This window comes from Aphelocoma coerulescens, chromosome 1A, assembly GCF_041296385.1.
Source record: "Aphelocoma coerulescens isolate FSJ_1873_10779 chromosome 1A, UR_Acoe_1.0, whole genome shotgun sequence".
NCBI classification, from domain to species: Eukaryota; Metazoa; Chordata; class Aves; order Passeriformes; family Corvidae; genus Aphelocoma; species Aphelocoma coerulescens.
In genome coordinates this window covers 27,596,896-27,668,341 of record NC_091014.1, presented here as the reverse complement: position 1 = coordinate 27,668,341, position 71,446 = coordinate 27,596,896, and the positions used below count along the sequence as shown (strand labels likewise).

General features: G+C 39.9%; 2 protein-coding genes across 4 annotated transcripts; both read right to left on the bottom strand.

The window, feature by feature from the left end:
• Positions 1–15,562: 15,562 nt before the first annotated feature.
• On the bottom strand, positions 15,563–19,977 carry GPR85 (G protein-coupled receptor 85). Its single transcript, XM_069003879.1, has 2 exons — positions 19,860–19,977; positions 15,563–18,196 (listed from the first exon to the last, which is right to left on the bottom strand). Exon 2 carries the CDS (start codon positions 18,019–18,021, stop codon positions 16,909–16,911), a length of 1,113 nt encoding a protein of 370 aa, XP_068859980.1. The 5' UTR covers positions 18,022–18,196; positions 19,860–19,977; the 3' UTR covers positions 15,563–16,908.
• Positions 19,978–39,210: 19,233 nt separating this feature from the next.
• Positions 39,211–42,330, bottom strand: SMIM30 (small integral membrane protein 30). 3 transcript variants are annotated; one of them, XM_068997268.1, is made up of 2 exons: positions 42,208–42,330; positions 39,211–41,394 (listed from the first exon to the last, which is right to left on the bottom strand). In XM_068997268.1, exon 2 carries the CDS (start codon positions 41,321–41,323, stop codon positions 41,138–41,140), a length of 186 nt encoding a protein of 61 aa, XP_068853369.1. In that variant the 5' UTR covers positions 41,324–41,394; positions 42,208–42,330; the 3' UTR covers positions 39,211–41,137. The 3 variants fall into 3 exon arrangements, with proteins under 3 accessions (XP_068853369.1, XP_068853388.1, XP_068853379.1); XM_068997287.1 differs by lacking the exon at positions 42,208–42,330 and adding an exon at positions 41,765–42,191; XM_068997278.1 differs by lacking the exon at positions 42,208–42,330 and adding an exon at positions 41,696–41,781.
• Between the last annotated feature and the right edge of the window lie 29,116 nt (positions 42,331–71,446).

Genomic DNA, 71,446 nt, shown 5'->3' with positions numbered 1-71,446 from the left:
TACAATGCACATTGAACACGGGAAGTGATCTTCACCTTGCAAAGAAAAGAGCTCTCATCAAGAGTATTTAGATCAATTTTCAAGGAAAGATTAAAACAAGTAAACTTTGGAATGCTGTATAGAAAATTTAGATTACCTAACAAACACTGAAGTAAAATCAAGCAACTCAGGTCTCTCATCTATTTTTACTTTAGGACACAGTTGAAGGGTGAAATCTGCTTCATAAATTATCTTTCAAAAGCAGCCCTAATCCATGGTCCTTAATTCAGATCCTATTGCTTACCTAACCAGGACACGTGCTGGAAACATTGTATTCCAATTTCATTCCAGCTTGTATTCTGTGATGAAAAAGTATTTGAATTACAGCTTCTGTCTTACCCATTTTTCCAAATAAAGTATTGGGAAAATTCAGTTTGTCAAGAGGAAAGCAGCTTTTAAGAATGATCCTGGTACACATATACGCAGATCAGCCAAGCTGACCCATGCTATCCATTTGGATCTGAAGTGAAATTAAAACATGCCATTAAACTTGGACATCTGCACTAAGGATGCTAAGGAAACCTGCTAATTATCATTGGCTCTATTATATACTGCAGTATTGGCATCAGTATTTCATAACCAGCCTCACAGAGTAAAATGTATAATAATTTCTTTTTCCTCCTACTTGCATGGCAGTCAGCTGCCTAGGACATTTATAGGAATTTGAATCTTGTAGTGCCAAGCTAATTTTTTTCCCTGATCAATGGAGAGAGGACAGTAGATTTTCTGTGTTATTATTTACTTCGGATCTCCTTTCCCATATATGTATCAGTCCTGCAAACATTTATGCATGTATTTAATTTTTTTGCAGGTAAACAATTACCTCACTGATGCGAAGACTACTAATGTTCTTACTTAATATTTTTACATTTTCCATACTCTAAATTCAATGTATTAAATATTTTCAGAATTTCCCACTATTTCTAGAGGCTTGCTTTGCTGCTGCTTATTTTTAGCAAGATAGAAAAAAAATGTTATGCAAATATTCTTCCTTTCTTCATAGTATATTTTGGCTTCATTTAGTGCCCCCCAAACCATAGAGAAGCTCTCACAGGCTTAAATATACACTGGCTCAAGCCCTGAGGGAATCATTCAGGAGTTCTGTTTCTATGATCAGATACTCATTCACATGAGGATCACTGCTTCCCTTTTCCTACCCTTTTTGCTTGTTTCAATCCACTCCCCTTAGTCTGCTGGTATTCAAATAACCTTTCTTTCAACTACAGTAACACAAGTTATTTATTCCCAAGTCATCATTTCGGATCTTTTCAAAACTGGCAGCTACTATCCTGATAACACTGAGTTGCACTACGAATTCTTCTCAGGAGGAAGAGCCCCAGGCACCAGCACAGGCTGGGGGCTGATTGGCTGGAAAGCTGCTTTGCAGAAAAGGCCCTTGGGATCCTTGTGGACCCCAATCTGAACATGGGCCAGCAATAGCAACAGCAGCCAACAGCATGTGGAGCTGCTCTAGGAGAACCCTTGTCAGCAGGATGAAGGAAGTGATCCTTCCTGTCTATCCACCACGGGAAAGATACATCTGGCATGCTGGGTCCAGCACTGGACTCCTCATTACAAGAGACATGGACATACTGGAGACAGTTCAACAAAGAGCCGCAAAGACAGCTGAGGATTTGGATCACCTGACATATGGGGAGAGGCTGAGAGACCTGGAACTGCTTGAGGAGGGATCTCATCAGTGTATATAAATGCCTGACTGGGGGAGTAAAGAAGTCAGAGTCAGACTCTTCACTGTACCAGGATGAAGGTCAATGGGCACAAACTGAAAATCAGTAAGTACCACTTAAAAATAAGAAGAAACTTTCTTATTGTACGGGTTGTCAAACCAGAGAACAAGCTGCCCAAACAAATGGTGGATCCTCCATGCTTGGAAGCACTCAAAACCTGGCTGAATGTGGCCCTGAGCAAACTCCTACAGCTGACCCTTCTTGGAGCAGATGTTTGCACTAGATAATCTCCAGAGGTTCCTTCTAAACTCATATCTTCCATCATTTAATAGAAAAATACTGTGTGGAGAAGGTATTGGAATGGTTCTTAAATCCTTGAATCCAATTCTGTGCATGGATATTACTTAGAATAATATCTGCTATCAGAAATATCAGCAATGATGAGTTGTTGCTGGTTATGGGCTGTATTTGCAAGACTCAGCCCTTCATAAACTCAAGAAATTCACTTCTAATAAGTCCATGCTTTCAGTTAAGGGTTGTGGGTTGTTCTTTAACTGAGCTTAGTACAACACAACATTCTATATACACTTCACTGCTTAGACAGGTTTGATGGAAGGTGGGAATCAATAATTTAAGTTCTTTTAAAAATATGCAGAAGTACATCACAGAGAATATAAAAACTTCAGGGGAAAGGTGATATTATTATTTAATGCCTTGTTGATGAGGTTTATTTTGGTAAGCTTTTGACAGCACAGGGTAACATATCATCTTTGCGTTGACACAAACACTATCAAAATATGAAAGGATGCACAGTAGAAAAAGAACTGCATCTAAAATAGATTTTTGAGAGAGCAAATTATTTTTTTCCTTCCCAATAGTTAGATTTTTTTTTTGTTAGAGTGCTGCCAACACCTTTAAGCAAAATTAAGCAGAATTTTTGTTACTGTATGTCATTCTTTCCAGGTCTGTTTAAAATTCTCAATTTCTTTCCACCTTCCATTCAATGCTGGAAAATATTTCTTGGCACTTGAGATGGGGATGAATATCTTTATTTTTCCATTGTTTTTGCAGTATAGCTGCTTTCATTACTCACTGCATTGTGTACAGTGCTATGCATTTTTACATTGGAGACCAAGGCCTTTTCCTATTTTTCCCCTCTATTTTTCCTTTGTTTGGTTTGCAATGAGCATGATTCTGAGAGCTCCAGAGGGCAGTGTTGTGCTGAAAGCATCGGTTCTCTTGGCTCTGCCTGGATACTTTTTGGGAACCAGGAGGCTGAATGTTATTTACTGAATGTTATTTACAGACTTGCTTGAATGACTCAAGTCTTAATTCACAATTGCCTTGGATATACAGATTTATAGCCAGGGTCCTTGCAACAAACAAATTAGCTGAGTTTGTGCACATACTGTGATCTTCAAGGTTTTTCAAATGCTGTTAGAGGAAATAAATTTAAAAAATAGATGTAAAAGTATCAGTAATCTTAAATAATGCTACGCCAGATTCGCCAAGAAGGTCCAATGGGCTGGAATATTAATTTTACTCCTTGCTTCATACTGCAATGAAAGGAGGAAAGAAGTCATCCCCACAAGGGTACATGGCAATACTGTTCCCCTTCTCCCTCAGGAGTTCTGCAAAAGAGCAGTTTTCAGTTCCAGTTAAGGCCTCTCAGGAGCACACTGTGAGAAAGCCTGCAGGGAAAGCATCAAACCACACACCTCCAAGTATGGTCTCTTGCACCTTCCCTCCTACTTGTCCTGCCTCAATGACGCATAAACCAGAATTGCTATGGACCTGGAAAAACCAGGATCACCAGGTCAATTGCCACTGTCCTCCAGACTCCTTGAAAATCTTCAGACTGCATTTTTTCTCATTTTTCATGATTCACCCTAAACCATGGACACTTTGTCCATGTCTAAACAGACTAACTCATCAACCAGTTGCCTAAGGACATCCTATGCCACCAGAGCTCTCAAGTATAGAAGCACTTGCTTACCCCCTCAGACTGTAGAAATCACCTTGTGAGCTGTGTGTGCCTTACAGCCACAGCTTGAGCTGTTTGGATGCAAGCCTGCACTCAGGAGAACGTTTTCAAGCGCTAGCATGCCACCTTTTTTACCATGCCCTTCAAGCAGTAGCAACTGGACAGGCGTAACCCCCATGGCATGGCTTGAACCCACTGGACGGACGTGCTCCAGAACACCAGTCTGTTTGGATTCTTTGCAGATGACACATATAGGAAGGTACTATGGGATGGTCATTGGGAGCTGAGACGAGAACCTGTGACAAGGGGCATGGAACATTTTGCACTTTCGGTTGCACTTCAGCCTCCATACCACTGAATAATGAAGATAGACTAAAGATCAGGTGCTGCAAATCTTTATAGATTTAAGTGGTCCTGGCAGGGTAAATCTAAGTTTTCACCTGGGCATGAACTCTATCCTCCTACAGTGAGACACTTGGCAGCAAGCATGGGGGCATCATGAAGAGCAAGCTCAGGACATGAGTTAGTTTTTTGGTGAATTTCTGTTGAATAGGGACAAATATGATTGAGTTCTTCAGTTGTTGTCTTCCAAGAACACATTGTCTTAAGGCTGTAACAAACGGAAAAGGAAGAAGGAAAAAAATTACAAAGAGCAGGGCAGTACTTGGGCAGATCAAGTGCTGATAGGACAGTTGCCATAGAAATAGTTAAACCCTGTATCTCCAGTAGCAAAATGTTACAAGTCTGCTTTTATATTCTAGGTGTTGGATGCTGGCAGAAGTCTCTGCCCTATGATACTACTAAATTCTACGTGGATTTTAAGGATGTACTAGAAGGTGTCACTTGCACCCACACAGGTGACATGGGCACCCCATGGGTATCTACAATAGCCTCATCAACATGAACAGCTATTGACAGGGTGCTTGGAACTGCTCACAAGTGAAGTAGGTTTCCAACATCCTCATGAGACTGAGAAATATATCACTCTTTAAAACTGCTCATACAGCACAAGCAGGCTTTGCTATTAGCTCTGTCGATAAACACGTCTCGGGATTTGTGACTTGAAGACAGTGATGCTCCATGCCAAGAAAAGGGAGTGGAAAAGAAAATGTTGCCATCTGTTTGTGTAGAAGTTCAAATTCATGCATCAGATCTCCTGCACAGTGAAAGATGAGTCTCTCTTTTTCTTACAGTCAGTCTTGAGAGTGAGGCAGTGTTCATGGAGCGAGACCTGAAAATAGACTGAAAGGGTGTTCACCATCAAGCCTCAGCCTCTGATTCAGATGCTTGTATTGAAAGCCTCCAGAAATCAGAGAACCTCTCTCCAAAAATATCAATCAAACCATCATCCCATTTGCTGAAGCTGCACTGACACTCAAGGGAAGCTGAGTTGCTCATGCAAACCCCCAAGGGATTTCCACAGGGCTACTCTCCACAGGGTCATTACGGGTCACCCAGGTTTTGCAGGTTTGGGTTCTAACATTGTATTTGTATGATACAATTGCAAATATAAAGGTTTCAAAATGACATTGCTAAAATTCACCTGAATGATGACAACACTGCTGCCTGACAGAGGTAAATTTAAAAAAACCTCAGGTATCAATACTTGTTTTTATTTATAATAGTTTGTGGTAAGCCAGGTATAGAATTGCCCAGACAACTGTGACTTAATCATGTGTAACTGCCAGCTTGCATTTTTGTAGGCACATCTACCCTGACAAAGACTTTTAATATTTAAAATCATGCAGATTATCTATTCAGCCCTCAGAAAACTCATTGTGATTAATTCAGTACCTCAGTTTCAGGCACTTCAACTTCTGACACCTTTCTTCAGGCTACAGAGAGCTTTATTAATTGTACTAAAAATCCTGTGCAAATATTTTTAAAATATTATTTAGTACTCAGTAAAATTTTTTATATGAGTATGTTACCATCTATCAATGTTGTCAAGAGTCTCTAGATCTCAGAACAGTTTTTTTACTCTGCTTTTAAAACACAATTTTATTCTAAGAGCCTCTGTTTATGCACATTTATCAGTCATATCTACTCAGAAATGCTTATATCATATCTGAGTTCAGGAATTCAGCTGCATTTAAATTATAGATGGATGGGCAATGCATACATTTCAGTTCTTTGACAACTTAATGAACATATCTCTTGGCAAGATGAGGTGATCTGAACATCCCAAATCATCTGTCACATTTGTCTCCAAACGTTTGGGCTGTAGTCTACTGTTAGCAATTAAAGCTGGCCACCACACTTTCACCAACTTTTAACTGAAAAAACAATCATTTGCTTGCCTAGAGCAGCATCTTACCATGGCCTTGTCAAGTAAAAGGGGTAAGTCCTGATTTATAATGAGTTTCAGAAATTTAGAAACATTACATAACTAAACCTCTCATCCTTTAAGTTACTTTGTTCACCATTTTTAGCATAGATTTTCAAGCTGACCACTAATCTGGTTACTTCATTTTTGAAAAACTACCTACTGTTGGCCCTAATCTTAAACAGTGGTCAGGAAACAGAACTTTAAATAATATTTTCAGTTTCTCAGGAAGGAAAAGTTTGAGATGTGTAAGTTGAAATTTCCTGCAGAAGACCAAAACTTGGCAAAACAAGTCAAACAGAACATTTCGGATCAATTTTACCACCTATACACCAACAACATTAACAGAATCTATACTTAAGGTTGCTGCATTCCCTTGGGAATTGATTCACTAGTGTCTTAAACTGGAAGCCCAAAATGTCCTTGAGTTGCTTAAAATCAGTAGATAGCTGAAAACTTGGCTTATACGAATCACCCAAGGTCACCTATGCACTGATTTTAGTGGCAAAGCTTTGATGAGAACCTGGAAGTTACTGGCTTTCATCCTAATGGTCACTTCACCAAACCAAGATACCACCATTATGGGAGACAATGATAATAAAACACACCAGTGCTCTCAAATTGCACTAAAACTGCACTTTCACTGTTCTGAAAAGCTATCATTAAGTCTGAAAGTTATCAAAACTGCTGGGCCAACATGCTCTAAATATACAGTGTTACAAAGAATGTAGTTTTTCTTGGTAGAGTAATATTACAAAAAGAGCAAGAAAAGTAATATGGAAACAGTACAGAAAATCCCGTTAGAATGTTAAAAAGGAACGAATAGTAAATAATGGATACTATGCAGTCATTCTTCAAGCTCCTACTGAACTCAGATGTTATACTAGCTACAAGACTTTGAGAACACTGAGATGACGGTTCATAGAATCATAGAATAGTTGGGAGTTGGAAGGGATGCTTTAAAGATCATCTAGTCCAACCCTCCAGCCATGGGGGGGCAGTTGTCCAGACCTCACAAGTGTTGGAATCCCTTGGTATCCCTTCCCTTCCTTTTGCCATGGGTTAGCACAACATCACTGATAAGCAGAACCTCTAACAGACAACCTGTTCCTGTCTGGGCAACCCTCACTGCTGGCTCTTGTCATCCTCCTGCCAAGGCAGCTGCTCAGTGCTTCTTTGTGCCTCCCTGTCCCTGACTGATATAATTTCCATTTCTTGTTGTCATCCTCTCCATTCTTCCCAGAGTCTGCCACCTTCTGGAATATCAATCCACATCTTCCCACGTTACTCCAAGGACATTCATCCAAATTTGTTCTTTCTGCCAGCCTCCTGTCAGCTATTCTCACCTCCCATCACCCTTTCCAGTAACTAGTTCTGACTCTCAACATCTCCTTTGTGTTTATCACCTTCTTCTGTCCCCTCTCTGCTTATCTAACCATTCTGACATCATGTAGTCTCTTCCTTAATTTGCAAAGAAAAAGAAAGGCGGTGGCGGTCTGTATGCCCCTTGTTTTGGTAGCCATTCTGCCATTTTATTCTACCTTTCCCTTTTAAGCTCACAGACTCTAATCACTACCTGGAGTCAATCTTCTTGGCTTTCACCACCTGTTTTCATTGAACCTTACTTTCAACATGACCTCTAATTACCTCTTTCTAACTAATGCTGTGAATCAGTAGTCATTTTCAGTTCCTCCCTCAGCTTCAGTGTGACTTCATTCTGCTCTTCTTGGCCTATCATCTTTTTCCCTTTATCAAGAGATTCCAATCTGCTCATGTTGACAGACTACCACTGACAATTATCACTGACAATTACATTTTCAGGGAACAGCCTTTGTACTTTCTCCCAAGCTGCTCTTCTCTTCTGAGAATCCACCCCCTTGCTATTTTTCAATTCTTTTAAAACTTTACTTTTCAATCATTTCTCTTGCTCTCAAAAAAAAAAAAAAAAAAAAAAAGCTGGAATATGCTGGGATCGCCTTGCTCATCATATTTACCAGCACTGACTCAAAACAAACTTAAGAGCACTGTCTCATAATTTCTTCAAATCCCACTTGTCTGTATCCTTCTTGTGTTATCTTTTAATTATTTACTTTTAGACAGAGGCTTTTTCACAGAACCTAACATAAAGGGGTTATTTTCTATAAAGAGGCTATCAAGCACCATGGTGATACAAATACAAATTACAACAGGACTTCAGATTTCAGGGCTGTAAGAGCATAGTATGAAGACCTTGACATAAAGAAAACAGAACTAGAAGGCTTAAGAATGTGAACTGGGCCTTAAAAACTCATTTCTCAGACATGCTGGCCATACATGAGTGTAATGTATACATCAATTGTATGGCATACATCCACTGTCTTTAGAAATTAAGGTTTATATATAGAATCCTGTCTTCACTGTAAGCTATAGACATTTTATTACTAATCTCAGTACGGTCAAGGCTTTTCCATCTGAATCTTACCATACACATTTTTTCAATATTTGCAAAGAAGATGACAGGTAGAATATATGTAATGATAACATTTTGTAGTTATATTCAGTGACTAGAAATTATCTTGACAGCTTGGTTTCTAATTCAGTATTAGGTTTGAATGCTAAGTTCCACAATACCCAGGTTCCAAAGCCAGTATTTAAAGCATCACATATGTGACTTAAGAAAACATTGCTTGTTTCTTTCTTTGTGGCAGCTATTTTTACAAGGTCTCCTCTGAAATTTAAATGAATAAATTATTTAGCAGCCAGCACTTGTCCTTAGATGGCATAACTTAGATGTCAATACCACCCAAAACACTCACATTTGCCAAACCTGTCTTGCATGAAATGGAATGAGGATATTTACATAACAAAAATGCCGAAGCAGAAAATTAACCCGTTCAGGGCTTTCATATACTCACATATTGTAATAAGTATTATCATATCAAATATTTATTTAACTGATAAAAAAGGATCATAATATTCCCACTGAAAGTGTGTTTACCAGTTAGACCGGTGGTCTTCCTGGTTGGGAGGGAGCAATTGGCTTTTCTGTGATACTGCCTTTCAGTTAGTGTGCCAAGAAGAAAATTCAACACGAAATTTTAATACAAAATTTACAAAATTGATTTGCTTTCTGTGATACAAAAGGATACAGCAAATCTCAGTTTTTGTGACAATGTGTCTCTGAGAGGAAGGTCATCTCTATAGAAGTGCCTCCATAAACAATGGTGTCTGCCTTTCCGTGTGTGTACAGGGGAAAGGGGAGACTGAATGCTGACAGAAGGACACTGTGTGAGCCCCTTATGTGCACGTATGCTAACTGTGCCAAAGTACAGGAATGCCTGACAGATGTGGTAAAACTATGAGGGGCTTCCACACCTATCTGCACTCTTAGAAAAAGGCCTCACACCAAGACTGGGCTGAAAAGGATTTGCTCAACATACGCATTCTCTTTACACGCATTTCTTTCCACCTTTAAGAACAGAAACTATTCACAGAAAACACTGAAAGATAAGTTTCAGAAATTTGACTGTGACCAAATGATCCATCTGAAACAGATCCCTAGGCTGATGAGCTTAGTGAATGTTACTACCATGCCAGGTGGCTGGTGCAGGAACCCACTTATAATGTGTACTGCTTCCAGTCCACCCTTATCTAAAATAGGGGGACATAACCCTATCTAAAAGAGGGGGACATAAGGACTCAGCTGCAGCGTTACGCCCCACCCTACTGCAGATATCCTTAACAATACGTAGGAACTTGGAGGTTTACAAATTAGTCCAAATGCATTATTTACAACTATTAACATAAGAAGCTATTACTAAATATCCCTCACCTTCCTTGCATCTGATTTTATACTCACTTATCATACTTGAGTGTGATACCTCGTGCCCTTCCAGGGCTTGAGCTGTCCCTGCTTGATATCAACAACATTACATTAGTTTGGAGAGTTTGAGAAATGTATCTATGTGCATAGAGACTCCCTCTCGAAACTCACTGCAAGACTGCTTTTGCACATACACTATGACAGAGATGACATTTACAGTCCTGTTATGTCATGCTCTCACTGAGAACTAGTCAAGTAAAAAAAAATAAACATTGATAAAAATTACCAAGATCTTGTAGTCTTTATTGAGATGAGTTTCCACAAAAGAGATGGAAAATTTTCCTAGAGTAGGGATTGCAGGAATCAAGCCAAACTTACAAGGATTAGCTTTCAAATGGTAAGATACTTTCTCTTTTTGTTTTTTCGCTTTACGTCCATCTTCTAGAGCTATGACTGAATATGTTAATCAAAATCCTATAGAACTGTACTCATTTTTGTGTGTTTACTTTTCATTTACATAATTATCTTACAAAAGGAGCATTTCTCCTTTGTGTTAGATGCCTTATGATGTAATTTAAAGCCACAGTGACCAAAATATCCTATTCCAGCAGTCCCACCACTATCGATTCTATAGGCCAGTCATTACCATAAATTATTATACAGGAACTAGATACACATTTCCAGTCTCATGATGTCCAAACAGTCCTTCAGTCAAAGAAATCAAATGTTCCCTGTGGTGTGTCCTAAGAATCTGCATTTAGTGTTTTGGAACAAACAGGAGAAACATCCAAAGCTTAAAAGGCCTTCACAGAAAAATCAGGAAACACGTAATTGTAGAGTGCCTTAATTTCAAAAATAAGATTTGTATGTTTGAAACACAGGAAATGCTTATGGAAATGAGCAAGCACAAACAGTGATACATATCTGCATAATCAGTACAAAGCTACAAATACATCTTACTATTAGATATGTATTTTAAAGAATATACAGACTTGATTAAGGATGAAATCAAATGCTCAAGTGGCAATGGGTGGAATGGAATAGAGCAACTGAGATGGCATGCATTTTCAAAACAGCAACAACAACAACAACAAACAAAACAGAACAAACCCCCAAACAAAATCAAGAACGAAACAGGTCTTCTTACTCACTTCTGAGGGGGCCAAGAGGGCATGAAATCCCAAGCAGCTTACAATAAACATTTATCTCTTGGCCTCTGTTTATTCTGTAACTTCTGTTTTGAGGAGACAAGCACCTATCACTTGTCTGTAGCCTATGAATGTTGCATAGGAATTTCTGACTCTGCTAATGCTGGATTCCTCCCGTGAGTACTCAGAGTATGCGCAACCAAAGCCCCAGTGAAACTCAACATGGAGTGGGTTGCAGGCCTGTGGTGGGCCAGTTCTACAGAAGATGGTTTCACTGTGGGACAACAGCAGGATTTTAAATGGCTCTTAAACAGGGATGAATACTTTCTTGCATCCTTCCCCCTTCTGCCTAGAACAGTCATTGAGTATCTGTGCCACCCTTTTGTACTATCTCAAGAACCGGATCCACCAAGATTATTACGGTGCAAAACTTTCTATTTTTAGCAATTTCTTCAATTTGCATAAGAATGTCAGCATGCCTGAGCTTGATGGTTATAGAAGGAAAATAAATACACATCTTTAACCAAACTGCTCTTTAACAAAGGGGAAGTAGACTTGTGAAGTAGCACAGAATGATTTTGAATAATCTCTGGAGACAGTAATTTGCGAAATATTTGGAGAAGTTGTGTACCTAATGCTGAGTTTGAAGCTGATATCAAATAAATTCTGGTTCTATATCTCTCATGCTTATTACATACAAAGCATAGTACAAAACCTGTGATACAAAGAAGTCTCTCATTGGGCAGCATCAGCCAACTTTAAGTACATAAAATCAGTAAGTTCAGAAAATGTAAATAATTATTTTGTCATCTAAATTTTATGAAACATGTAGATGACTGTAATTACTTCATTTCAAATGTCTGAAGATAGTTGTTACTTATTTCCTTTTTAGACTACTAAAAAAATCTAACTTATTTGCTGTGACACTCCTTTGTTTATCATATAATTATATAACTACACAGTTCAGTTGAACAAAACACCATCAAAAACTGTTTACTACTTATAATGAGCAATTTCTAAAGTTCACCCTTCCTTTTCCACACTGGCTGGTTAAGGACTTTATCCATTTAAACAGACAGCTTCATCATACTTTTTTCTAAACGTAAAGTATGAACTATTTTCAGCCCACTCACACAAAGCCTCGGTGTATAATACCAAACTCCTTGATTTTTTGTATATGCATTGCAAAATGTCATCTTGTCCTGTTTTTAGTGCCCATGGCCAGAGTATACTTATGATCATTGCTGATTTAAATCACTGATTTCTTCACACTCAAAATCCCTTCAATATACAAAAGCAGAGAACTTCTACTGAATTTTAATTTTGAAGAACAGTATCTCAGACTGAGCCTTCTCTTTTCTCTGAAAAGTCAATCAGATTAGTAGTGTGCACTCACATAGAGCTCTCAATGAATATAAACTAGAAGGAAGTTGCCTGTGTGCTATGCAGAATTGTACAGGCAACTCTCAGTTGTATGTGGGTGTGTAACCCAGGTTGCAGATTAGCAGTGCTATGCTAAAACAAAGCAGAAAAAAAAAGGAAAAACACCCACCATTCTTCTTTGAATTTCTGATCTCACTTTTTGCTTGAGTTTAACTTCATTCCTTGATAAATGTAATACACATTGGAAGTTCTTATCTAATGTGGACATGCTTTGTATTACCTATGCGTTAGCTTTCTGTGGGTTAATCTACGCCATTGCTCGTTTCAATAATTAGGAACTGACTGTGTAACTGTGCAACTATGAAAGAGCCCAGCAGCCCTTAAGTTTATTCAGTGTTTACTAAAAACCAATTACTTGTTGAAATACCTCCCTAACTCACCCCAAAAATCATCAGAGTTCCCTTTAATATTGTTTTTTTAAACTCATGAGTGATAACAACCTGCTGCAATACTGGATTCCTATTAATAGAAATAAAATGTTGAGATGCTTGAAAGTCAAAGCAAAAGCAAAACAAGTGAACAAACACAATGCACTTAAAAGGAGACAGACAGAGTGGACTCCTCTGCCCCCAAGGCCTAGAGACTGAAAGAAGGCCATTTCATAATAAGATTTTGTAGCTGCACCAAAAATCTTGGCTTAATTGGCTAACTGTACGTTTTATTTATTTAGAGGGTCATTAACACTGAATATACTTTAAAAATACAATATGCTCTTGGGCAATGCAACAAAAACAGTGGTTTCCTTGTGAACAATTTGTGAGAGGGAAAGTTGTTTCCTGCTCTCCTCTCCCCAGTCTCATTTTTCTCTGCATAATATAAACAGCATCTACTTTATGAGCAAAGCCAAAAGACAGAGATAGCCAATGTGCTATCCAAGTGCCCTAAGATCCATGAACTACAAAGGCAGCTGGAAGGAACTGGCAGTCCCTCTCCATCCTGAGGAAGGGAACCCAGACACTGACAAACCCTGGGAAGCTGCTGCAGGAGCTTATCTGCTGGGGAGGATGAATGGCTGAGAAACTTCCCAAGGAGCAGAAGAAATACAATACTCAGTATATGAAACATTTACTCTTGTAGAAGGATTGATGAAGAGGCTGCCAAAGGGCTGGTGGGGTAACAGAGGCCAGGAAAGGAACAGGGGTAGACGGCCTTTTCGTCAGGGAATCTGTTCTTCTTTTTTCTCTCATCAGAAAATTAAAACTATTAACTTCACATTACCCATAAGCATGAAAGATCAATGCAGATATAAAATACTGTGATACTCTTTGCTATTCTGAAAAGAAAGGACTAACCTACCAGCCCTGTATTTATTCTAGCTTTGGCAACAGCTTAACTCCTGTACTAAAATGAAAGCAAAAGGCTTTTCATACTGTGACACAACAGTGTACTGAATTGGAATGAACCTTCTTGCTACTTTGAATTTATACCTTAATATATTAGTTTTGATATGCTGCCTAGGATCAAAATGACACTGATGACAAAAAGTGCAAGCACTGCTTTAATTCATGTATACATACAGTTCTTGCAGGAATCTCTCTAAACTACTTGACATCCTGTACCAGTGTGCTCCACTGAGTAATAACTTTGCATAAAATGTTACTTTATTTGTTGGCTTTTAATTTCACTGAACATCCCCTTTTCCTTTTAACGCTGGAGAAAAATAAAATTAAATACTTCTGTCACAAGAGTTCTTACTGGCACAATTCTAAAAATTCACTTAATAAAAAGTACCTGCCCTTTCTCAGGTAGCAATACAATATTGTAATATAGCAAAAGGAATTATATTCATATCAAAAGAAAAACATTTATCAAAATATTTGCTTTCAGACTTGTTTACTGTTTATTATTTTAATTTACATAGGTTGCTGCTTGCAAAACTTCCAGGGAAATAAGTTAAATTTTTTTTTCTTTTCCCACTGCATAGTAAATACAGCCTTCTTAGTATTTCAGAAGTATAGTACTATAGAAATGCTAGAGCCTGCTTCTGCTCCAAATGAAGTCAATGGGAAAACACCAACTGACTACTAAGAGTTAGGTCAGGCCCCAGATTTGCAGCTTTTGAAATTTCATAGTTGAAAATTTTCTGGCTAATCCTCAGAACTGACTACTTCTACAACTATAACACTATTTACAACTTTATTTATATGTATTTCTTTATTACAATATGTAATATCAATGTTCCTTGTAAAGGTTACTATTTTAAAGAAATTAGACTGAAGTTATTGCCAATCAACCTTTTAATAAACTTAAGTGGGATGACTTTCAGAATTTTTCTCAACATACGATTCAGTTTTTATTCACTCTTGCTATCTTTGACAATTGCTTAACTGCCTTAATTTCAGAGCCTTTTTCAGTGTAATAAAAATGTCCTTTTGGTAGAAGTTTGTTGGTCCCATTTCAAATTACGTTCAGAAACATTCCTATACTGACAAGGACTCATTATTTTAGCAATTTTTCTGTTTCAACACAGTATATAAAGCCATGCCTCTCAACCAATCAACCTCAGTATAAAAGTGTAAGTGAGATCAAACAGATTGCTCACCAAATCTTTGATCAAGTTGTCTGATCACATATAGACACAACTGTCGGAATTGTTGCATATGTTGTATAATGTTATCATACAAATTTAAGCATTTCCATTATTGACTGCTGCTCATGTATGTACACATTAACTTGCTGGTCATAAAACTACAACAAAGGATAAAATATACCAATACTGAATTAAGACCTCTGGTCTTGTCTCTCCCAAAATTAAAAGAATCTGTGTTCTTTATGACTGACCAACTCATGATTTTGTGCTTCAGATACAGATATTTCCCAAAATTAAACCGTGAAGTTAATGTCAAATACTGTGTTGTAACTTCAAATATAACTGACATATTAGAACAGATAGATGGGTAATTATGATAAACTACACAATAGTGCTACTGCAGATAATATCATTTATCAATCCTGTGGTCCCCATCATTCATGCATTTACAGTTTGGGAATACAGTGACTGCAAAGGATAATAATTCATAATGGCTACATTCTCAGTACTTCATGCTAGCTCACTAGACAAAATAAAAAAGGTTAATTGTATAACTGGAAAAATGTAAAATTTTATTCCAAGAAAATTAACAAGCTACACAGGTAAATTTTGGCAAATGCAACTTTATATTGAAATCCACACATCTGTATCTTAAAGAAGGAAAGACTCACAGACTCTAATGTATTTCTAAAATACTAAGAAATCATATTATATGCTTTCACAAGTTAAAACTTAAATAATTTAAAACAACCAATACACCAAAATGTGCAGAAAATATAAACAAGACTGTGCCTTCAGTAGAATAAATGCTTCACAAATTGTGCAAGATATCATACTAAGGCTGCGGTCTCCCCATGACAGCTGTCTTAAAATATAAACATACATCAACTGCCTGTGTTTCTCAGAACAAACCAGAAAGGGCGGCACACCTAGAAAAAAATCATATAATCCCAGTGATGTGCATATTGATTTTGGGAACCACTGGAGTAAAAAGGAAAAAAGAGGACTAAGTGATCTTTCATGCACTCCCAAATGACTGACCAGAGTTATTGATTCAATTTTCCTTGCTTATTTGCTTCAATGCTAAACAAAATGGAAGATACTAGATAACCCTTTAAGGCAACATGTGTTTATTCTGTATAATTATAACTGTTCAATTATGACTGGATATTATCATTAACGTTGCCTAACAGACTGATATCTAGCTTTTTAAAAAATATAAATAAGAGTATATTAAACTTTTTACCAAATCAGCAAAAAACACAGAATACAGTTAAATGTTAGTAATTTCACTGTTAAGGAAAATGGTAATTAGAAAGAGTAATATATTTGGAGAAAAAAAAATTAAAGTCAAAATCTGAACAAAAATACTGCTTTGGAATGCTCCCCAAAACTTACTCACAAGGCAAACAGATTTGTAAGTGTGATAATCCAATAATGCATGGCACATCTTTAATCAGTTACAGTACTTGAGTCCCCAGTTTTCAGTCTTTGCAAAATAATAATTGTATGAAATGTTTTAAAGGTCTTCAGATGTCTAAAATTAGTTTTATCAACACATTAACCTCATATCAACTTAATTTATTAAGATGTCCAATGCTAATCTTTTTGATGTTCTTATTTTATGTAGTGATATACACAGCATTTAGCACTGATACTTAGCACCTGCTACTTTCATAATCTAGATTTCAACCACATAAAGGAATTCAGGGCAGTAGTTCAGTCCTTTGTTCTTAATTACAAACCTTCAGCAGTGGTCAGCAGGAACATGTTTAGGTTTAAAACAGGATTAGAGGTGAGCTATTGCAAAGACTGCAGAATGTAGCCCAAATCCTTACAGCTGCTGACATCCCGTTCTTGATTTTCTCCTCAAGACATGGCTACAGGCCACAATTGCTTAGCAGAGAATGGTAGTGTTTCACAAGGCTAAAGATTTACAGATGCTCCCTCATATAACACAGTAAGGTTCCCTTGGTAACCTGGATTTTCTGCAGTAAAGAAGGGTTGTGCTGAAACAGCGCCTCAGCTCCCTGTTGGAGAAAATGCAGACAAAAGGATTGATTCCAGCTTGGGCAAAACTCATCCAGACAGCGGCCGTTAGAAATCCCCCAGGTACTACAGGCCCTCTTGCAAAAACTCTCCAGTAACAGGCTACCAAATAGGGACCCCACAAGGTCAGAAAGAGGAATGTCATGATGTAGAACATTCTGCTGATTCTCTTCTCCATTTTGAATTCATCTAAAACCAGTAGCCTCCTCCTGCCTGTGGTGTTCGCGTTTTGCCTGATTCCCAACAAGGTTGGAGGTGTGGGACCCCTTCCGAATCCAGCCAGCCAATTAGCAGCTGCTTGACCACTTGCTCCAGGACCATGAAAAGTCCAGTTCTGGCTCACTGCTGCAACAAACTGGACTGGCTTCATTTTCCTGCGATCGTGAACAAAAAATATCAGCTTGAGGTAGACAAGCTGTGTGGCTAGGAGGATAAGGGCAAGAAGAAGCATAAATCCCAAGGAATCATTAGCCCTGAAGGAACGATGCTGGAAAGTGCATTGGTCTTCCTCCCTAATGAATGAGTAGGTGCCCACATCTAAAACTGGGGGGAAAGCCATGGCTACAGAGAGAGTCCACACCATACAGATAACAGCCAAACAAGTCCAGAAGGTCAGTCTTTTCGTATAAAAACGGTGGTGGGCAATAGCTAAGTATCTTGTGACGCTTATGCAGAATAACATGAAAGCGGTGTGAAAGCAAGACAAAACCCCCAAAAAGGCAATCACTTTGCAAGTAAGAGTCCCATACGTCCAAGTAGAGCCATTTTTTACTGAGGTGAAAACAAATGGGAAACAAATTGCAGATCTGAGGATATCTGAGCAGCAAAGATCCAACAGGAAGTAGTAAGGAGCTCTATGCAAGGTCTTATCTTTGACTAGCAAAATGGAGATCAGAAGGTTACCCACCACACTGACTCCTATTATGAAACCCAGTGAAGTCAGTTTCAGAAAAGCTGTTAAAGGAGAGAGATTTTGTAAAATGTTGTCAGCTGCATGGCTGTAGTTCGCCATAGATGGATGGATGATATGTATATTGCCTCAGTCAAGTCTCATGATCTATATTTAAGAACAAGGAAAAAATAGATCCATACATCTTACTGAAAATGTAATCCACAAACAGAACTGATCTTGTGTCTAGTCATACAGTACATCCTCTTCTTTCTGATTTGTCATGCCATCAAAATATCTGAAAAAAAATCGAGCTATCAGTTCTTAAGTTAACACGAAATGATGTCAGAAAGTGCTAACAAAGATGTTAATTTATGGAGAACCAAATGAAGTTGTAAATTTGAGTACTATTGTTTGTTTTTAAAAAACATGAGGCTTTTTTTTTTTATACTTACTATTTAGTATGATTGACTATTGGCAGATTTAGCTTGCTAAAGTTTCAGGACTGACCAATGTCCCTTATATTTGGTAGCACATATAATTTCACAGTTAAAGCCTCAGAGATTTTATGAATCAAAAGATTCCCAGTTTGCAAGCCCAAGAGTTAATCACTGACATCTTTTTTAGAAACCCCCAAAGACTGCTGATATTTTGACATTACCTACATTTATTTTATGGCTACAGTATTTGTCAATATTCTAAGAAGCAACTGCTATGTTGATATGGATCACACCCAGAGAAACCCTGCAGAATTTATGTTTTTTAACCCAAGTCACCAAAGCACAATAATCACACAGTGTTAGTTTATGCATTTTGTAAGAGAAACAGTATTCATTCTCCCCCTCCCTTCCTGCTAGAAACCATAATTTTATCATTTAGGCTTTTAGATAAACAGGTATCTAGACAGTCGATAGCAGTATGCTTTAGGGTGTCGTCTCCCCGGCCTCCCCCCCCCCCCCCTTTCCCCGTGCTTTAATGCAAATCGTTAAAGCCTCGACATAATTCATAATAAGCAACGGTCAGTGTAAATACTGAGCAAAAATAGGCAACACAGCCAAGACATAATGCCCATCCTTCCGGGAGGGCTAGTTTTGGTTATGCTTAAATAAACATATAAATTGCTTTTTGGTTTGGGTTGTATTTTTTTTTTTTTTTTTTTAAGCTAATTAGGGCTCCGCGATGCCCATTAATCCTCCCAGTGAATCGTACCGGAACACATTTCATGCAATTAAAAAAAAAAAAAAAAAGAACTGTCTGTGGCTGCTTTTTTTTTGGTTTTGTTTTGTTTTGTTTTTCTTTTTTCTCCCTCCAGAGCCAGGGACAGGAGCCACAGCAGGCATGATCAGGCTCCTTCGTTATTCACACGAAGTGTTCCCTATACCACCTCGGGTGTACAAAGGATATTCCCACTGAATCCCAGCAAAATCCTTCCATTCTTACCGTCCACAAAAGAGCCTGATTGCTGCTGTGTAAACAGAAGCTGATCAGATCATGGCATCGTTTTAAAACCATGAAATCAGGCTCCCCCTCCCCCCTCCCGCCAGCCCCGCCGCTCCCCCTCCTCCGTGGAGCTGTCCCCGCGGCGGCCGGCCCTGCCTCCGCACACACAGCCCGCACGGTGCTCACGCACCGGCACTGCTGGCACACGCACACCGCCGCTGACACACGCACACACTCACTCACGGGCACAGCCGCTCCCCACGCCCGGCCATGCAGGGCTGGACTGCGCCGCGCTGCAAGGCAGCCCGGGTGCCGCTGCCTGGCATCAGCCGCATCTGCCGGAGCCGTGCGAGAGCCCCCCGCGGCGGGGAGCTGGGGAGAGCGGAAGAGGCATTGTCTGTGAGGGCTTCCATCACGCCACTTCTTTGGAAATCACCCCCTCACCCCGGAGCGGGAGAGCCCTCTCCGCACGCACCTGCAGCCGCGGCAGCCCTCGGCGCCCCTAGCCCCTCTCCTCCTACCTGTTGGTGCCGGAGATCCCCACATGCCAGAGCTGTTCCTTCCCGCCGACCGGGGGCTGCTTTACCCTGGCGGTCTTTTCTATTCTCCTCTAGCGTCATTCATTCTTCTTTCTCTCAATCCTTTTCCTTTTTCCTTTATTTTTTTTTTTTTTTAATTTCCTCTTTTTTTTTTTTTTTTTTTTTTTTTTTTTTTTGCCTCGGTACCTTGGCTGAGGATCCAGTCAGTGGCTCGGGCGGCGCATGCTCGCCGCGCCTCCCCCCTGCGCGCCGAGCCCCGTCCTCCCCTGTCGCAGCGCCACAATCTCTCCCAGTAACGCAGCGGCGGCGGCCGCCTCAATGAGGGCACGGCAGGCTCGGCGGCGGCAGCTGCTGCTGTCTCAGAGAGGGCACGGCAACCTCCGCGGCAGCAGCAGCGTCCTCAGTGGTGTGCAGGCAGCCCCGGCGGCAGCAGCCTCCTCAGTGAGGGGAAGGCAGCATCCTCAGTGACGGGAAGGCAGCCTCCTTGGCAGCACGTTCCCATCGCGATGCATAGCCGAGCTGGATTTATTGGCGAGCCTGGGCAAACCAGTGAGGAAAGGGAGGGGAAGGAATTAGGTCCTGCGCTCCTTGTTTATGCCTCTGGGCTCCCCCTCCCGCCCCATTCGCTTACAACGGGGGTCTGGAAGCGCCCGCCGCCCTGCGCGTCGCAGCCTGTCAGGAGAGGGACCGGGCGGTTTCTTCAGCTGCCGCTGCGTGATCCTCCCGCTCGTGGCTCATTTTCCTTCCTCCCGATTCCCACCCGGTGAATTCCTTCTTCCTGACCCCCGAGCCGGGGAGGGCTCCTTAACAAGTGCCGTTGCTCGCGGAGGGCGCATTCGCCGCGGGGCCGTGAGGACAGCGCACCTTTCCCCTTCGCAGCCCGTGGAGCGGCTTCCCGAAGCGCAGCCCGAAGCCGGCGCAGAACTGTCAGCGCGCTCGCTGCATGGCGGCGGGGATGAATCTCGTGTCAGCCTGTTCCGTCCGCGGCAGGGCCGGCGTTCCCCCTCGGCGCGCAGGGCGGCAGCGGCGGCCGCCGCGGAGGAGCGCCCGCCCGAGCCGGCGGCCGGCGGGGATCGATCCCGAGCCGTCCCGATGATGTCATGCGGGCCGGTGGGCCGGGGCGGCGGCGCCGGGAGGCGGCGGGCTGTAGCCTGGGCCGCCGCAGGGGCCTCCCGCCGGCCCCCGCACCCGCTGGCACTGACCCTCGCTGGTGCCACCGCGGCAAAACCAGGAGCAAGCGAGAAGGGTTGGGATAAAGCTTGATCCCTCCGCCCTCCCGCCTCTTCGGTTTGTATGGAAGTTTATCCGCGAGAAGTGGCAACATGAAAGCCATGCCCCAAGAGTAATTCGCTTTGGCTGCAAGGCAGCTGAGGAACAGCTTGTTTTGGGTCGAGAGATTTGGATCCTGAGGAACTTCTTCGCTGGGAGCTTCCATTCAAGCCAGAATAAATCCTTCTGGGGGACAGATTTATAGAGTTGATTCATAATGTGTGTCACATCTGTGAGACCGTTAGTAGACTATAGGCATTTTTTAAGGCTGTTGTCAAGTTGGGGTTCTTTTTTTTGACACTTACTAAAAGGCATTGGAATTAGTTGCCAAACCACAAGATTAGCTTCAGTAGCAGCCTGACCAAGCCTAGAGGTTTGCAGCCACTGGAAAATATAGTTATTTAAAACCAACATTGCACTATTTCAAGCACGTGACTTTTTTTCAGATAAAATTTATTCTTAGGCAGAAGACTGACAAAAAGCCCAGGTACCACACAATTTTTAATTTTTTTCTGCAGACATAATTATGAGGACATGTTGGTGCTCATCTTTGGTGGCAAGGGTTATAGCTTCACTTTTAAAAATTGGCATTTTGGGTGGTTGTTAAAGTTACTACTTCAAGTTGCACTTCTCATGTCACAATCCTCTAAGCTAAGCAGACCCCTCCAGGTATCTTTTCTTTGTTGTTAAATATATGTACCCACAGTGACATAAACTGCTGCAGTGGCTGCCCCCGTGGCAGGGGCGGCCTGTGGGCCAGGGGGCCCAGGGGTGGTGAGACAGACAGAATCAACCCCCTTGGGTAAGCCTTACGGCAGGGTGATCCAAAGCACCTCTCCCAAGGTGCTCTGTCACTTTTTGTTAATGTAACCCAGTTCTGTTACCCTGATTGGTTTGCTAACTCCCCACCCCCTGGACCCCTTATAAGTTCATGTCCTGGAATGTTTTCCCTTCCTCGCTTTCCCATTAGCTCTTGGTCCTCGGCTCCCCCCTCCATGTTTCCCCATTGGGTTGTGTACCCTGGCCCTGTCTATGCTCCTCTCCTTGGCTCTTTCTCCATTGGTGCCTGGCCCTCTCTCCGCCCCGTGTCACCCTCATACCGTGGGCCCTCCTGTGTTCTTGGCTCTTCACCTTTGGAGCCCTTCACGCGTTCAGCAGTTAACTCCCATGGAACTCTGTGTGAAGGACCCCTGCCGCCTCATTATTTGTGGTGACGCACTCAACAACTTCCCGGTGGCGTACGTGTGCGTGGCGTCTGTGGGCACAGCCCAGCGCTGTTGGGCGGAGGCAAAGTGCCAGCTGAAGCACCCTCATCTGGGACACTTTCCGTGAGAACGTAGCAGCTCTAGCCATGACGGGCCGGCAGTGTCAATAAACAATGACCTTTGGAGTCATTCTTAAAATGTGAAGGGCAAGGAAGTAGCTAAGTCAGCAAGAGCAGGCACTTTAATGGTCGGTCTAACATAGCAAAGAATTCTCCAAATGCCATGCATGGAAATGAAACATTTGCAATGCAACATTAGGAAGATTTATAATATGTGGAACTGAATTACTATAGTATGGTCCTGGTCAGGGCCTATTCTTACACTCTGGCACGTGTAAGAATGATGATTTTTTGTTAAGAATAAACAATGCAACACAATCGTAATTGTCATAAGATTCAGTGCAGTAGGTTTTAACTTTTTTCTGTCTGGGCTTTCTTTTGGAGATGGTACAAAATTATGTTGCTATACAAAATTTTAAAACATGCTTTCCTTTTAGACCTGTAACAGACTGCTTGGAAGTAATCTGTGAACTTCAGAATTCATTCCGCGTTCAACCACCAGTTCGGCCTAAATCCATTTGTCATCATAGGTGTAACCTGAGAAAAAGTGTTCTACTTTTGTTCAACAAAATGTAGACATCTAGACTGAAGTGCCACATAATAAAGTTAGTTTCCTATCATAAAAATCAATGAGAAACAGATGCATTAGGGAGCAGATTATCTCATTCTGACTCCCGACTCTAAAGTCCATCATACGGCTTGAACCCCATTCTGTTTGTTGTAAGGGTAGAGTCAGTCAAGAGAAACCTTTGTTACAAAATAAAGAGATTTCCGGTGGAGTGACATAATGCTGTGTTAAACTGTTGCACCGAGAGCAGGTCACATCCTCCATGGAGGGGAAAAAAATCAAAGCTTCATGGGGTTGGGAATCTGGAAGATGACGGCAGATGTCAGACAATGATGGCTCCAGGAAGCAAGAACCAGGAAATGAATGTGCAACTGGAAGGCAGGGAGAAGAGGTACTAAGGACAGGTGATGAGGTCTGTCATAAGACTTAAGGGCTAACTAGTTCTTCAAAACAGCTGGACTGGAGATATGAAAGGTTCAGAAAAAAAAGGTTCAGAAAAAAAAGGTTCATGTTGCAAAGTGAGTGGATTAGGGGTAGCCAAGAAGAATTTCTTGGGGTTTTGGCACAAGGAATGATCCTGAATCTTGAATACATTTCCCACCACACGATATAAAGGGGACAAGACTAAGGGCAACAAGAAGGAGGTTCCAAAACACAGAGGACCTGTGTCCCATACAGGCATGTCAGAAGAAAGAAGTGATTACTCTCAGGCAAATAAATATCTTTCACTGACTTTTTTTTCCCCCCTACTTATGTACTGCTGTGCCCCAAGAAGGAAGGGTAGAAGAAGAGAGCATAAGTGAAGTACAAGCACAAGCACAAGAGTGTTCATGTACCCCATTAGAGTTAGCAGCAGACTGATTAGAACTTCCACTAGAAAATGAGAGAGGCAAGACAACTTTGCTGATTTTCTGATTGAAATCAAAGATGAGAACCATCTCCAGGTTTGGACAACTCTGCTATAAAGTTCTTGAGAGTTGTGGTACAGAGCTCTTTCATTTTCTCCTGTTTGAGTTATTTAATTATCATGGCCAAGAAAATGAACCGTGAAATACTCAGCTTTGTTGGTGGTAAGGATTCGGTATTCCAAGTCTTTGGGTGTTTTTTCAATTTAGGTACTATGTAAGAATGACCGAGGAACACTGTTTAGTGAATTGGATCCACTAGGTCCATTCCCAGATCAAGATCATTGTTTTGGAGAACTCTGATATTCTCAGTCTTTGATATCATCTTCAGGTCTGGGCAGTTCACCCCCATGAGGTGATGCTTGGGTGCACATAGCCAAAGAGCCAGGAACTTGAGTGCAGAGGTGGGGTACAGTTGGATACTATTGCAGAAGAATTTGTTGATGTGTAAGCAGCATTTGGGGCACTTGCCATCTATTTCTTTTGAGGATATGTGCCCTGAAATCCTGTACCACAGTGAACCAGGTGAGGATGCTGGGTAAGTGATTCCCACTGTTTTGAACTTTTTCCTTAGAATGAGAGAGATTTTTGAGAAGTCTGACACTTAGAAATCTCACTAATGGAGTCTGAGGTAGAGATTGTATTAGAACACAGGCTAGTGATGACAGTTGAAAGGATGGGGTGAAATGTTGGCCTCCCTAAGGTCAGTAATATCTCTCAATAATTTCAGTGGAATGAGGATTTCAGCATGCGGCCAGAAGTCATGAATAGCTAAAATCTAAGGTACTCGTGTCCCTTTATTCTTGATCATTTCAGTAATTAATGTGTTTATTGACTGTCTTGGAATTTGTATATATGCAGTGTCAACCCACTCTGCATAATGTAAATTTAGGCACTGTAGGATTTTCCAATATTTCTACAAAACAGGAGCCATAATCTACAAGGTGTGCTCACCCCCCTGTGCAGAGGCCAGCACAAGATTTATGTATTGCTTGAGAAGCTCTGATAGATGCTATTAAAGTGCATCCTTTTCAAAGGACTCAAGGATTTTTTTCAAGGGAACTTTCTTGCCCGTGCAGTAGATTTGTGCAACTTTGGAGTAGTATTTAAGTAGGACTTACATAATACAGAGACCTGTGTAGGACCCCTGCACAATAGAGAATATCACCTGCAATATATTTGGTTCTTATCCTTAGTAAAGTGTTTTCAGAATAAAGACATTTGTTGGCAGTGTCTGGCTCCTGGGTTGGCTCTCAACACAGGCATAAATTTCACCCCAGCTGAAAATCTCTCTAGTGGTCTCTGCCTCAGTGATGCATGTTTTCACCTACAACAAAATTACATTCATGTGACTATAACAATTCTTATGGATTATAATTACATTTTTTAATGTTAACATTTAGCCAGATCCTCAGGTGTTTTATAAATATTTCTCAAAAAACATTTAATTCAGTATTTAAAGAAAATATTTCATAGTTGCCTTTGAAAATTAATTTTGGTTCTTAAAAGTAGATCTATGTTGCACTTTTGCACAGGAATAAGTGAAGGTTTAAATGCAAATGCACTTATCTGCCAAACATAAGAAAAAGTCTAAGTTCTGCAGTGGAAAACTGCTCTGCGTGACACTAATGGGAATGAGGCACCTATATGTTTCTGAAAATCCCTTTAGATACTTACCTGTATCCTTTGGCTTCTAAACATCTTTTACCAGTTTGTTAACTAGGACTACATTTGAAAGACTGGACACATCTTTTGCATCTAGGTTTTGTAGATAAACTGTTACATCAGCGTTGCAGTGGTAAGTTCAGTTATTGTACAATTTGGGTAGTGTGGACATGGAATTACTTGACTTCACTTGCATATCAGGTAGTTAAAAATGCAAATGAACTTAACCGTGGCCATGAGTAATTACCAATGTTCAATTGCGCTGCTAATTACTTGTGCCTGCAAAAAGATAAGCTACATTTTTAAATTGCTGGACTTCAGAAATGATGGTTTTACATATATGATTAGAGGGAAAAAGAGAAAAGAGAGTGTTAGTGAGTCAAAGAAAGGTTCATATGCTGTTTGTGCACCATATATATATTGTCCTGTGCTGAAGAATTACAAAAGTGCTTGTTTCCACACCAAGGATGAGTGATAACAAGTGACTTAAAAAGATAGAGCCAGTCACATCCACAGATCAATGATGGAAAAGGTACTTCATAGTATCTGAAAATGTAGTTTCAAGGGGATACATTTGTTGAGATCATGTTTTTGAATGGTTGAGAATACTTGAGAGTATTTCTCTAATACTTTCATCTTGGATCTCTCCATGCAAATATATAAATAATGTAATATTCAAAATGTAATTTTTATGCAATTTGTTTAATTCAAGTTTTGGGTTGTTTGGTTGGATTTTTTTTCATAGTGGAGGGTAGGCACTATCTTGTATGTCTATATAACAAGTCTTTTAATTGAATTATTCGGAACTTGCAGTTTTGTTAGTGGGAAGCATTGAAATTCTTATTCCATCAACGGCTTTTAGTTAGTATGGGCAGCACTGTAAAGATGCCTCAGTAACAGTGCCTACAGCAGGATCCTGAGCTGCTTCTCCTCAGGAAGACTGTTATTATCTGCACACCTAGAGAGGAGAAAGAACCTCTTTCCAGAACATCAAAAGAATGCGAACCGAGCTTAGTGAAGTTCCTGCTATATCCAGTCTCTCCACTCTTTTTCTCTGCCAGAAAACCTGTTGGTGTTTTGGTAATTTAACATGGGACAGGTGAGAGAATACTTTCTTCTTTCTCGATCACAAAAAATAGAATATCATTCCTTACAAATCTTTCAGATGGGATTTGTTGAAGCATATGCATAGACACAAGGAATAGTCTTACAGAAATAGTGATTCATTCATTTAATGTATTTTCATCTGCTGTTTAATTAATCCAATTGATTGTAGATCTTTTAGTATAAGCTACAATACAATATGTCTTTCAACCACTGTAAATACATTTCATTCACTATTTGTTTTTCTCTGCATGACATATGGTAAAGCAAATACATCACAGTGGTACAATTCAACAACCAAAATAGTTGAAAGGAGCTGAACACAGTTAGGAATTCATGACTAAATCACCATGATTTTTGCATGAGGCTTATCTAACAAATAATATGAAAACAATCTGGTGAGAAACAGGTAGAAAGTATTCCAGAATTTAGAAGTTGAATTGGGAGCACTGACCCAGGACCATGTTTTGGTTCCAATGCATGGCTAAGCAACCTTGGCCTCTTCGGTGACTGTTCTGCTATCTTACCTTATGATGCGGTATCAATGACTTTTGGGTAAAGGGGAGCACTCCCATACAAGAAGAGATTTCCTGTCAATGCAAGTCAGCACCTCAGGACCACTAACATGGAAAGCTCTGTTAATTTGCTGCAGTGGGGGAATCTGTTACAGTGATTTTAGGAGTACTGTCAGCCTTAGAAAGCTCATAGATTTTCTTTTTTTAAAGAAAGTGTTTGGTCTGTTGTTTGTGCACCTCACCCCTTCTCAGATATTATGTTTTATAGTCCTTTTGTCTATGCTATTTTAACACTTGATTTTTGGTAAAATGCTTTCCCTCAGCTATACAATACTCCTGGTTTACCTTGCTAAATGGAAATACAGGTCTTGAAATCAGCTAACCCTGCTGAAGCACAGAGCATCTCTGCAGTGTCATGGTCATTAACAGTGCCAATCACAGCATTCAGGAGCACATTTTTCCTATCACCATTACAGGCACCAGTGGAACACTGTGGAGCAGAATGAATGGGGTTAGTGACATTACAGAGCACAATGCTTGCCTTGAGAGACAAACCTGAAAATGCTTGAGAGACAGGGGAAAGATGACTTCTTCCAGCTGAGCTGTGTCCAATATTTTTATGCATCCAATATAAAGACAGACTTCTATGAGGTGCACATAACTTTACCTGTTATGTAAACCTAGTCTATCCCAAGCTCTTTCATAGTTTTCCAGCATGTATATGGATATGTGCAGAATATTCTTTGGCTGGGAGGGACTGCTGGGTTAGCAGGTATTTCTCCCATCTTTTTTAGTGCTGTTGGCTCACTAGAGATTATTAGGATGTAGTTGGGGCCTAATGAAAGGAGTGACTATGGTTCATTATTTTTCATATAATTCCTGTCATGAAGCTGTATAATGCCTAAGTGAATTTATGCATATTTCCTTCCCTTCCTTTTCTTTTAAACCTGAAGGCTGATTTTAGTGAAGTCTGATACATGAGCTGAGAGGTCTCAGAGGCAGGTGAGGTTCCTATAAATTTTGTGAATGTAGATGTTGGCTGCTTGTCCTAGAGTTTACCTTTTTCCCTTGGCTGGCCTCCAATCTCAGGCTGGCCACCACTCCCTAGGGACCCTGGTCTTTAACTGAGGCTTCAGCATACAGTGATTCATCTGCTGATCAAAACTGGTTGTGACCTGGAGTCTTAATCCCTTCCTTGTTCAAACTCCTTGTGACCAGGCTTGGCTACACTCAGCTGTGCAGCTGAACAGGACACTGGACATGTCCCCGTGGTTTCTGTGTCTGGGGCAGAATGGCAAGTAGCAAAGGCCATGCTGGTTTTGTGACAGGCTACACATCCTATTGACCAGTTCAGTACCAAACTGATCCACAGCCACCCTGCTGAGCTCTTCTTGCCTCTGCTGCAGTTACTGCACCATTTCTTCCTGTGCTCATGGAACTATTTGCATGACTATTATTAGTGCACAGGGATATATGTCAAATCAATCGTTTTTGTAGAGCTGAGATCTATAAATCCATTTTCTGCCATCTTTAAGGTTAGGTTAGAGGTGAACCATGGAATGGACAGTAAGTTGTAGGATTAGAGAGACTATTTGACGATAGAATTTTCTATTTCTAGCAATATACTGAGGGGGGATTTAAAAATTATAGGATAAAATAGGATAACTGTCACTGACATCTTTCAAAGCTGTCTTTTAGGCTGCGCTTAGGGACAAAAATTAACAGTGTCAATGTAAGAATTTTTTTTTTTTTGCTGATATGACCAATCTACACCTAGCCTTCCTACAAACCTATTGTCCAAATTTTATTTTAAGATAATACATATAGTGTATACATTATATATATGTATAGATATTATATATATGTATATGTATCTATATGTATCTATATGTATATATATGTGTATTAAATAGTAAAGTGGAATTTAAAAGTTGATTTAAAGCTCTGTAAAGAAAATATAAATTGTTTGAAAAGGTATACTGCTGAATGATAATTGCTTTGAATGCATAAGATTAAGACAATGGAGAGTCAAATCTGTAATGTCTGAGGTGGAGGGTGAACACTGGTTTTGCAAGCAGTTACCATGAATATATATTCTACTACCAAGCTTCAGGTCTTATGATCTAGAAAGTGAAAGTAGTTTTGGATATTCATGTTAGATCAGCTGTTAACTGTTCACTGCAAATAATTTGATACCTAGAAACTTATGTCATGGTCCCATTTTGTCAGTTTGTTGGATATTAAGCATGAAATAAGGAGAAAAAAAAATTATACTTGTGAGGATGCAGAGAACAGTCCCTCTCTCTCAATAAAGGTAGGTCATCTTGTTAAGAAACACAATAGTTTGAATTCTGCAGATACTATCAGGACAGCACTGTGAGGGCACAGTAGGAGGAACTGCATGAATGCAGCTCTGATGTAACTGTAAAACTAAATACTCATTTGCTACTACATTGCCTATATCATGGAGGTGGGAAAGAACGAATGTTTTATTTGAAATGTCACCTGCAAAACTAGTCAGGCCTAATAGTAGCAAATGGCAGTATCTTTTGCTAAATTGGACTAGTATTTGCATGTGATCAGGCAATGTTTGAGTGTGGTACTTAAGAAAAGAGTGAAATATTGAGCAGAATCAGGATGTTGCACTGTACTAGATAAGACAGTCTGCTGGCAGGAGAAACACGTGGGATCTGGTCCCAGGTACGTAGATTGTTTAGTGCTGGTTTTGCTTTGTTTTCTGATTGACTACATAATACATGGAGCTGAGACCAGGACCTAAATCTTGCCCTAAGAGGCAGGTATCCTAAGCAGCAAACATGGAAGTCAGTCTCTTTTGACCACATCCCACTCTCCTGTCTCATGGCTCTTGCATTTTTATAGCTGGAGAGTCCAGGATAAACAGGAGATCATGCTTTCCAGGACTGTACTGTCTAGTACTTCCGAGAATTTTTTTTGGAGGTGGGAAACTGGGCTTCAATTCCAGATTTTCTGTTTTGTGCAAAGTAAGTAAGTACTAGATGGAAAAAAGCTGGATATCCTGCAGCACTTGTGCATTCACTGGACTCAGCACTGCTGCTGATGTACCTTTCCTGAGCACACCACTCTGCTCAGACTCCTGTAGGGACATTGCTGGGAGCAAGACATTTCGGTTATGCTCTGTCTCCCATCTGGACCACTGGCATTCTGCACTGCGCACTCTTGGTCAGTTCTGTGTGTGAAAGAAAAGCTTGCAACCTTATGTCTAAAGTGCAAATGTCAGATGTCAATTGAAAAGCTAGCACTGATAAGTCTTTCTGTTGCTGCAGTGAGGGATTTCTGGGTCCTTTTTTGGAGGATTCTGCTCAAGTCATGTTTTAGATAATTAAACTACCTCTTAATCTCTTACAGTTCGTCACTGCATAATGTTATTGTCTCACTGTACTTATTTGTTATCTATTACTAAAACAAAATGTAGAAATAAGAGATCGAAATAATATTAATCTGTTTTTCCTAATCTGGGATACGTACATGGACAAAAGGGCGCTCTTTTAGTAAGTCAACACACCAGCTCCTCACAGTACAGTACCAGCAGTAACCAAGTAAAACATACCTGTTGTGTAATCCTGTGCTGCATTGTAAATTTGGTATTAATGTAATGCTTCAAAAGCTAACAGAACATTTAGTTGATATACTGCATCTCTCTATTATGTATAATATCTCTTCATAAATATGCATGCATAACAAAACTGTGGCAATTTGAAGAATTTATGTAAAACTCATGAATTCTCTTTGAAATTACAGGTCCTCAAGACGTATCTGTTTCAACCTGCGTGCTCCATATTGATGAAAAGAAAGAAGTTATTTCTTTTTTCCTAACCTTTGTAGTGCATTGAATTTTCAAAGGACACTGCCACAAGGCCAGCCATGGAACATAATGAAATGCTGGCAAGCTGAAATCAAATGGAAGACCTTCAGATATAAAGAGCTGGAAATTGCTCAGAATGATTTATTTTTCCAAGTGTGTTAGTTACCAAAACATGGATCACATCTTGGGAAAGCTTGGTGATAATGAAAGAGAAGTAAAAGTTAAAGGGAAGAGAAGTGGAAGTTAAAAAATGGGAGGTAACTTAATGGCCATTCTGGAGTAAGACAAGAAATCAGAAGAAAAAACTTGTTGCAGGAATGTAAGAAGTTATTTTCTGCTGTCACAGCCAGTCAGAGACAGTTGAAAACATAAAATTAATGGAATTAAAAGGCTAGATTCAAATTAATTTTTGACCAGTTTAGGCAAACCTAGTTAGACAATAAATGGAGCTGGGATAACCTTCAGTGGATACAGCGAGAAGTTGGAGAGAGCTAAAGTAAAGGCCTTAATTATGAAACTTTCAGACTTCTGGTATACTTGGCAGTCTTGAAATACAATTATGATCATACTTAAACCAAAACTACTTTAAGGTAGGTTTTCAACCCTTAAACTCTTTAACCTTTACTTAAAAATCTGTACATTGTGGGTATGGATGTTCAAATATGGCTCCTAGTGAACAGATACACTTTCAAAACAGAAACCAAAATGCTTCTTTTTAATGTAAAAAGCCGACATGTTAATTCATGCCTGGGGGCTTCTGAAATTGCAAAATACAAGATAAGTAAGAGGATGAATAACTGCTAGTACTGAGATTATCTTGAGACTTTAACATTGAACTTCCAAGTGCTAAAATGAATAAAGAGGTACAAGCCTAGCAGACTTTGACTCAGCATTATGGTTTAAGGCTTAGGTATGCTGTAATGTGAAAAAAAGTGCATTATATTGCACTTTTGAGAAAGGATTTCTTAAGCCTCTCTACCAGGGGATGGTGAAAGATTTGTTCTGGTCTATTCAGTGTGAGCATCCTAGAAGGAACTTCTGGAACCAGTGTAGTTTATGGATTTCTATTACTTTGGTGGTAAGTTTAAAGAAACATATATACTTATAAAACTCTTTACAAATGTCCCAGTTTCATAAAAGCTGCACCTTTCTCAGCTTTTGTAATAAGATCAGAAATAGTTACTGTAAGCAGGTGATGGGGATCAACTGTTTCAAAAATGAAAACCACGATTTTTCACTCATGAGTTTTATTTACGTAGAATTTATTTATCGTGAGACCAGGTTGCAGCTTTTGAAGCACAGGACAAAAGGAAAGTGGGGTTTCAACACCAGATAATGAAAGAACAAAACCCCGGTGCTGTAAGAGGACATAGAATTCTTACTGACCAAATTGCTTAGCTACTACTGCATGAAAGAGAGTATATTTAAGGTATGTCTGTCAGTGCCTCTGCACTGTTTCTATGACGTTTACTTCCAAAAGCCTGTATTTTACACTGAATTAGGCAACTTTCATTTTCCTGAGTTACAACAGTTGACATTAGGATATATTAAGGCAGCAGTCTGACAATTATTATGTACGGTCGATTTCAGATTATTTTGGTAGTGTACATAAAGTGATCACATGCTTTACATTCACTACTGGAAGGTCAGTATCCCTTTGGAAGTAGAAGGGATTTTAATTCTTATTTCCTATTAAATCTATGGGGAGTTAAGCAGAGAAAGCTCTGGCAAGACACATGAAATTTCAGATTTCTAGTCCTTTACCTTTCTATCTACAGGTATAATAATTTTCTTGCTGGCCCTTCTGAAACTGAGAGCATGTAATCCTTTTTACTGGGATTTCAGTGTTACTTCTGGACAGGAATAGAAAATTTACAAGTTCTTATTTAGTACATAGAACCTCATGTAGACTAGGTGAAAGGAGTTCCTGAGGAAAAGTTTGACACAGACACAAACAGATTTCTTTTATTACTGAAATAATAAGAACAACAATGCAGAAAGGTAAACAGATGTACATCAGTCATGTACAGCACACATACATTACAAAGGTGCAAAGAGGCACTTTGTATTAGTATGGTGTCCTTGGGAGGGGCTGACTTGTGGATTTTCCTTTGCCTTTGTTGGGGGGGGGGAACAGTGGAGTCTGAGTTGAATACACAAGTTCTGAAGTGTATTTCTGGAATAAGAGTGGGGAGAATAATTTTTTTCTAATATTTATTAAGATGTAGGTCAAATAATTTACTGGTAGCAGACTGAGAGAAAAAAAAAAGACCAAATCTATATTAAGAACCAATTTAGATTTTCACATAAATGGAAATCAAGAATAATTCTACTGCATTACACAGAAGTATAAGGGCTGGTGCAAGGTCAGAATGAAGCCTCTTGTGTTTTCTGTTCAAAATGAATTTAAATCAGGATGACTGCACCGATTTCAGCAACCTCAGGCTGTTTTTAAACCAGATGAAAATCTGGCATTCAGTTATCACAATAAATAATTCAGCTAATATTTTTCTAAGGACAGAGATGTGGATGGAGATTGTATAGCTGCAGTTCCCAAAGAGCACCATCTGGTGCAAGGTGCACTACTAGTCAAATGACAGGGAACCCTCCATCCTATCAACATATCTACTGCATCCAAACCCATATTTTGTATTTGACCTTGTCCTAAACTCCCACTGATACCAATGGGAACTCCATGTGCAACAAAGTCTTTTATTCTGGCTGTCAAATCTTAATATTTTCAAAAATGTTGACTTGGGCAGGAGTTGACATAATTCACATTTGGGGCTTCACACTGAAGCTACTACTTGAATTCGATTTGGAGTACAGTACTAGCCTCATAAACCCATCTCTAAAAATCCCACTCTGAAAAGAGGATTAGTGTACATGTGTTGCATTTGCTCCCTTTTTTCCATAACCTTTTAATGCCTCGGGGATTGAGTTTCACTAGACACAGTGGGAGAATCCTGGTACATCTGGTTTCCCTGTGGTCTTACATGATGGCTGAACAGCCTCACAGCTTTTGCAGTCAGGTTCCCTATGGGCTCACACTGTGATTAGATTTGTTCACCACAAATATATCCTTGTTCACAAGGAAGATACGAATGAATTGAGCTTCTGTTTATGCATCCCATTTACAACTAGGATTTCATAGAATCATACAGTAAATTAGGTTGGAAAGGATCTCTGGAGGTCACCTTGTACATTTCTTGGCTCAGACTCTTCCCAAAGATGATTTCTGTTTTCCCTTTTTTTTGGATGGACAATTTAGACTATCCTTTCATCTGACAGCATCCTCTGCTTTTCTACCTCTCCTAGATGTATTCACCACAGCCAACATGGATGCTGTATGTTAAGATTATATACAGGGCTTTTAAAAATTAAGTGTACCAACAATATTAAATTTTGAAATGTGAAATCTGGCATGGAAGGTTAAAGATGTATAAGCCACACAGCTATTCCTGAATGTTTAAACAAATAGCTCATCACCTATTTGGCTTTTTGCACAGTAGGAGATGAATCTATGGAGCGAGAGGGTAGCAGTGGCCTGGGCATGCATTTGGCACCCAGGGAGACCCAGCTGTCTGTCACTTCCTAGGCAGGATTTGAGGTTAGCCAGCATCCTGTGCATTGGGACAGCCTGCTGCCATAGCCCTGGCATGGGGGATGGTTGTGGCAAAGTTATATGGGATTCAGAAGGCAGTATGGTCACTCCTTTAGAAGAGCTTGATTTAAATTTAGGACAATAAATTTTTTTGAGCTGACTTCATTGAGATTTGCACTAGAGCCATAATTATTACTAAATAATACGGACTTGTTCTTGGAAAAGCACTTTTTGCCTATTTTTCATATATTTTTTTGTGACATACAAATACAATAGGATGAAAAACATGGCTGTATGACATTTACTGCTGAATAGTGTTTTCTTATTGGCTACTGCTCCATATATACAATCAGCATCCTTAATTTTATATGGTTTTTTATTTGTTACTTTTTATGAAAAAGGACTTTTTTTTTTAGGAGATATAGAGCACTTTATAGATTATATACTGTCTGCAAACATCAGATAGACTTTTGGAATTTGATCACAAATGACCTTTCTGAAATGATCAGATTTTAAAAAAGTTTAAATGCTCCTTGTTTTTCATGCAGATGCTGAAATAAATATGTGCTGCTGAAATAAATATGTGCTGTTGAAGAAAAATGAGTCAATATGGCTTCTGCTGATCTTCCAGGTCATTTGAATAGATAAAAAATAAAATTTCAAACTGCTACCATGGGACTTATGAACAATCATGTTAGGTTAAATACTGAGAAATAAGTGCAGGTATTGAGCATGTAATTTCCATAACCATATCAGTTCAGAAATAGGTTGGCAGAAAATGTCCTTGAAAAGTTCTAGAATTAAAGACATTCTCATTTCACAGGTAACTCATGAAATTGAAAGTGAACATATTTTTATAAAAGTGACAATTTTCTTCACTTTATTTCTTCCGAGATTAAAATTGGTCATGTTTTAGGATGGTTGCTTTTCTGTGAGAGGGTAGGGAATGACATGGAGTTATATTATTTATTATTAGCACTGTCACAGTGTGTGCAATCAGCTGCACAAACAGAAGAACACAAAAACAGAAGAAAAAGACAGACCCTTCTCTTCTAAGTTTTACAGAACTGTGTTGCTCCACAGTGTTTTAGCTCCATTCAGGAAAAGAAAGTAATTTTCATGCTTTTATACTTGCCAAGTGGAGAGTAGCAGTATGAAGATGTATGCAAAATTGTAGTGCCTTGAATGATTGGCAGCTGAGAAAGCTGCCAGTACTGTTGGTTCCAGCTGAAATTTCCAAGACAATGACTAGTGAGGAGGAACACGGCCAATACAGGAAGACTGAAGCAGAACACAAACTTTAACCCAACCCAGCAGCAACATCTAGTTTCCTACAACAGCGTGCTTGTGGACACAATTCTCTCTTCCCTGCCTCTAATGTTTGCAACTCCTAGGTTAGATGGAGGGCACTCTGCTTTCAGGCCTTCACTTATGCTGTGTAATGCACCTTCAGCAAATCTGTTGATGACCCCAAGCTGTGTCGTGCAGATGATCCACCAGAGGAAAGGGATGCCTTCCAGAGGGACCTTGACAGGCTCAAGTGGTGGTCCCATGTGAACCTCATCTCATGAAGTTCAACAAAGTGAAGTGCAAGGTCCTATACCTGTGTTGGGCAATCCCAGACACACCTACAGGCTTGGTGGAGAGGTGATTGAAAGCAGCCCTGCAGAGAAAGACTTGGGGGTAATGGTTGATGAAAAACTCAACATGAGCCAGGAGCGTGCACTTGCAGCCCAGCAAAACAACTGTGTCTCAGGCTGTATCAAAAGCAGTGTGGCCAGCAGGTTGGAGGAGGTGATTCTCCTGTTCTACTCTGCTCTGGTGAGACCCGACTTGGACTATGGGGTACAGTCCTACATAAAGTCCTACAGCTCCCATCAGAAGGGCATTGAACTCTTGGACCAGGGGAGGGCCACAAAGCTGATGACTGGAGCACGTCCCCTAAAAGGCTGAGAAAGTTGGGGCTGTTCAGCCTTGAGAAGAGAAGGTTGCATGAACACCTCATAGCATCCTTCCAAATCTCTGAGGGGGCCTACAGGGAAGCCACAGAGGGACTCTTCATCAGGAACTGCAGTGACAGGACAGTGAGAAATGGGTACAAATTAAAAGAGGGGAAATTTATTTTAAGGGAAATAACTGTGAGGATGGTGAGACACTGGAACAGGTTGCCCAGAGAGGGTCTGGATGCTCCAACCCTGGCCAGGTTGGATAAGGCCTTGAGGATCCTGGTTTGGTGGGAGGTGTCCCTGCCCATGGCAGGGAGGGTTGGCACTAGATGATCTTTAAGGGCCATTCCAACCCATTAACATGCTATGATTCTATGGGTCTCTTTGCTTAGCACACTAAAGGGACGTTTTATTTTTCCCATGAAAATCTCTGTTTTGATCTGATCAGATGAATTATCCAGAAACAAAAGTCTCTGCTGACTGTCTAGAATGCCTGTACCTTAATGTGACAGAGCTTCCCACGCATTTTCAAATTCCATTACAGAGAAACTGAGCTGAGACCAGTACAAGGTCTGGAAATGTTTTGAATGACTATATTATTTTATTGTTCTTTTAGTTCAAAGAAAGATGTACTTTTACGTTATTTACCATATTATACCTGGTGTGTAAATTCCAGGTTGCTTGCTGGAAAACTTGCTTTCCACATGTAATATTTTGTGTTACTGTGTATTCATGTGAACTGAAACTCTTCGTAATTTAAAAACTGGTTACATTATTTAAGAATTAAACACTTAGCAGTGTAGTCAATGTCTAATATATTAAAAACTTGTCACTTAAAAGTTCAAAAGATTGATTTAGGCAGGAATTAAGTACTTTGCATCCTGTGCATCAATAGTCACATCAGATCTTGCCCAATATGTTTTGCTGCATTTGGTTCTGAATTAGTAGTCTCACTTTTTTCTGAACAACACACACTTCCTGTTGACTTCAGATGGTTTACGATTTGTTCAAGAGTAAATTGGGAGGACAACCAGACCCAAGCTCTCTCCTTTCCACCACTCCTAACAATCTCACCATTACTCCAGTTTAGTTTCATCAGATGTAGAAATGAATGGAAAGGTTACTTCCATAGCATAATAATTAGGGCATTTAGCATGTTAACACACCTATTAAGGTTCATCCATTTAGCCGTGGTTATCTTGTTATAAACAGTGAACTACCCTTCTCACAAAGCTTATGTAAAGAGCATTATGCAAAGGGGAACCAGAGCTTCAGACTGTGTCTAACTATGTCTAGTCAGTACATGAGGGTCTGGGCTAGTCCAGGGACAGCTCCCATGGACCGGCATAGTGGCTGAGAACCACAAGCATAACAGAAAAATCATTGAGTGTCCTGGAGATAGCAGGTGCTTCCTGTGACACCTCTTAAGCCAGTGATTCTCCTTCGCCTTGCCCCAGGGACAGAATTGGGATGCAACCATTAATACCCATAAACATATAAAGGTCCTCAAATGCAAGATGTCATAGAACTGCCAGGTCTCACAACAGTATTAAAACAGCGTCACCACCAGCAGCAGGATTTATCTGAGTAGGAGAAAGTGGCTTACCAGTGTTCATACACCCAGAGAAGTGACTGCATTAGGAATTGTGTGAAGCCTTTGCATTCCAGCCCCAGGTACTGCTGTACGCAGCAGAATGGTAAGGCCTAGCTGGTGTGCAGCCCTTGAAGGTATGTCAGGACAAGTGAAGGGCTTCTGTCCATGCTCAAAGGGACTGTACATGGGTTTTAGAATGGCTGTTTTTTAGATACACTATTGTTAAAGCGTTGCAGTCAAAAGCTACTGTTTCTTGTCCTGCAGGTTTTTTTATCAGAGGGTAGGTTGCATTTGTTAAGAGATGGACGTTGTCAGGCTGTTTCTACTTTCTGCTCTGAGAACAGCTACTAATGGTATTATCTTAGTGCACAAAGTGAACTGATTTGTGCAGTAGCTGAAATCCTGAAAGAGCTAGAACCCTGTTTTCACAAAATGCCCGGATAAAACTAGCTCTTTTAAAGTTAAAAAAAAAAAAAAAAAAAAAAAAAAGAAGAGTATAATTCAAATAACTAAAGCACTAAAATATAATATTTCATTAAAAGAAAAAAAAAAAAACAAACAACAGAAAATGGTCCTTTATATCCTTGTGTCTCCAGCTAGAAAACTGACATAAATAGCTTTTCTGGTATATAGGCAACTGTGTAAGATACGTTGAAAATTCATAGTCAAAAGGAAAAATAAGTTTTCCTTGAACCAGGCAAACAGGATTCTTTGCAACTACAAGCTGACAGTATCAAAGTAAGGGGACCAGCTCCCTGAAATGCTCTAAAGTAACAGTTATTGAAATGGGATAAACAAGTAGTAGGACCAAGAGAAGTACACTCACTGCACAAAAGTTAACTGAAAACATACCTTATGATACATTAGTTTATAAAGTTATCTAACATAAGCAAAAGTAGATAAGAAAATAAGAGCCATTCCAATACAGAATTTCAACAGTTTCAGTCATTTCTGTCATCTCAATTATCCTTTTAGTAAGAATTACTTCATCAAGCTGATGACAAATCATACGTCAGTTTATTATGACAGAGGAAAAACAGGGGTATCTGATTTTACACTCAAGTAATTGACAAATGTAAGTCTTCAAGAATAAAGCTTCTGTCAGAACCCAGGAAACAAAGCCATTACACTGTGCAAACACTTTTCAATGAAGTACATACAGCTTTGGGCAAATAATACAATTTCTCATATCCCTATTGCCTGAAGATAATTACTCTGTTAAAATTTTGTTCTCCTGCAGTGAAACTGTTGCCATGTATCTTTTCCAAGGTGTAGATAAAGAACCCTGTGAAAATCTGCTTGTGTTAAAATGTACTCTGTTGAAAGAGCAATACCTAATATTTTACTGAAAAAATGGCAAAATTTTGTAACTTTGGGAACTATAAAGTGAACTGAATGGCAATTTTGTGGTGGGTAGGTTTTTTATTTTATTTTATTTTTGTTGTTGTTGTTGTTTGCTTGTTTAGGTAAGTTGGAATATCAAAGATCCCACTTTGATCTGTGCTTGCACCCACCCAGTTGAATTATCACATACAGGACCATCTACTGCTGCTAGGCAGCTTTCAAAGATGATGCTACTGTCAAAAGCTCCTCTTAGGGCTGTAAATTTCATTTGTACACAGTAATTGTGCATTGTGTCCCTTTCTGCCAAAAATGGTATGCAGAAATCAGGATCTGGAGAACATGATTTGCCCATCCAATTACTTACATAAGACCTGCCCAACAACTCTTCTAGCCATTGCTTTCTGCTCTACTGAACAGAGACACAGAGGAAGTGGAAGAATAGTATCAAAATAGCTCTGAAAGATAAAAGCCAAGATTTCTAGCAAAAATTCTAGGATTTTTACTTTGGTTTTGGTCCTAATCTTCTGTGGTACTCATGTGCATCAGTTAGAGAAACCTAAATGTTTAGCTAGCAACATAAATTTGTCACAAGGAACACACTCACGAACAATGGACCCATTGACTAAACCCAGGATTTTAACGAAACAAGTTCTTTCTACATTGTAAAAGAAACATACACAATGGTCTTGTTATAATTCTAACAAACTTCTAATGCAGAAATACTACACAGAATTCCTCATCAAAATAGTTAAGTCTTCCATTTTGGAGTAAAAAGTACAAACACCAAACAAAGTAAGCCTTAAATCTGGTGCACCTAGAGAAAAGCTGAGTACAAAAAATAAACAAGAGACAAAGCCCATATCCCTAATCTGATTTACATAGCCTTACATGTACTTTTCTGTGAAATACATGTTAAACAAAAATGGTGGTCTCATTCTTAAGTGTATCTACTTGGTAATAAGAACACAGGCTACAGGAGTGGCATATTCTAAAATAAAAATGCTCTAAAAGTATTCAAAAAAAAAAAAAAAGCCTTTCATATTTCCTTAGTTCTCTTAAGCCTCATCCATGTGACAGCAGAAGTGAGCTGTTAGGTGTTAACTGTCATTACAGAGAACGTGAGCACGAGCACACAAGTTAGAGCAGTCTGCTCACTAGCTATCTAGCTAGGACTAATTTCAAAACTCTTGTCATCCTGACTGGAAAGATTAATAGCTGCTTCCTCCTGATTAAACACTGAAACCAAAATTAGGGAACTTGTTGATGGCCTCCCTCACGTGCTAAATCTATAAACTTTTATTGTGAGCCACTCTAGAGTTTTACTTCCCCATTCGAAAAGTTTTTACCTTCTCTAAGGCAATATTTAATCACAAACAATATAAAATTATCTTTTTGTAATGAGGACAGATAGTACAAATCCCTTTTACTGGGTACAGTCTTGACTCTGTTGTACTGAACAGTAAGAGGGGTTTGCAGAAATATCTACTACATGTTTTTTGAAAGTTATGCAGAACCAAAGCTCAGTCTTACACCCGAAGTGTGTTCAGAAATTCACTTCATCGGAGCATTTTCTTGAAATCACTGCTGCCCATTCCTTCTCCTTGCATACAAGCCAAGGCAGGCACAGAATCCGACGACACTGACAGTGAGGCCTAGAAGGAAGGCAATGGTATCTCCTGCATCCAGGGCTTCAACTACTGGCAGCACCAGCAGCAGTGACACGAGGACCAGGAAAAGTTTTGAGGTGTTCTCGGTTGAAGGCATGCTGACAACCAGCTGACCCCAAGGGCAAGTTAAATGAGGAAAGTGGTGGACAGCAGATACTTCAGTGGTATCTACAAGGAAAACAAAAGGAACATTACAGGATTTTCCTTCCTTCCTGCCTGCCTTCCCCCCCTGGATTTGTCTTGCCAAAAGCCAACTGATGTGATTGATGCATTACAGGTATCTGTGTGGGGCTCATGAAATTTAGGTTTTATCTTCTCAATTACAATAGCAAATGACTTATTATCATGAGACAGCCACAGTGGGTTTGCTAACTTGTTATGTAACTATGTGAAAACTAATCTTTTGAAGCCTTACCGTCGGGTAAAGTCAGAACAGGCTCTCCTGCCTGCACTGCCAGAGCCTGCTTACCTGGTGCTTTGCTACGCAGGCCTGTTTCACCAGGTGTTTAGGGCTCGACGGCTGCTGCACATCACTCACCCACACTTCCTAACACCGGGCATCCTCAGGATCCGTGAGCATAGACAGACTACGGTACACTGGAGAGGGCGCGAGTTAGCCTCCCGGGCAGTGCCACCGTGCACACCCTCACTGCGGGACAAATGTCCGTCGTGGTTCCTGTAACTTGGAAAGGTGCCCTCGAGGAGCACGCCGGTACCAGCCCGGACCGCCCTCTCCGCAATAGTTCTTCCCGCGAGGAAGGCTCGTTCCCGGGGCGCACACGATAAAAACCCGCGCCGGGACGCCCCAAGAAGCGGCTGCTCCGCTCGCACCCCGGCGGGGCCAGTGCCGGACTCCGCCCGCACGCCGGCCGGACCCCGCCAGCCCTGGGGCGCCCGCGCCGCCCCGTCCCGCCGCCGAGGGACGGCCGCTCCTTGGGGCAGCCCCCGGCCGGCCCTGCCCGCACGGTGCCCCTCAGTCACCTCCTGGCTCCGGGCTGAGGCCGTCCCCGCTCCGCGCCGCCCGCGGGGCGCTCAGCAGCCGAAGGCGCCGGCCCGCGCCGCCCCGCCGCGCTCCCACCGCCCGGCCGCGGCCATGACAGGAAGGGGCGGTGGCGCGGCCGGGGGCGGGCGTGACCCGGCCGGGCCGCCTCCGCTCGGCTCCGCTCCGCTCCGCTCGCGCTGAGGCGCCCCGCCCGCCGGCTTCGCCCCGCCGTGCTCGCCGCGATTCCCGGGGGCGGCTCGGGGGCACAGGCACTGCCAGCAGCCAGGGCGGCCCCAGGCCCCGCCGGCGGCCCCGGGAGTGGTGCTCGCCAGGCCGCCCTGGGCCCGGAGGGATGCGGCGGGGCCGGGCGCCTCCCGGGAGACCTGGCCGGCGGCGCCGGCTGCTCCCCAGGGCGGCTCTGAGCCGGAGCCCCGCAGTGCCCGCGCTCCGATGAGCCTCGGCCCGTGAGAATGTCAGCAGATAGAGCAGGGCTCCGTACCCTCTCTGCGGCTCCATCGAAGTGAAAGTATAGAAATACATCGGTTTGGGCTGGTCGTCTGCTCTTCTTTCTACGAATAAACGAGTAGCAGAAGTCACCATGAGTTTGCATCATTTCAGATTTAGGCCCTTGTGATAACAGTGCTAGTATGTGCCGTCATAACCAATTCCTACTCTGAGGAAAACAGTTAAAGCAGTTTTATGGGGTGGAGGGCAGCCTGCTGCCTTGTAAAACAAAAAAACTAAGGGAAGTGTTAACAGGTAGTTTAACTGAGAACACTCCCCAAGATCTTCGCTTGTCCCAGTTTTTATCTTACTCATGCTTTGGATAAGGCTGCTTGTAGAAATTGAATATTAGGTTGTTTTGTTGCACTAGGTATTCCCAAGCAGAACCCAGTCTTTATTTTTCAGTGGCAAAGGTGTGTGCTTAAGTTTGGATAGAAGACCAGCAGGCAATTATTACAAGTTCATAGTATGTCTCTTTGGAATGCTCACAGAAATAACCAGAAGACTCTGTGCTAATTCAATGTCAAAATCAATCTAGAATTTCTATTCTTGAAATGTAATGTAATCCATTACAAGCATTAACTCATGACTGAGAACCCATGTCCTCAAATGTTCCCCATGACTTCGGTAAAAAAAGCAACTTTTATAAACATTTATTTTTACCAAAACAGTTTCTGATGAGCTTCTTCAAAGAGAAGTGGAGATCCAGATAGGGCATTCAACATACATGCAGCTTTGCCTCTGCCGTATAAAATTTCACTGTAATTGCTTTTGAGCAGCCATTCTTCATGGTTATAGGAACTTCACATGTCTGAGGTGGGATGTTACTGTTGTACTGATCATAATTCTTTTATTAATGCCCTTCTTTTCCCCATCAGTCAGGATCCATCAGCTAATAATTGTCATAGAGGATAAATTTCCAGGCATAGAAACATCTTTTTGCTCCTTTATTCCAAGTAGCATGAAAGGATCATCTTTATAAACAGCAGTGCCTAGACTCTGATAATGCAAATAATAATGAATATCAATATAACTCATAAACATCCTTTTTATTTATGAAATGCCTATTTCACAGTTTTTCAGATCTTAAATACTTGATGCTTCATGTTTGGTTCTGAAGGCATTTTCTCAAGAAGCAGATGCCAAATGAACTCACAGGAGAAAAATCTTGAAATTTCTGACAATGTTGTCATGGCATGGAGAAGAGTAATGCTGTGATGCCTAGCCCATTCTTTAATTAATCACAGATAAATCATAACCCCTATAGAACCTGAAGAATGCCATTTGAAGTGCAGGATGTGTCCTCTTAATCACTGCTGTCACCTCAGAAGAGTGGGTGTTGGAGTCCTGGCCCTCTCAGTTCCTTGCTCAGTCTACTTACTGCATCCTGCACTGTTGACAAGTAAATGTTACACTGTTCTGCAATGTCAAAAAATGTTTAATTCATCCCTCTAAATTTCAGTGCTGTATTTGTTGTCACCACCACTTACCAACTAAAATTTTCAGTAGCTGTAATTTAGTCTCAAGGGTTGAACAATGACTTTCAAGTCTACCTTTTATAACTAGAAATGCCAGTACCAAAGAGCTGTGGTGTCTTTGGACTTAAGTATTTTGAAGGTGAGGAGTGTAAAATCCAAGAGAAAGACTGGGCTTAACACATTCCTCTTAATATCTCAAGGACTGTACACATTCACAGGCAGTTGAAATGACACAAAGTATAGTATGCATGTAGAAAATGTTGATTGTAAGATATATAATTTATTAGTAGCATAATGGAAATGCCATTGAGAGCTAGAAAACAGTGCCATTTGGAGATATTTCTTTGGCTTATTAGCTCTTTCAATGCCATTGCATTTTGTAGCTTTGGCTTCAGAGGAGTGCTTCTTTGGAAAAAAGCCAACAAAATCCAAACAGTCAAGGAGGCTCTTGGTTTTTGTGCTGTTGGAATAGCAGAGAAATGTGTATTCAGCTTAAAGCTCTGCCATCAACTTCCTGCATCACCTCAGGCAAATCTTCCTTTTGACCTATCACAGCTTTGATTGCTTAGCTCAAGCTATTATGTAACTAATATTCAGAGGAAAGACGGAGAATTCCCAGAGCTGACAAGCTAAAGCTCTGTAAATTTTGAGCACAAGGCTAAGGAGGTAGGTATATGTGAGACTGGAAACTGAAATAAAGTGTACTTTCTGGAGCGGAAAAAGTTATAATCAGCTACACCCTGAAGGGGGTACTTGTGGGTTTTATGGGTTGTTTTTTTCTTCCTCCTTCTTGGTTCATCTAGTTTTTTGAGAGCCATTTGTTGATCGCATGACCACACTGATCTGATGTCGTGCTTTCACCCCAGGCGGCAACCTAGCCCCACACGGCCACTCTCTCACTGCCCCACCAGCAGGACTGGGAGAGAGAATCAGAAGGGTAAGAGTTAGAAAACTCATGGGTTGAGAAACAGATAATTTAATAGGGAAAGCAGAACTGTGCTCACAGACAAAGCAAAACAAGGAGTTAATTCACTGTTTCCCACAGGCAGGCAGGAGTTCGGCCATCTCCAGGAGAGTGCAGGATCCCTTCACACGTAACAGTTACTTGGTGTATTGGGTTTACATGGCCAAGCTTTGGTAGCAGGGGAGCTACAGGGGTGGCTTCTGTGAGAAGCTGCCAGAACCTTCTTCCCTGTCAGACAGAGCCAATCCCTGGCAGCTGCCAAGAGGTCAAGGCTGGGCTGATCAGAAATGGTGGTAATGCGTCTGTGATAGCATATTTAAGAAGAAGAAAAAAAGAAAACTATTGTGCGATTGTAATTGTGGCCAGAGAAGAGTGGGGTGAGAACATTGAGAGGAACAACTCCGCACACACCAAGGTCAGTGCAGAAGGAGATGGAGGAGGTGCTCCAGACACCAGAGCTGAGGTTCCTCTGCTGGGCTGGTGCTGGTGCCCAACAATCAATTGTGCCACTTCTGTCCTGACCATGCATCCTGATGGAGTAGAGTGCAAGTCATGGATCTGGAGGGATGGAGGGAGCCCATGAAATGGGAAAATAGTATTTATCTGTGAAAGGATGGGGGATAGTAGTTAATGAAAAGGTGTGTTTGGTATAGAGATGGTTTAAGGATGTAATTTACATTGTATGTGTGGGCAAGAAATAAATACAATGGAACAGTTGGATGACATATAAATTATGTGGCATCTGAGTACGATGCAAATGGTATGGAATAAGGGGTGGAGATTGTATTGGATCTGGCTGAGATGGAGTTCATTTCCCCAAGCAACCCTCACAGAGCTGTGCTTTGCACTGGTAGCTGGAAAGGTGCTGATAACACACCAGTGTTTTGGCTGCAGCTGAGCAGAACTGTTTCTCTGACATTTTCTCCCTCTCCCTCTCATCAAGGGACTGGGAGTAGACAAGATCCTGGGAGGGGACACACCCAGGCCAACTGACCCAAATTAACCAAAGGGATATTCCATAGCATATGATGTCAGCTCAGATAAGGGAGCTGACAAAAGCTAAGGGAAAGAGGAGGAATGGGGAGCATTCATTATTTTACAATGTGTGCCTTCTGGAGCAGCCACTGTTCGTGCTGAAGCCCTGTTTCCTGGGAGGTGGCTGAACATTGCCTGCTGATGGGAAGTAGACATTAATTTTCTTCCCCTTGGGTTATGCATGCACAAACTTTTCTTTTTTTTTTAGTAAACTGCCTTATCTCAACCTATGAGTTGGTTTTCATCTTATTTTCTCTCCCCTGCCCCACTTGGAGGGGGAGTGATAGAGTGGCTTGCGGGGGCATCTGGTGCACAGCCATGGTCAACTCACTACACTTGGGAGGACAAACGCTGTCACTCTATGTCCCCTCCTTCTTCCCCCCACTTTACATATTGAGCATGATGTCATATGGTCTGGAATGTCCCCTGTCAGCTGGGGTCACCTGGCCTGGCTATGTCACCTCCCATGCACCCTGAGCTCCCTCACTAGTGTGGCCATACCAAAAGCAGAAAAAGCCTTGGATCTGTGTAAGCCCTACTCAGAAACAACAAAAACATCCCTACATTATCAGCACTGTGTACAGTGCAAATCCAAAACACAGCCCCATACCAGCCACTGTGAAGAAAATTAACTCTACCTTGGCTGAAACTAGCACGTCTGAGAAGCTTTCTGAATAATATTTGGACATCAGTTGCACTGCTGTAATGAGAAAGGCTAACTGATTATAGATAAGATGCTGACTATGGGGCTGTGATTATCACTTCCTTGAGCTACTTTTCTCTGATGATACTTAATCTGACATTTTAGCTGACTATCACTATGTCCTCATCTTTTCACTTCAGTCATAGATCCACATTCAGTTTTTCTCCTATAACAAACATGACTTTCTTAATTTGAACTTCACTGTATCTTTCTGCTTCTTTGATCAAATAGGTTCTACTGCAACTACTTCATTTGCTTCTGCAGAAAAAAACCAAATTTAAAATACAGAATTAATAACTTCTGTCATTAACCTTTTCCGCATTTGCTTCTTGGTCTACTGTCACACAAATGTTGACTTCATTATTTCTCTTCTTTTTTTATTATCCTTTCCCTTCCTATCCTGTGTCTACTTCCTCCTGTCCTTTTTCCCTTCTACTTCTCAAAGTCCTTGAGTTTCCTCTCAAAGAAAGGTGTGTAGTCACAGAGCATCCCTGTCATAAAACCACCCATTGGATTCCTTTCCTGTACCTATCACTTCATCTATTTTATTCCTGTCATCTCAAACTTGTCCAAACACGCTGTTCAAAACTGTTCTAATCCTACATCTCCTTCAGTATGGCTCAATCCTCCATCAGCTGGATATCACATTGATATCTCCACTTAACAACTTAGATATAAAGGCCTGTGTTTTGTCATTGGCTCTGACTGATGGACTGCTTTAGTAACTCTCATTCCTCTTCCCAAATCCAGCAAACACTTAAAAAAACCCCAGTGCACTTCCAAAAAAATTGTCCTTTCCCATTTCTTCTTCACTTTTACTTTTTGAATCTTTAGTGCTGGCTCCTCTTTCTTCTGCTGCTGGGGGTGTGCTAGGCTTCTGTCTGTGTTTCTCCTCTTGACTCTCTAGATATGGATGCTCCTATTGACAAATACAGTTTTGGATACCATCCATGACTGATGCTCTTCATTGTCTTCCCTCTCTTTTTATTCCCACTTGACTGTGTTGAGGTCTTACTGCTTGTAGCACAGGCCTACTAACAGTTCTCTCTGACTGTATGACTTGGTCATGTCCTGTCTCTCGTTGTGACCCCTGCAGCTGTGTTTATTCAAAGTGCTGCTGCAAAGGGACATCTCTCTGGCTTCTTATTTTTACTGTGTTCCTTCTCTTCTTAATCCTCTGGTATTGCATTTCCTCTTTTGCTGAACCAAAGACAATCTTTTTCTCAGTCCTAGAAGATCTTTCCAGTATAAGCTTCCTTCATACTGGCTTAACCTATTACCATTGTCAGGAGGTTAACTTCTCCTTTTCTTTCGTCACCCTGGCAGACTCCTTCTGATCCCTCCAAGAAGCAAAAGTTGCTTCTTTCTGAGAGCATGGAAAGGCTTACAGAAAGAACGGTGCCATTTTTTGATAGAAAATTCTTTCCTTTGGGGTCATGTACTTCCTGCTGTCCCTTATACAGACATGAAAATAAAGGATTAAATAGCCCAGTGATTCATTTTCCCTCAGTCCTTTGCTTCTTTAGCCTGGCAGGGGATCTCCTCTGCCTGCTGGAATCTCTTTGAGCTCTCTTGCCAGCACTTGAGAGATGTCTCTGTGCAGCGCTGGCTGGAGCAGAGAGACATGGAGGCAGCTGCCAGCCCTGCAATAAAAAAGCTCTGGAGTTGATGCTGGCAGGAGGCAGGAGCAGACAGACTGCAGGAGTGAGTGCAGAGGATGCCAGCCAGAGTTAAACACCCATTGATTGACTTCCCCACTGAACTCTACAGGGGAATGTGAGAGCTACCCATCAATAATGGCAAATCTGGGGATTCCCTGTGACTGTAATGAACATTGCCATGCTTTTTGTGAATTATAAGAAGCAGCTTTCTTGGGTTTGTGTAGAAGCATAACAAAAGCAGTGGTAGATGTCAACTGGAATGATGCATCCAAACTACCTCCAGCCTTAAAAAGTAAAGTCTGAATCTAGTCTTCTTGGTTTCAGTGTTTGTACTAGGTAAACTGTTGAGATGTTCTCACATTCTTCAAAAGTGCTTCCACAGGTGGTTTGATTATTGTATATTGTTTGCCTGTTTCTTTTTGAGAAAAATGAATTATTTTACAATATTAGCAAGGAAAATGAATACATCACAAACAGTTCAGCTTCAGAGGGCCTGGTAATGCCAGCTTCATCAGTATTGAATGGTAAGTAAAAGAAGATACTATTTAATGCAAGAGAGACTGAAAAAGATTTAAAGGGGGAGTAGCAGCTGGCATCTGCATGTTTTCTGTAGTGCATCTTTTTTTTTCAAGCTATGCTGTCAGACGTTTTCTTGACTTCTGTGCCTATGGTTGTTACAAGTAGGAGAAGTTTCATGAAAATAAAAATTGATTTTAACGCCATAAACTTGTGTTTCATATGTTGTGTAATCATATGTTTCAAATCTAGATATAAGCAACATTTGGATACCTGTTTAGAGGAAAATGTCCACTGCTTTTTTTTTTTTTTTTCCAATCTTTAGGTATTATTAGAAATAAAGTTTACCTGCTTCTGGAGTTTGATCTAAATCTAGAGCACATTAGACATAAATGAGAAAACTGACATTATACAAATTGTCCCTCATATTTTCATGCCTAAAATAAGTTTTATTCAAGATTGGTGCCCCAAGAAGTGTTTGCTAAAATTAGAAGGTAGTTTGGGAAAATAAGAAATTACAGTTGGGCTGAAGGGGGTGTATCTTTGTCAGATGAAGGGACAGATTTCAGGAGGAGCTGTGCTACATGCCAAAACTCATTACTTAGGGAAGGAGAATCACAGAACTGCTGACTGTGAAAGGCATCTCTGGAGATCACTTAGTCGCACCCCTTGGTTTTGAATAGCTCCGAGGGTGGATACTCCACACCCTCTCTGGTCAACCTGTGTTGGTGTTTCATCTGCTGTCATGGTAAACCTTTTCATATGTTTAAATGGAGTTTTTTTAATTTCACTTTGAACCCATTGGCCGTTGAACTGTCACGGGACATCACTGAAAAGGGCCTGGCTCTCTCTTCTTTAACCCCCCATCAGGTATGTATGCTCACTGCTGCATATATGTATATGTATTGCTAACAACCTGCCTGCCTTCTCCAAGCTAATGCATCCCTCTCATTTCAGTTTCTCCTCACATGCCAGATGCTTCAGACCCTACCTGGCCCTTTTCTAGACTCATTCCATCATATCCATGTCACTCTGTGCTGGGGAACGAAGGACTGGACCCAGCACTTGAGCTGTGTCTCAAAGTGCTGAGTAGAGTGGCAGAACCACCTCCCTTAAACTGCTGGCAGTGCTTTTCCTAACACAGATGAGGATGCTGTTGGCAAAAACTGCGTCCCTACAACGTTGCTATGCCCTACAAATTCTGCACCGATCTCAGGAGTAGAGGGGTTTGGGAAGAATTTATACATCCCTTGACAACTCTTAATATTCCCATGCATTAAATACACTGTGGTTCTGGGTCACTAGTTGTAACATACTTTTGTGTAGTTCTTGCAGTGGGTCTTTAAAAACACAGCTTGCTCTTTTTGTTCATCTGCTCAGCACTTTTTCTAAAGAATCTTTTAAGACTGACTCAAATCTTTCAGAACGCTTTTGGCATGGTCCACTGTCAATAACCTGGTCAGGGACCAGGCTGCTCGACTGTTATGCATGAAGAGTGACCAGTCCTGATACACAGATTTTTATGGAAGAATATCCAAGACAAAAAGCAATTAAATTTATACACAGAATTAAAAATGAACAAAGTCTGAAGAAAGAATACGGGAAAGAATAAAAATATCTGAGACACATAGTATGAAACTATGAGAAGACTCTTTAGAGAAAGAAGTCATAGTTGCAGATCACTCTATTGAGAACTAACCAAAATATTTCAGTTCACCTTGGATTTTTTTATTTAAGGTTTCTTGAATTCCCTATCTAAAGTATTGTCTTATTGACCTATATTGGAGTTCGCCCCTTGCCTTTAGTAAGCCAATGAAGCCACCTGTATCTGAAAAACAAGTAATTGTTTTTCCCAATATTGCCAAAATTTCATAAATTTTCTGATGCATGTGCAGCAGTCCAATGGTAGTGGTAAGCCCATGTGAAAACCTATAAATAATTTCACCAAAAGTCATTTATCCTAGAAGCTACATGCAATTATTTGGTAAATGCTGAAGTTTTGCTGTTTCAAGCTAAGAAATTGTATTTTCTTTGTGGTATGTATTTCCTATATCTTATCTTTATTATAGAATGTCCTAAAAACACTTTGTAGAATGCAAAGTAAATCTGGATTATTTCAATGCCACTCTAAAGGGAAGTGGCATCATTCATGAGGGGCACATTGAACAAGCCAACTATCTGCTTTCAATAGCCTGCAATTCATTCCAGTACTTGGTTATTTGGCTCCCTTTGCCTTAATAAAACACTTTGAGTTTCACTGTTGAACTAAATACACAGCTATTCTTACAAAAGACACAGTGATTCAAAAAAATATAACTGCTTAATGCCTTTGTGTTTCACAGGTTACACAAACTTTTAAAGGAAAATGTATTTAGCTTCTATTACCAGTCTGAAAATTCATGCCATAAGAAATATCACTTGGGATGTGCAAACTGAGAAATACAGTTGTAAATACAGGTAATTAAAGCTGACATATCTCACCTTAGTGACTCCAGTGACCAAGGTCATAAAAACCTAAGACACGTGAAATATGGAAGGTATGTATTTTATGTGCATGTTTGTAATAATATACATATAAATCATACAATAATAATAATAGCCAGATTAGTATTAGAGCACTCAATCCAAACTCACCAGCCAATGTTATTGAATCTTTTTTTTCATAGATTTAGTGGGGTTTGGGTGTTGTTTAAATATTAGCTTTTATGCCTGGATTTTGTGGCATGTTATGAAGGGTGACGGGGGCAATTATCCCCAGTTTGCATCTGCAATAATCAAGACATGGAAAGATGAAATGAATTCCTGGAATTCTTGCAGATGTTCAACAGCAAAGTCAGGAAAAGATCCTGTGCCTTCTTATTCTTTCCACTTCTGTTCCCATTGTAGCTGGTGGCAACTTCCACAGATTTATGTGGAAACAGAAAAGGAAAACCCTTTTGTGAAAATGCACCATCTCTATCAGGATATATGAAATTTCCTGCCAAAACCACAGTGCCCATGAACGTCTGAGGAAATGTCTTTTGCAATGACAGAGTTCAATCTTTTCTGTGCTGACTGGCCTTATGTTCCAGCAGAGATACAAAGATGACTGTGATGGAAGCTGTAAAGATATATGTAATATAGATATATACTTCCATCACTGTTTCAAAATTTATTTGTAGCATCTTAAATTGCAAAACATTTTATTTTACCAATGCTCAAATTCAAATGGAGGAAGGCTACTTCACTTAGAGGGCTATTTTCTGTTTTGTGTAACTAGAGCAGGACTAGGGTAAATTACACATTTTATGCATTAAGGATGTGTTACTTCTCTTCAGAAGTGTCTAGAAATATGGTCTGCAATAATTTCATCTGTGGCTGTAAACTCACCAGTTTCAGCAGGACAAAGCTCAAACTGTCACTTAGATAAAATACACAATGCCATGCTAATATAAATGTATGAAATACATGCACACAGAAAATTGTGTTTATATGTATATAACATCTGTATGTATATGTGTATATGCATGTTTGTGCATAAACACACATACTTTCTTGAAGTATTTAGGGAGTTTAACTTCCCCCTTAGTCTGAGCAGTGTGAGAGTCTGCACATTTTGGCTGACATCCCATGAAGCACTTCATCAGTCACTTGCCACCCAATGCGCATGTACATGGCACACAGAGAGTCAAAGAAATGAGTCAGCTGTTTGAATTCACTCACATGCTTGATTGCTCACAGTGTCAGGAGCAGCACATTTAGGACCTTGCCAGATAAAGCCCTAAATATGTATCCCAGCAAATAGAGAAGGCACTAAATTCCTTCAATTAGCATTCCATTTTTTGATAAGACTTTTCTAGGTGTTAAGGTTGGATTTTCAGTGTGTAGAAGCTGAGCTTTATGCCTGAGTGTTATGTACCATTGCATACCTGCACACAAAGGCCTTTCAGACAAACTTTGTGATTACGTGCAAACATGTAGAAAAGGCATCTATGGTAAAGACCATTTGAAAATAGGTTCTAATATGTAATGCTTCCTGAGGATGTAGAGAGTAAATTCCTAAGAAAAGGGATGACAGGACACTAGTGAATTTGAAACTAATTTTGTCTGAGCATCTGTATTCTAATGCTTTTGACTAAATTATAAACCCATTGCCTATTTATTCCTATTGCAGAATATCTTGAAAATATTTAATAGATGGTGTTAATTGCTTACATTTATAGTCTCTGGGGTCTTCATTTGTCAGTATCTGTCATCTTCTGGAAGTGTCAAGCACTGAGGGATTAAAAATTTATTCAGACTCTTATGATTTGCAGTCCAAATTGAGATAATGTCACACTTTCTCTTCCTAGTTTGTAGTAATGTAGCCTCTTATTTTTCCATGATTGTAGGCAATTAGAAAGCCTATATCCATTAGGCTGTGTGTTTTGGAACATGATAGCTATATGCAGATTGGTTTAGACATTACTTTCCTTAGAAATTTTGGCTTTTTGTTTCATGCTTATTTTATTACTTTCAATGCATCAGAAAAGATTTATGCAGATCATGGGCAGGCCATAAAGAAGAAGATTGTATGGGTCAAAGAGGGAGATGATAGGAGCATGGACTGGTATTTTAACAGTAAGTATAGAGTGAAAAGGTTTGATTTTGATTTAAAAAGAAAGCTATATCAAGGTCAATTGACATTTAAGTGCTGGTGGAATGTCTGGATGGATACAAGATTATGCTGGAGCTGTAGACAGTGGTTGTGTTCTTCATACTACGGGAAAGAAAACAGAGCATTAGTTTTGATGAGTGTTAAGATGTGAAGCCATATGGGTGTCATCTAAACTTATGCAATAATTTCTGATCAGTTCTGTAACTTTCATTGCCCCTAGAACAGGTGCCTTGCACTTTGGTGCTCAGGCTGTCTTGGGAGGTCTCACAGAACTAGGATTATACTGGAGAACACAAGGAGAGGCTAAGAGTTAACTTTTTGTTTGTTCATTTGTTTGTTTGTTTTCTTCAGGAGAAAGCTGATGGCAATCATTTAACTTTAGCAGAGTAATTGTCAGCTGAGTATGGCTGAAAGAATACTGGTCCAGGCAGGATTGGAATTAATACACACATGAAAGGCTATATAGTACCCTAGCAGCCACTGAAAAAATCCTGATTCTTAGTTTCACTGCTCTGACAGTTTTCTACAGTGAAAGGTCAATGACTGTTACTGAAAGTTTTTCACACTGTAGTCCTTCACTTTGCACAGGATCACTTTTTTCTCTGTGCCTGGACTAAAAACCTCAAGAGCAAGTCACTGTGACAGTAATACATTTGTAGAAAGTTATAGTGTGGAAAAATGTCTCTTTGGATGAGGAAATTTACCTGGACTATTTAATCCTGTGGTGTTTGGTTTTATTCATAACATCTCTGTGGAGTGTCAACTGTCATGCTGTCTACATGAAGGATAATGATAAGCCCTTGATGTCAGTTTGTGGTAGGAGAAGTGTTACTTCTTGTTAGCATTATAAACTCTAGTGAATGACTAATAAAGAGATTGGTGCTTTGTCTGCATTTGGAGTTAATGTGTTGAAGAAGTTCAATACAAATTCTTTTCCCCCATTTAACTGATGCTAGAACCACAAGTTATTCCTGTAAATGAAATGTATTTATTACTGTTTTTCTTTCTAACAGTTTTTTAAGTATCTGCTCTGAGTTTAGGATAATTCTGAAGTAGAAAAAAACCTTCTTGATTTATTTGGTTCACTTCCCTCAATTGACATTTCCAAGGTGATAAGATGCAGCAAGTCATACTTCCCCGAAGAAGCAGTATTACAGAAAAGCATATTATCTAGCCTTTAGATGCAATAGGCCTTATGATGAGATGAGTAATGAGAGAATAAATGTTGTTTAATCCTCCCTGTGATTGTTTAAGGAAATTTGGCATAGCACCTTTTTTTCCCTATATGCTTACTCTTTCTATGAATTACTGAGCTGAACTCAATGTTGTTTTCAGTGTTTCAGTTGTGACATCAGAAGATGAGTAACTGAATCTAAATTAAAGTATTGGTGGCTTTATCAATTTAGCAGTAGCAATTTATTGATGAAAAAGCAGTAGACAATTCAAATTATCATACCCTGAAATCACTGTATTCATAACCCTGGCAAATAAAGGTCAAATTCCTCAAGAGGACTTAGGTCCTTTGTCTATCTCCATGTGATACCACTGTCCTCAATCTCTTAACCAGTAAGTCTATAATCTTGCCACCAGGCATGTGCAGAACCATCTGTGAGTTGACACTGCTCCATGGTTAACAAGCTGCCATTAATTATTCAAGAGAGATAACTGGCAGCTCCAAGAAAGGGATCCTCAGTGTGGCTATAGGGGTCTCCACCATGGAAGTGTAGCTCCAGACTCTGGCTGAGCTCAAGGTATGGATCAGCTGGATGTAGCTTCCAGCACAGCCCAGGAACCAGGTGTGCATACACAATAGTGTACTGTGTGAAGCAGCACCTTGTAGCCAAAAGATTCAGCTTCAAATCTTTGCTTGGGCCTGATTCAAAGTAGGAACTCAAATTTGCATTTCTGACATAAGGCAGGGGTGTTCTGATTGCCAAGCTGCTCTGCCTCTTAGGAAGGCAAAGTGTCCTTAAACACAGAAAGATGTACAATTTGATGTTTCAGGCAGAAATGACTGGGTTAACCCAGAGAGGTTAGCTGCTTTGCTTGCACCCAAACTTCTTCCTGTGAAATCAAGTCTTGTGTAGCTTCTGAGGACCTCCTAGAGCAGGTCTCTGGCCTCTCCTTACCCCTGAACTGCAGGGACAGGGCTATGTCAGTGTGGAATTATGCAACAATGTGACCTGGCACTAGCAGCAAGGGGCTTAGATGTCTAGTTATCAGTTTGCAGGCATGACCAAGAATGTCTCAGGGTTAGGCACTGTTGAAGAAACATGTAATATCCTCTGCTTGTGGCTGTGCATTGCTGGGGATCCTGCCAGGGGTCAGGCTTAGTCCGTGTTTGACTCAGTCAGCAGTGCAGAACTTCAATGGCTCTGCTGTGGTGCTTGCAGACATTATGCCTGGGAAGCTCAGTGTCTGAAAGCAGTATTGTCCAGTGCTGTCTTTTCCTTTTCCTGCTGATGATTAGTATTAAAAATAGCAGTAATATGTCATGCTATTATAAATAAATTAAGATACCACCAAACAAATACTATGCTGACCATGTTCATTTAATCTTTGAGTTACTCTTGGATAACAAGGCTGTGGTCTCTTAGCATAACTACTTTTGAGGGTCCAGATACCCATTTGTGCCATGACCAATTTGATGTCATTAGTCTCTATCTGTGGCCTTTTCTGGCACATTTCACAATACTTCCTTTTTCCCAGTCTCCTAAACACTTCTGTTCATCTTTCATATTTATCAAGAACAAATCTTGCATAAACCTTGGGTCAATCTCCTGAAAAACAGATGCTGGTGACTAGTTTCTTATCCCAGAAATGAACAGGGTTGTTTTCAGGAGGTGGTGGCAGCCACCTGCAATACTGATAGGTCTTTTTTTAACCCAAATTTGTCTTTTTCTCATGCTGCAGTTCTTCAGTAACTCTGACATTGTTTTCTTTCTGTGCAGGTGTTTTGTTTTTGTTTAGCAAAGTGTCAGGAGCTGTCAGCCCATGATTCATTGATATAATTTTGTGATTATATTATCTGTGAAAGGAATTATAAAGAGCTATGAAGACTGATATGAGTGCATAGTGAATGGAAATGCAGAAGCACCCAAAAGAACAACAGAAAACTGGCATGTATTGATGACACCAATATCAGTAGGTCTTCAGGATCTCAATGCATCTGTGTACGGCTTCTCAGGATACCCAGGTCAGAGACCGAGACACTGAGTAAGTCCTTAGACTTGATGGAGGAGGAATTTGAACTGCATTCCCGTCCTAATGAATACAGGAAGGAACATCCAAAACCAGCATGTCATCACTAACCTAAGAAGACCCCAGAAGACATGAAGAGGACTCAGTAGCTGTTATCCCTATTCTTCTGTATCACCCAAGACAGAAAGACCAATCACCTCGGTGTTGATTTATTGTTTTAACATGTTTTATTCTGTATTGGGAATTAAGATGGACTCACTATCCTACAGGTAATCACATATATAGTTTTAAAATGCCTAAAATAATGTCCTTCAAGCTATAAGCTCATTGTCAGACCCTGCTGTCAGATATAGCATGTCTGGCAAAAGCAAATATGTCGGCAAAAAAATTCGCACTGAACTGCAGTTGTAGTTATCTGGGGGAAATGCAGTAGGGATACCTAATTTTTTCTAGTCAGTGTAAAAGCCCAGAAAGTCTGAACAGGTTAGATATCATGGCATTAGCTTGGGGCCCCTATTTTGATCATTTCATGGTAACAGGTCTTCTTCAAGTGCTCCCTCTGGATGTGTTCTTGGGGTATTTAATGGTGTCTTAATTGCCATTGTACGTCCAGGCTGATGAGCCTTTTAGGAAACTTGTGCAAATTCTCTAACTGTTTATTAATACCACTATGTTGTATCCATTATGTGTTTTCTTGTAATTGCACTTTCAGGTTACCTGTACAGACATCTAGAAAAGGAACATTAGTGGTTCTTGCAAGAAACTGTTGTGACTCTTTTCTGTTGAAGCAGGCACAGTGGTAAAGTCTTAGATTACTGTGAAATACCCTAGCATTCTGACTGTTCACTTGTTTCATTCCAAAACACAGAATGAAAATTATATGTTGCTTTTGTTTAGCAGTTTAAGCTGTTTTTGCATTTTCCCTCAGATGAAAATGCCCTTTATGCAGGGCCCATCCTAAAATACACATTTTATTTTCTAGTGAAAAGCCTTGGGTGCCCATCTCCAACCCAACATCTTCCCAAGATGCTTAACATTTGTGCAACAAGATTTGGTATTTCTAAGGTCATTAGCTAGAGTTTTGGAGTTGCAAATGCCTCAGAGAAAATATTTGATAAATATATTGGATACATTTGATAAAATATGAGTCTTATTCCTTGATATTATAAACTGTAGCTAGTGGTGATGCCAAATTCTGTAGCCTGATTTTATCACAGCTGGTAGTCAAAAGGTTGTGCACTGTCTATGTGCTTGAGCAAAAGGTAACCAGGGCGATCAGTGGTTGCTCACTCCTTCTCTTTCAGTATGGTTATAATAGGATAGAAGTGCTTAGGTGCTTCCTTTGTTTCAAACCACTTTTCCAGCACTATACCCAAGCCTGGCAAATGCAGCTTTGCTACATTGTGCATTATAACCCTCCATCATGTCTACCTGAAATAACACCTGAGTCAGTGATTAATGTGCAGACTCTCCTCTCCTGGTCAGGCATGAGAAAATGAAGCTCCTCTGACCACTGAAGAGAATGAATAGTCAGTCATGCATGTTAAGACCCCTGGACTGTATAAATCTCTGTTAGGACAGTGAAAAAGGTTCCCAACCCTGTCCCAACTGTCCTGCAGAAGAAGGCAGCATCTGGCCAGTGATGTGCTCTGTCACAGCTGATCTAGCAAAAGGCTATGTTAAACACCAGCTGTGAAGAATCATACTGCTAAAAGCTTGCCATGTTTCCTATACTGTGTCAGCCCTCTGGCTGCACTTTGGTCCCTTAGTACAGTGGGCTGTGAAAAAAAAAAAGCTTTGAATATCGCATCAAAGCTCCCTTGCTAAGAATCTGGGCCTTAAAAGACACAGTCTCTGCCCCAGAACTAGCAATAGATCTCACTTTGTTTTAAAAATTATTATGTTAGGACTTTGACATCTCAGATGATTGACCCTGAACTGGACTGGGTAATGGGTGGGGAGCTACCCTCTGTTCAGTCTGCATATGGTTTTAGATCAACTCTGGGAGAGACAGAGAGAATCTTTTCCTAGGGATGTGGGAATGAGGATACAAAGGTTGGCAAAGAATAGCAAGGGCTATGCAACCTGTGCACCCAGATGAACCCAGGGGTCCTGCACCTGTGTCACAGGCTCTAAGTCCTAGTTCTCATACACTGCATAACCTTTGCTTATGCTGCTGAGGCAGACCTGTCAGAAATTAGACAAAAGTCACAAAGATAAATTAGAGATAAAAGTGCAATTGTTGAGACAGTATTGTTAGCAGCTGAAGCATTCAAGAGGAAAACACAAAAGGAAAAGGTGTAAAATCTTAAAGTAAAAAACCAAGAAGTTTGGTCAAGAGTTAGCCCAGGAATCAGAGTCATTGAGTTGAGTCATCATTGTTTTAAGTCCTGATGGAGCTGGTGGAGGACAGCAGCTCTGCAACACCTGGGAGCCCTTCCAGTCAGGTGAAGAGAATGACACCCCCCCCCTCCCCCCGCAAAGACCTTTTTGGGTTGGTAAGCATACTAATGCCTAATAGTTAGTCATTAGATATGACAACTGGCAAAGACTGTGCCAAACTGAAGGTGTCCAGGTAAACTGCTTCTCTAAACAGACTGTGACAGCCAGGAGCACAAAAACTGGAGGTTAAGTGCATGATTGTGTAAAAATGATGACATAGTGCTGTAAATTTTCTAGGCATCAGGCTATGGAGAAACAGGAAGACCAAGTGAGTGGTTTAGCCTGGAGGACAACTGAGGAGGGGGAGACACCAGCAGTTTGCTCCCATAGCCAGTAGTGGAGGTAGCAAGGAGTCATACCAAAAGTCCCCTTATGTTAGAAGAGTGCGTTTAGTGTGGTGGGCTCCTGGCATGCTGAAACTGTGCGCTCAAAAGATCCCTCTCTGCCCTCATAATTTCACTGCATTGCTTTCCTCTAAGAGCATATTTCTTGTGAATATTAATAATGCATATTAAGATACTATTTTGTGGTTTCACAGCAAAAAAACAGAGACAGATGCTTCTAAGAGACCCTGACCTGTTTCAGGCCAAACAGTGGTAACTGCAGGAGGTCTTTTAAGCATACAGAAAAAAGTAGGTAGTTACACAGGTTGCAAAGTCCTAAGAGAGAAAAATTCATATTCACAGAGAATGTACCTCATGTCTTCTTCATTTATCATGACAATCACCCATCAAGGCTGACAGAATTTCACTGTATTTGCTACAGATGTTTTCTCGGAGGCTTTCCACGCTTTCTTATTAAATATTTTCTTAATCTTACTCTCTTTCTAACCCCAAAATTCATTCCAGTTCTCATTTACTTACTTCTTGTAGAGGTTAATATCTTAGATCTAGAGGATGTCCTGTTGGAGATTTGCATAGCTGTCTTTAAATTGGTTCTTATTGGTGTTTATTAGAATTAAGCAGTACTTGAGAGGAAAAAAGGTGATTCTCATGCCCTGCTATGTTTCTGAATTCAATAGCTACTAATAATTAATGTTGCTAGGTATTTAAGATGCTTGCATTGATATTCCTGGTGACTGACTATTACATAAACTTCGGCAAGTTATTTTTGTCAATTAACAAGCACAAATCTGTTTTTATCTTTGTTGATCTGAAGTCTTGTTATTCTTGCCACTTTTTTCAATTCTCCTGTCATTTTAGAAGCATTAAGAAGGAGTCAAGACACCATTTTACTTTTTGTGGTGAATGCAAAGGTGTTTCTTTACATTGTTCTTGGTTTCTTCTTACATTTTGAAAAATCCTAATTCCATAGGTTTTCTCTTTTTAATTCAATTTAATTTAATTTAATATTCAATTTAATTCATTTATATTGTCCTTCATCTTCAGATTTGCTGTTCTTATGCATTACCAACACATCAGATACATAAAATTTCTTGAAATTACAGAAATTCTTGTGGCAGAAATAGTTCTGCCAGTGTTTTGACACAGAAGACAACTCCTGAAAGCCATAATTTGCAGTTTGTTTATTACAAATTCAATAAGAAAATAGGAAACATTTAACTGTGATTTCTTTCCCTATGGTTTTAAGCCATGTGACCCATGTTTCCAAAATCAATGATCGTTGAAAATAACTGTGTTTTCCTTGCCCTCAAGATCTAACACCTTTGTGGACTTTGGCCATACTTTTCCATTTTCTTTCTGCATACTAGTAGATTTCTACCTCCTTTATGTTCACTTTTGAGTGCATAATTGGAAAAAGACATTGAATACAGTACCATAATAATATAATACCACTGTATTATTAATATGAAAATAATTTAGTTGCTTTTGGGGCATAATGGAGATCTTATTTGACTTTTGAAGTAGTAAAGCTTACCTACCATGCAGATACAGAGCTAACAGACCTAGTTATTAGTTTTCCAAATAATGTGAACTTCTAGCTACCCCAAGACTCTGCTAAGGCTTGTAGTTAATTGTTTCTTGTCAACAATAGGATTTTTTTTTCTGTATATGCACAGAAGTGCATTTCAGACTAATAATGAGTTAATTTATTATGACTTTCCTAAACTCAGACTTGGACTAGGTGACGTAATTTAGTGCCAGGAAGGAATTTCTCTTTTTAAACTAAATTCAATAAAAGAAATTTATTTTTAAGCAGAAATGATGCATTGAAGGTAAGGAGGAGGCCAATTATGGTATGTAATAAATCCTTATGCTTACTAAGATTCAAACCAAAGGTTCATTTTGATTATTACACAAGTGGTTTATCTGATCAAAGTGAATGATAAGCTGGCATGTTTGTATTGTGTTACCTTAAAACCAGGGGATGTTTTTTTTTTAGTGGGAATTCATCAATGTGAGTTTATTAACACATTAGTTTATTAGTTATTCTCTGAGTTTTAAGAACATGCTTCCGTGTTCTTAGAATTCGTTGGAAGATACCATGGGCAAAAGAATGAATTATTAGTAAATAACAGTCCATTAAAACATAGTGAGACATTACCAAGCAAGTACAGAGGCAGGACAGATGTACAGATTTACCAGAACAGGGAAATAAGCTGTAGCATCCCTCCCAGCATCACCCAGGGGTTCTGGGTTTTCTATCCCATGATGGAATTCACAGGCCCTCAATTCGTACTGCTTCTAATCTGAACTTGAACTCATAGGTAGTTAAATATAAGTACTTGTAGTCTGTAAAATGTTCAGACTTCTTTATGACATACAAAGTGTTTTGTAAAGGCAGTTGAAATATCAGGTGCATTTGGGTGTACTCCACCAATATCAAAATAAAAATCTTCACATCAGCTCCCATCATTAAGTTATCTTGCTTTTCAGGTTGGTGAATAGATGCCTAGAAAGTGAAAGGATATTGGCACGACAGTCATGAAACTCAACTTATATTCTTCTTCACTGATTCTTTTTCCATCCCCATGGCAAGTCTTTGTGCCTCAGCTTCTTCTCCCATTTCTAACTGAGGCATTTTATGATCTCTTTGAGGAACTGCTGTTGACTACATCATAGTAGAGCACCCTAAAGGACAGACCTGACATTGGGAGGATCAGGTGAACTAGTCATGTCCAAAAAAGGTGCAATATGAATTTGATCATGGTCACGCTGTTGAGTATACATATAACTTGCAGGCATCCAGGATAATTTTATTTAAACTTCTTCCTTGGTAGAGACATGCAGACAGTTTTGACAACTTACTTAGCTGCAAGCTTATCCTAAGCTCACTCGGAAAAAGTTGTTTGGCTGTTTTTACTTGGAATATCATTGTTCTGTATTTGCATGTGTGTATAGGTATAGTAATGATATATGAGTATTTAAAGAAATATACATGTACTTAAAGATGTATTGTACTTACAAAATGGTACTCTAATAAACAGTTTGATGGGTTTATTTCCTTCCCTGGTATGGGAATGTTATATACAAAGAAATTTATACTTGTGTATCTCATTCCGTTATAAAAGGAGTGACCAAAAAACATTAAATATAACATATCCTGCATATGTAGCAGAAATGTGGTCCTCTAGAGACAAGGACTTGCAGAGTTCAGATCTCCTATGCTTCTATAAACAGCTATGCTTCTATAAAACATTTCAGAGATCTAGTGCTCTGCCTTTCTTTTTTCTGTGCCTCGTTGTACCAAAATGGTATCATGTCCAATTGCACTCTTACTTCACAGCAGTCCACACTGCAGTAGCAGATGTCAATGTTTAATACTGACTGTAGCTTTAATTGATGACAATGCTCAATGTAAAGTGCATTTTAGGGCACTGAAGATGGACCAAGGAGTCATATTCTTCAGGGAACTGATTAATTTTAAACTTATTTCTTTCCTTCTGTCTATATTTAGTATAAGAAAAAATCATTTTCATATAATTTTCTGTTCTGGTTACAATATTAAGGATGTCAAGGGAATGGATAAATGGATAAATGTTCTGCTATTTTCTCTTTATTATTATAATTTTTCTCACAAGATTGAGAAAAAAGGGAGAATATAATGAGAATAAAAATGCACAGTATTGAAGCATTAAAATTTGGTGATAATTCATTCCTGTGACAGACTACAGCAAGTACAGAATGCAGTGTAAGATATATTCATTTTCCTGACAAAATCTGTAGAAGGAGTAGGAAATGGTATAAAGGTAATTTACTCATTGCAATCGTCCTAAGGTGCTGTCTCATGTCCTCTTAGAAATGTCCCTTGTGACAACATAGCTGTGGATATTTTATTTGAAAGTACTCACCAGTTCAGATTTATTTCTAAGGCATGGAAGCAATACTGGGATTTTTGCATAGGTCATTAGTTCTACTTTAAGGATGTGGATATCAGTTTTTCTGTCAGACTACTTAAAAGAAAGGGATTTTCAAAGGAAAAGATCAGTTTCTAGATGTTGACATTGATATAGGAATTTTTACAATGTTATCTAACAAAACTAAAAACAATCAGGTTTTGACTTTTCCCTTTGTGGGTTTAGTTCTGAAGCACTGTATTATCTACATCAGTGAGAATAGTAATGGTTCAGTTTAGAGCTGTACTCCTCAATTTAATCCCACTGTAGCTACCAAAATGTGGAATAATAGACATTTTTTCCTAGTAATTCTGGCATGAGATTTGTGGGCTTGAAATATGGAACTTGAGATTATATGTCCAAACAAAATTTAGCAATAGTAAACACTTAAATAAAATACTATTAGAGCACAGAGCATTATCTCTTTCCCTAAATTGCTTCAATTCAGTTTAATATACTTTTACTGAGAAATTGTACCAAGAACTTTACTGTTGGGTGGTTAACCAATGAATAGCTTGTGATACGTTTTAGCTTTAGACAGTATTTTCCCTGCATGAGAAATCTCAATCACTCTGCCAGAAAGGTTTAGTCACTAGAAATGCTGTAATTGTCCATGTGGATGAATAATTGCTATATGCTCAGCAATAGTTTGCATGATGTTGGTGATTTGAAGGGGTTTTGTTTTTGTTGTTAAGAGGCAAAGATTTACACAGACCCTGGACTAAGAATGAAGGCACAGCTGAGCTTTCCTTTGGGCAGGGTATCAAGGAGCTGCAACGAAGGTATCTTTAGTGTGATTCAAACAGCCAAAGCCTACCTCAGAGTTGCAGAGAAATGGAGATTATATTATCTCCCAAATGGTTGTCATGAGACTAACTTGAAAGAAATCTAAATCTGGTAATCTGTCACCCTGAAGGATCCATGTAGTAAGGTATTTAAAGAAGCTAAGATTAGAGTAGCTTAATTTGCAATTTAAATTTCCTACAGACTATTTCTTGAAAGCATATACAAGGGTCCTAGGTTGTGAATCGTTGTTCAGTGAGGGGTTATATTTGAATTATATTAAGGTAGTATTTTTCAAGCTATCTTTTCCCCATGCCTGGCTTTCCCCTGCATTTAGTTTGTAAGGGAAAGCTGAAAGGTGTGTATACAACCACCACCACATTCCATGCTCCAGTTTCTGCCTATGCAGTCCTGGCACAGCTCTGGGATGGTGAGGCTACCTTCAGCACTCTTGGGTGATTTCCACAGGCAGTGCTCGCTCTGAAGTGGGTCTGGAGACAGCAACCAGACTAGAACATGTTTATATATTACAGCTGTGTTAAACAAATGAACACAAGTCATGTGAAAGGGCTGGCACTAGGCTAGACCTTCCTCAGTTAGTTTCCTGGGAAGAGTCCTGTCCTTAGCCTGCAGGTCTCCCCTGTTGCAGAGGAAGCTGCGTGGTTTGGTTCAGGAGTTTGGATTCCAAGTCATTAAAAAAACAGTGCAGCACTCTGGGCTGAAGAACTTAAAAATTTTGGGGGGGTTTTTTGGATCCCGTGATGGACTTTTGGGTAAGGTGATGGTCGGAGGTTGTTTTGGCACAGCGACCATGAAATGATAATTTTTGATTCTTGTAGAAGTTAGGAGGGCAGACTTTGGCTTGCTTAGGAGACTAGTTGTGAGAGTACCTTGGGAGGCAGTCCTGAAGGGCAGAGGAGTCCAGGAAGGCTGGGCATTCTTCCAGAAGAAAATCTTCGAGACACAGGAGCAGACGGTCCCCATGTGCTGAAAGATGAGCTGGCAGGGAAGCAGTCACCATCCCTGAAGGTATTTAAAAGACATGAAGATGTGACACTCAAGGACATGGTTTAGTGGAGGACTTGGCAGTGCTGGGTTAAGAGTTGGCCTCAATGATCTTAGAGGTCTTTTCCAACCTTAAAAATTCTATGATTCTATAACATGCCAGGCAGCATCTACAAGATAAGAAAATGGAATTAGAATCACAAATAATTAAATTCCTTTCTGTTCACTGCTTTGTTAGGATGACTTGAAGATTTATGTTAGTGCAAGGCCCAAACTGATTGATCAGATTTTTCTTTTCTGGTTCTTGGGTCTTGGTTCCTCTCTGCTGGATATATAGCAAACCAATGTACTTTTATCTCTTCTGCCCTTCTGCTCACATTCTGAGCTCTAATAAACACATCCTGGGTTCTTTAACTAATGAGAAGTACACCACGGCCTCACTGCTCTAGCTGTCAGTATAACATAGACATAGTGTTTTTCCTTGGTATGGGTACTTCTAAAAATGAGGATTGTCTTTGTACATAATCTCACAAAAGTATCACAGATTCTGTTCTATCCTACTGGAATTATGAGCCTGCATGGTAGGAGCAGCATCAAGTAGGAAATATTATTGATGGGAATTGTTTAAGCCACCACTATTTGAACAAATGGGGATTTTTAATGTAAGAAAAAAGCTATGTGGGTGCCACCAGCCTAAGAGGGTTATGTCCCATTTCACCCCACTATGTTGATATCTTTGAGTGGTCCAATACTGCTCTGTGACTGCAAAAACACACCTCATTCTTGCCATACAGGCTGCCTCTGGACCAATTCTGATTCTGGCAATACCACCAAGTTTTTAGATATGCTGTGACAGTCCCTGTATCCCCAGTGCTGTTTTTGCTTCTGTACCATAAAGTGATAATTACGCCTAGGTAGCATGCAAAATGTATACCTGCAAACTCTTAGAATAACTTTAGATAATTAATTAGTAATGTTTGCTCACTGTTTTTAGTGTAGTCCACATATTATTATTCTTTATAACCAATATATTCTTTCATCTACAACTCCAGAGACTCAGACTTGTTCAGTAACCAAAAGCAGAGAACAGGTGGTACAGCAAAGTGTGAAGTATATTAGGGATATACCAAGGATAACTCAGGACAAACAATTGGCTTAGGAACCAGAGGAAAACATAATGAAAACCAATGAAGTGAGAAGAGGACATGCAGCAGGGCAGAGTATTTATCCCCCAATTATTGCAACATCCTATTTACTTTTTGACTATAAAACCATGCTGAACTAGAATGAATTTCTTTTCCAAGAGAGAATATGTTTGTGTTAAAATAAATGATCATTGCTTTTTAACAGTGCAGCAATTCTGATCTGAAACCAGCATGAAGGCAAAGGAGATTGAATTTATTTAACTTCTCTCAGGTAAAAGGGTCATATACTGCAGCACCCTAGACTTAACGTTTCAAATGATGGTGTCTTCTACAGAGCAAGCAACAACATCAAAACTTCTTCCAGTCAGCTCCTGGCAGAGAGGAAGGAACTAATGGTTGAGAGAAAACATTAGTCATTAGAGCTTGAAATTTGTGGCCTTAATTTCTTGCTAGAGATTAGATACCATTAAAAGAATATTTTTAATCTGAAAGCTTCTCTAAAGGCCTACTAACAAGAAAGTACTATAATGAAAATCCATATAATGCTGATTATATTGTCAATAATAATGAAAATGTTTCTGTTGGTCTTCATGAAAGTGGGTTAAATATCACAGTGTCTCTACACACAAGTTGCCAGCTAAGTGCATTTTTTTTCTGGAGACCTGTCAAAACCTAACATGGCAGTAGGTTCCTTCTGCGTGAGATGAAACAGCTACACTGCCAGTAAGAATATGTCAACATGGTAAATTTTCGCCTCTCTGGAAGTGGGCAGCTTGATGATTGCAGCCAGATTGTGACACCGAGGAACATTGCTGTCGAGTCCACTACCTCAGATCAGAGAGGAAACACAAAGGTATGTCAGTCTGAATAATCTTTCCCTCTCTGAAGGAAAAATTGCACGTCAAAGGAATCTCTACACACTAAATAGCTGTCTGGTGATAAGATGCTTTTATCTCTGCTCTAATTGATTCTGGTAAAACAAATGCACAAAATGAATAATTTTAATTTGCACTTCCTATATATTTCCTTGTTAGAAGATTTGCAGGTGGGTCTCTCTTGCATCAGCCACTGCAGAGACATCTCCCAAAGCTAATCACAGAGTCATAGAATGTTAAGGGTTTGGAATGATCATCTAGTCCCAACTCCCACTGCCATGGGCAGGTACATCTTCCACTAGATCAGGTTGCTCAAGGCTTTAGGCAGCCTGTCTTTCTGCCATGGCTATCTCTCTGCAGGGGCAGCATTGCTTCTTTTGCATGTCCATTAGCAGGTCTGTCCCTGGAGGAGTGCTCTGAGCATGTTTTCATTGCTGCTATTCTTATTTTTAAGCTACCTTAAATAAGGTTTCTTCCTAAGAAGAGAGGTTTCTTGGAGGATATTAGAAATGTCATTCTTCATGCTATTTTTCAAAGAATACAGTACAAATTATATAATAAAGTAATATTTTGCACTTCTGTAGAAGTTTGCATTTGCTATTCTCAACATTAAAACAATTTTCTAATGTCTGTCATTAGACAAGTGGATAAGCACAAATCTAGGCCTGATTCTCCTCCTTCTTGTGTTGGCTTTTCCCTTGTAAATATGTTAATTTCCCTAAAATAAATGAGCCTTTCTTTTTCTGCCTGGTGAAGAAACTGACCTCCTTGGATCCCTGCCTGTGTTCATCACATCATACCAGGAAGAGCTGGAGGGTGCAGTATGGGCAGGACAGGCTGGTGACAGAAAGTGTCAGAGCCTAAGTCCCTGTGTGAAGGAAGGGGATGTGTAAAACTTTCCCTGGGCTTTCCAGGCAGTAGTGGTCTTTACATCAGTGCCTTGCTGAGCACGAATGTAGACATATGCAGAGAGCAAAGCTGTGCAGGCACATTTTTCTTCAGTCATAATAAATACTCTGCGTTGGAAATATGGCTAAGTAAGAATAATCTGAAGATGATCATGAAGATAGTGTGTAAGCATCCCCCACAGAACTCCCTCCTCTTGTTTTCCAGATACCATCTCTGGGAGCATTTATTGTGGTGTGTACTGTCTTATAGTGGGGATAGAAATGGGGTACAGAAGTATTAGGACAGTTTCTTGCTTTAAAAAAAAAAGCAAAGACAAGATTGTTTCCTTCCTGATTTGATGGGGTTTAAGAGATCATGCTGCCCTTTAACTTGCTGAATGATGAAGTAAAATGGATAAATATTTAATCTCCTTCTGAAATGTCTTTTATGAGAGAGAAAAAATTTTCTCTTAATTCACAGGGGACAGTGAATCTTTGAGAAATTCTGGCAGAGTTGTTTGTACCTGTATGCAATGCTTGCTTTGCTAAGGAGTACTGTACAAAATAGTTTGGGTTCACATACTGTGTGACACAAGGACTGCTGCATGTCAAAGAGGCTGGAGCTTGGCTCAGATATGGTACTAGAAGAAGCAGTTACCGCAGTAAGACAGAGCAAGAGCATCTCACTGCCAGGCATGGACATACTTGTAGGCATCCACATGTTGCATGTCTAGCCAAAAGAAGTCACAAGTTGCAGATGATCTAGGAAAAACCAACACATCTTCACCTGTCACTCAGGTGACACACACACTTTATCTGCAGATCATAAGAGTGACAATCTTCTCCCAGAAATATGTTTTGGCGGCAGAAGTTGAGGCTAATCATGGCCAGGAGCCGCCCCATTTTTAACAGGAGTCATTATACCCACTGAAGGGATCCCAGATCCTCAATACCAATTTTCTCAATGGAACAGCTTGATTTCCTCCCACTGTGCTTGTAATAGCTTAAGACTGAATATAGGAAATAGATTTCATTTCAACAATCACAACATTACAGTGATCTTCTTTCAGTCTTGTTCATTGCTGCTGTTAAATTCAGAACACATAAAGAGGCAATAATAGGGCTATTTTTTCAGAGTAATTTACAGCTGCTGAAGGTATGTGCCTCAGCTGTGCAATTCTGACACAGATACCACTACTGGTGTGCTCTGTTAGAATCTGAACAAGTTTTAAAATTTGTTTCCTCATACTACCTTGAGTCTTTGGGAACTGTGTCTATTTCAAATCAGCTAGAGAGATCTCTTGAACTCGCTAGAATTTTCTGCATTTCCTTTGTTGTTCTTCATCCTCTGAAGTTTGTATACATATGCTTTTGAATGTTCATGTTTACCCTGTGTTTTAGTATCTGTTTGAGAAATTCTCCATTGTACTTCTCATGTTTCATGTTGTCAAGTAAATCAAATAGCAACTACCATGCTCTTGCTTAAGTTAAGCTTTGCTTATTAAGCTCAATCAGCCCTGAATACTAGCAAGCTGTTGCTTCTCTGCATAATATCATCAACACATTTAAATAAGGTACTGTGCAAGTTATGTCAGGTTTTCTGAATTTCCTAGTGGCTGTTCATTATCTGGCAATAAAACAAAAAAAAAGTCACAACCCTCCTAGTCTGTATTTATTTCTTATATTTATTTTTTTTTCACCCAGGATCATAACTATTGAAATACCAACATTTTATTGATGGTTTGTGTATACTTATGTATTGTCAGGAAGAAATGCTCAGCATTCAAGACACTGGCATTTTGTTTCAAGGCTGTAGGTGTCTTTGTCCAGGCTTCTCAGTATAGGATCTCCATTTGAAACTATACTCTTCAAATTTCAGCTCAGTGCTCTTTTGTCAAATAACCGATTTGGAAGTTGGTGACCTCCTTTTTTGTATTTTCTTCCTTAGCATTTTCTTTCTAAGGCAGATACATCTTTTACCTTTGGTAAGCCCAAATCACTGTAGCCCTAAAGAGGTCGTCCTTCAACTGGCAACATTTCTTTTGTTGCCTGGAAAGCATTTGCTGACTTTCGCCCTTGTGTTTATCTCCTCACTCTGAAGGTATTGATTTCAAAGGCTTAACTGCCTGCTTATCACCTATTATAATTTAATTTTTTTTCTAAATGCGGAATTCAAAGCAGTATTTTTACCATTGTCATATTTGCTGAGGTAGAACAGGAAAAGAATCATGCAGTTAGGTATGAAAACTGTCTGTAATTTCCTCACAATATTCCTATACTTTGTGGTGTATTTTGAATGTTTCTGTGGAACTTAATCTACTCTTGAGCAAGTGTTGATTGATTACTACTAGAACAGGGCTTTTGGCAAGAAGTAAGTTTAACATTGGCAAGTTGCTTGATAATTACTAGAGTGTGAAAACCAACACAAATGCATACATTATGCAAAGAGCTCAGTCTCAAACCACATGTACGTGTTCCTCTTGGAATTGATTATAGAAGCCAGTTACACTATTTAATGGGAAAAATAAAATTAGAATTGGTAATATTTAATGCTGAAATATCTAAAAGTGTTGAAATTAATTGCAAAATAATGTAACCACTATGTGTAGGAGGTCTTCATCTGCTACATTTGTTGCTAAGATTCCTCCTGTTCCTTTCCTTTTTCTTTAATGGTTTTAATATGGTATTTTTTGGAAGAGCTGCTTTTTGGATTTTTTTTGTCTTTAGTGATTTAATTGTAATTCTGGTCCAGACATTCCAGTGAAACAAACCATTTACAATTTGGTGAGAGTTTTTAATTAAGAAAGATTAAATGCATTTACAAGTAAAAGTGAAAGCATTTTCATCTTGAAATAGAAGGAATAATTTCTCGATGAAATACCAAGGAAAATGCAATGAAACTAACATTAAACTATTTAAGTATAGAACATTGTTTACTGTTATGTTGGTATCTCCAAAAAACAGGATAGAACACTGGTATCCAGGAGAAGTTCTAATCTTGGATTGCCATTTTACAGAGAATGATATCTGGAGAAGAAAATTCACTGGTTGATTTTGATTCTTTCTCCAAATCCATTGTAGCTCCATGTCACTTGACAACACTTCG

Excerpts from the sequence above, each read along its gene's own strand:
- GPR85 (XM_069003879.1), bottom strand. The coding sequence starts at position 18,021 with ATGGCGAACTACAGCCATGCAGCTGACAACATTTTACAAAATCTCTCT.
- SMIM30 (XM_068997268.1), bottom strand. The coding sequence starts at position 41,323 with ATGCCTTCAACCGAGAACACCTCAAAACTTTTCCTGGTCCTCGTGTCA.